The sequence below is a fragment of the Nelumbo lutea genome, chromosome 8 (genome assembly GCF_056320005.1).
Source record: "Nelumbo lutea isolate HS-2025 chromosome 8, American lotus-T2T, whole genome shotgun sequence".
Taxonomy (NCBI): domain Eukaryota; kingdom Viridiplantae; phylum Streptophyta; class Magnoliopsida; order Proteales; family Nelumbonaceae; genus Nelumbo; species Nelumbo lutea.
In genome coordinates, this window is record NC_142691.1 from 21,671,837 (window position 1) to 21,743,925 (window position 72,089).

The 72,089-nt window shown below is 37.5% G+C and overlaps 1 protein-coding gene across 3 annotated transcripts; it reads right to left on the reverse strand.

The window, feature by feature from the left end:
- Positions 1–16,221: 16,221 nt before the first annotated feature.
- On the reverse strand, positions 16,222–56,376 carry TAF5 (TBP-associated factor 5). 3 transcript variants are annotated; one of them, XM_088958569.1, is made up of 19 exons: positions 55,921–56,376; positions 51,767–51,848; positions 49,178–49,256; positions 48,997–49,094; positions 48,838–48,894; positions 46,123–46,210; positions 45,807–45,916; positions 44,178–44,285; positions 43,856–44,007; positions 41,853–41,963; positions 41,681–41,750; positions 41,563–41,602; positions 34,785–34,949; positions 34,594–34,670; positions 26,738–26,854; positions 17,091–17,356; positions 16,865–16,960; positions 16,686–16,761; positions 16,222–16,565 (listed from the first exon to the last, which is right to left on the reverse strand). In XM_088958569.1, the coding sequence occupies exons 1-19, from the start codon at positions 56,067–56,069 to the stop codon at positions 16,512–16,514; spliced, it is 1,995 nt and encodes a 664-aa protein (XP_088814695.1). In that variant the 5' UTR covers positions 56,070–56,376; the 3' UTR covers positions 16,222–16,511. The 3 variants fall into 3 exon arrangements, with proteins under 3 accessions (XP_088814695.1, XP_088814697.1, XP_088814696.1); XM_088958571.1 differs by having other exon boundaries at positions 51,767–51,843; positions 55,921–56,371; XM_088958570.1 differs by lacking the exon at positions 48,838–48,894 and having other exon boundaries at positions 55,921–56,371.
- Between the last annotated feature and the right edge of the window lie 15,713 nt (positions 56,377–72,089).

Here is a 72,089-nt window from a genome sequence, read left to right on the forward strand (position 1 = left end):
TTCTGGTTTAAGAGTTTGGTTGTGGCAGCTGTATTTGGTTTAAGATGTTTGTCGACCTTACTTTTAATGGAGCTGTTCAATAACGCAGCACTTCCGACACATCCCGGTGAGATGAAAGTATAGATAAAACAATGGATTGGATCCTTGTTGGCGTTGAGCAAAGGTTACGTCTTCACACTCAGATTAAATAAGCCACCTTTTAGTGCTTATGCAAAACAATGAAAGATTTCAGTCCCATGATTATGATTTGCACCATAAGCGCACTGATCTATCCTTTTCATTATTCCTCAATATGAGGTTTCTGTTGAGAGAAGCAACCCTTTGTATTCTTCACTGTGGTGCATGCACCAATTATCAAGTTTTGTTCATGTTGCTCTTCTCTTGTGTTATGTCTGTATGTGCGTAACCAAAAGCCACTTTGTCACAGCTATATAACAAGTTTCAAGGGGAAGTTGGGGTTTTAAACAACGTCCCCTAGGCCTAGCCACCCACTAAAGAGTCTGCTTCAGGGGCTCTTTTATAATTTATACAGTGCGTTGCTTTGTCCGGAGATCTACTAATTTTTATCCAACAGGCAAATTGATTGTGATTGATGTTCTACCGTCTACGGTACTTCAAATGGAAACAAAATAGAGAAAGAGAAGGCGTACTTCAGATGATTGAAATAACCTAAGCTCGTACACGTTGGATGGGTAAATAAAAACCTAATTTATAACCTCTTTCCTTTAATTTTTGGCATATCCGAGTTCATATATATTGTACAAATGGCTACAACTGTGGTGTCCCTGTCCTACCTACTATTACCTACTATTAGGAAGGAAGAAGAATACTTTCATGGTTAATTACTTAATGTACCCCCTCCCCCTGAACTATCTGACAAATACTAATGTTTGTCCTATAAATCCCATCATTAAATCTACGGTCAGGATTCATTTTAAGATTTTAAAGGATGGACTGAACAGTTAAAATCCCCACCTTTTTTTGTGTGGGTGGGTGGGGGGGGGGTGCTAATGGGCCAGTAGATTCCTACCTCAGAACATCCTTATTAATTACTGTAATTACTGTTACTTAAATTATTATTATAAATAACAGTAATTACTGTTCATAATTGCAGTAATTATTTATTATAATTTAATAATTACTGATTATAAATATATAATTAGTGATTATAATTAACAATTACTGTTATTATAAATATTATTAATAACTAGATATTTACTTTAAAATTATAAATACTGTTATTAAAAAATACTGTTATAAATAACTGATTATTTCAGTAATTTAATAAATATATAATTAGTGATTATAATTAATAATTACTGTTATTATAAATATTGTTAATAAATAGATATTTACTTTAAAGTAAAATTATAAATATTGTTAATAAATTTAGTAATTATTGTTATATTAAAAATAATTAAAAATGTTATTAAAAGTATTTTTATTGATTATTTAATAAAATATTATAATTACTATTACTGATAAGTACTGTTAATTTAATTTAATTTTGGTAATTATTATTTTAATGAATATTGTTAATAAATCCTATTCATAAATTTAATATTTAATTTTATATTAAAAATAACTAAATAATATTATTAAAACTATCATTAATGATTATTTAATTAAATAGTATAATTACTTATTATTATTGATAAATGTTGTTAATAACATTCTGACAACCGACGGTTCGAATGGATGGCCTGTTCTCACAATAAAAATTACAAGCAAAAAAAATTATGGAACCATTTTGGCCACTGAGTTTTGAGTTTCTGAGGTCCATTAAATAGTATCATATGTGTTATGTCATTCGAGCGTGTGACTCATACGATCCGAAAATGGAACCATTTTAGCCACTGGTTTTTGGGTTGACGGTTCAACTGTTCGGTTCAAATAGATGGCCCGTTCTGACAACAAAATTAAAAAAAATAAAAAAAATGGCCAAAAACCATTTAATGGGTCAATGGGTTAACGGTTTGACCACTCGGGTCAATGGGTCGTTGACTGATTCAATGGTTTTTGGCCAGGGATCGGGATTGGGGTAAAACAAAACTGGTTGCCTGGATGGTACCCAATTAAAAAAAAAAAAAAAACGGATGACCCGTTCTGACAATAAAAAAAGAATTACAGGCAAAAAATTGTGTCTGAGGTCCATTAAGCAGTATCATACGTGTTATGTCATTTGAGCGTGTGACTCATACAATCTGAAGACTAAACTGTTCTAGCCACTAGTCTTTGGGTCGACGGTTTGATTGTTCGGTTCGAACAGATGGCCTGTTCTGACAAAAAAAAATAAAAAAAAAAGACCAAAAACCATTGTACAAGTCAACGGTTCGACAATCAATGGGTTGTTGACCGATTCAATGATTTTTGGCTAGGGACTGAGATTAGGATAAAACGGAACCGGTTGCTTGGATGGTTTCTAATGAAAAAAATATAAAAAAATGGCCAAAAATCATTAAATCGATTAATGGATCAACGGATCAATGGTTCGACCACTCGAATCAATAGATCGTTGACCAATTCAACAATTTTTTACCAAAGACCAGGTCAACGGATCAATGGTCAACGATTCCATTCCAGTCCCTACGAAGCAGGGTCCCTCCGCTAGTTCTATCGTAAAGCATACTTGAAGGTCTACAATCATGTAGTCCATGCAATACGATCGAAGTGAGAAATATTGGCCAGAATCAAGGTTTCCCCGGTTCAACCATTAAACAGTCAAACGAAAGCCGGCCCGGCCGGTAGGCCACCCGTTAATAGAAGGAGAAAGGAGGGAGAAACAGTCCCATCAAGCAGTGGCCGGCCATGCCGGAAGCAAGCAACTTTGTAACGCTTCTCCTCCAACATGTAATGAGTATCATATTATCTAATGGAAGTTTGGTTACATAGAAAAAAAAGGTTGACATATTTTTAGTTCCCTAATACAGCAGAATGGAACACCTCAAACAAATCACAGTTTTAGGCATAAGTAAATAAGAGTAAGAAGGGGTGGTGGATCCTCCAGCCGAGTTGCTTCGGTCAATAACACCATATCCCTTCTACACCACATGTGAGTCAAGTCAATTGAATTCCAATTGTTTGAGTGTTACATGGTTAGACATGGATGAATTCCACTACTCATGAAACCAAATCACTATGAGTGTAGGATCAGGTTCCACCCATACATGATATCAAACAATCCCATATCTAGTCCCCACAAGTAAATTGTTTCCTTTAAATTTTTGGTATATTAATTACCCGATTAGTCTACTTTGAACTCCACATCTAATGAAACTCAATTATTCTGATTACAGTTTCATGTTAATATTAGGCAATGTCCTATTCCTCCTAGGCTCCCACACCACATGTAAGTCATTTGAGTTGGAGTTGGTCTTTCTAACTTAGACATGATTGACGTCTACATCCTAGGCTTCCATATCACACTTTTTTTTTTTTATTTCATGTATTTCATGTACATTTTATGAATGATATACATAGTTAATTATAAATATCTAATTTTTTCATTTTATATGACAAAATATTTTGAAAAAAAATGCATCAATGAATTAATGTTAACCAATAAATATTATTTTTTTTATAAAACAATAGTAAAATAATTAAAAAATTAAAAAAAATATATTCTAAATATTTAAAAATATTATTTTATTGATAAAAACATTAAAATTTTATAAAAATTAAAAAATAAGTAAAATAATTAATATTTTATTAATAAAAATATTAAAAATAATATTTCTCTCTCCCTCTCATATTCTATCTCTCTCTCTCTCTCCCTCTCTCTACCAACACAAGGATCTACTGTTCATCTCCCTGAACCTCTCGATATAGCTAACCAGCGGGCATTTTTATCGCTTCGGTCACTTTTCTTGGACTTATTTCCTCCCATTTTCTCTTACATCTTTTCCGTTGCTTTATCTCTCTTGCGGCCTTCTGCCCCCCTCCGTCTCCCTTCTTCCCCATAGCCACCGTTGCAACTCTCAGTAGCTTGCAATGGTGGCAACACACCTGGATTTTGTATCCATCTTCATCGTTCATTCCCTTCTTTTTTATCGTCTTATCCTTTCTTTTATATTTTTTTCTTTCTCTATCTCTCCAACTGTCTCATTCTCATCTCCGAGTTGCAGAAATGAGTAGATAGAAATAGAGAGAGTTGCTGTTGGATTTTTATCTTATAAGAGATTAAATCCAATGGGTTTGATTGGTCAATTACATGAGAATTTGCACCTGCACACTTGGTTGAAAAATCAGTTTTTCTCTTACAAAAAAAAAAAACCCAGTTTTGAACTTGTCCCACATTGGATAATTACAAGGTTTGTTTTCAGTATTTCAATAGGAGCTGATTTACACTCCTTAGAATTAGTAGAGGAGAGTATGGGGATCCAATACCACGCAACACGCATGCACGCGTGTGCGCGCGTGTGTGTGGCGCAATGAGGCGCACTTTGCTCGCACTTCACGCACACCCGTGTGGCTCGCAATGGGCAGCTCTGGTTTTGGTGCATTGATGACCGTTGATCACCGTTGATGAGATCAACGGTCACGATTCGATCGGCTGTGATCAAAAGGCACAATTCAAAGTTAACAATCACCAACTGTTAACAACTTTTTAAACAGTCACAATGGTTGAAATTGTGACTGTTCATGGTGCCTTCTCTAAACCAGCACCTACCTTTTCCTCATACCTCTTCACAAATTATTTAAGGAGCATGAATCAAACTCCAAAACATACAATTTCAAAATTCACTATCTCTCTCTCTCTCTCTGTCCGGTCTGCTACAGTCTCACAGAAGGTTTCTTTGGAGACTCTTCAACTTTGCTAGTTGCAGATTCTCGCCCAAGGCTCTGTTGTATCCTGGGAACAAATTTGCCTATAACCCAATAGCAAACTCTGTAAAACTGAGTGGGGGCAAATAACGTTCTAAAGACAGTGTCTTCAGACGCGCCTCAAAGCTTCTCCTCCTAAGTTACAGTGACCCCCATCTTCCCCAACAATTTTAGAACGTTATTTTGCAATGGAGGCGGAAGCTAGCATGACTTCGATCAAGATGATGAACCAGGATCTTGTTCGACTAGACCAGTTCGATGGAGCAAATTTCAGCCAATGGCAAGACCAGATGATCTTCTTTCTGACCACACTGAAGCTATACTATCTGTTGGACCCGAATCTACAATCACTTCCTGAACTCACTGACAAAGACTTTGAGAAACTAAAGAAGGAAAGAGCAAAACGGGAAGAAGACTCACTTCTATGCCGAGGACACATATTGAATGCCTTATCAGACCGGCTCTACAAGTTCTACATGGAGCTTACATCTTCAAAAGAAATCTAGAAGGCCCTAGAATTCAAATACAAGGTGCAAGAAGTAGATATGAATAAGTATCTTATTGCAGAATACTTTGACTTCACCATGAACGACCATAAACCTATACTGGAGCAAGTTCATGAACTACAAGTGATAGTTAATAAAATTCGATCCCTTAACATCATCCTTCCTGAATCTTTCCAAGTGGGAGCAATCATTGCCAAACTTCCATCTTCTTAGAAGGATTACAGGAAGAATCTTCTACACAAGGCTGAAAAACTTACCTTGGAGCAAATTCAGCAACACCTTCGTATTGAAGAAGAGTCTCGAATTAGAGACAATAGGGATAAGACCCTGACGGTATGTTGAACTCTAAGGTAAATTTTGTGAAAAATGGATCGAAGAAGACTAACCCTACATTACAAGTAAAGAAGAAGGATGTGAACTTCAAAAAGAGAAACAATAAGAAAGGGTCATGCTATGTTTGTGGAAAGAAGGGGCATTATGCCCGAGTCTGCCGAAATCGGAAAGGCGGAACCAAGTCTACAAACATGGTAGAAGACAATCTCGTGGCCATGATTACTGAAGTCAACATGGCATAATCGTCTTCTGGATGGTGGTTTGATTCAGGTGCCACAGTCCATGTTTGTAAGGACAAGTCCTTATTCAAGACATATGAAGAAGTGACTGATGGCTAGGAGGTACAGATGGAAACCAAACATGTGCCAAAGTTGCTGGAAGAGGCAAAGTAGAGTTGAACTTCACCTCCGGAAAGACACTGACTCTCCTGAATGTTCTCCATGTTCCTGACATTAGAAAGAACTTGGTCTTAGTAAATCTTGTTTGTAAGAGGGGATTCAAAGTTGTCTTTGAATCCGACAAACTAATCATATTCAAGAATGGGATGTTTGTTGGAAAGGGATATGGTTGTAATGGTATGTTCAAATTAAGTATTAATGAAGGAAAAATTTCTGCTTATATTGTTGATTCTTTCTCTTTATGGCATGATAGATTAGCACACTTGAATTTTAAATCCATAAAGAACATGAGCAAACTAGGTATAATTGCTTACAGTAATGAATCAATTGAAAAATGTGAAATATGTGTAAAATCTAAAATGGCTAAGAAACATTTCCCTAGTGTTGAGAGAAATTCTCAACTTTTAGAACTAATCCATTTTGACATCTGTGAACTCAATAGTGTATTAACTAGAGAAGACAAGAGATACTTCATAACATTTATAGATGACTTTTCTTGGTACACCTATGTCTACCTTATGAAAACTATGGATGAAGCCTTTGACATGTTTAAACTATATAAGACCAAAGTTGAAAATCAACTAGAAAAGAAAATTAAAATCCTTAGAAGTGATAGGAGTGTTGAATACTTTAAAAATGAGTTTAATTCTTTCTGTGAAAAAATTTGGAATAATACATCAGTGTTCTGCTCCCTATACCCCTCAGCAGAATGGTTTGGCTGAAAGGAAAAATAGAACACTTACAGAAATGATAAACTGCATGTTGTTAAAAGCTAATGCACCCTTGAACCTGTGGGGGGAAGCACTCCTAACAGCCTGAAATTTACATAACAGAATTGTTTCTAGAGTTAATAACAAATGCCCATATGAATTATGGACATGAAGAAAACCTAATTTAGCATATCTAAAAGTGTGGGGGTGCTTAGCATATTATAGAGTTCCAGATCCTAAAAGAACCAAATTAGGATTCCGAGATAAGAAAAGTATGTTTGTTGGATATGTAGAACATAGCAAGGCCTATAGGCTTCTAGACTTAGAGTCTAACATAATAATTGAAACTAGAGATGTTGAATTCTTTGAAAATAAACTGTGTTCTGAACCTGCAGAAAATGAACCCACAGAAAATGACAGAGAAACTCAGATCTCAATACCTGTTGATAATAATGAGACTAAAAGAAGAAATGACACAACTATAACACCTACAATAGGACTTAGAAGAGGTCAAAGACAAAGAACAGAGAAACACTTAGGTTCAGATTTTATCTCTACTTAGTCAATTGTATTTTTGGTTGAAGCTGATAGAGGGAAGATTTTAAATAAAATACCCATTGTCCTAAACATTGAAAATGATCCAAAAACCTATAGTGAGGCCATGACCTCTAGAGATGCTGCCTTTTGGAAGGAAGCTATAAATGATGAAATGGATTCAATAATGTCAAATAACACATGAGTACTAGTAGATCTACCTCCAGGATCAAAACCAATAAAATGTAAATGGGTGTTTAGAAGAAAATACAACACTGATGGAACTGTGCAAACTTTTAAGGTTAGATTGGTAGCCAAAGGATTTAGTCAAAAGGAGGGAATTGATTACTTTAACACCTATGCACCAGTGGCTAGAACAACTTCTATTAGAACACTTATAGCATTAGCATCCATTTATCACTTATCTGTTCACCAAATGGATGTTAAAACTGCTTTCTTAAATGGTGATTTAAATGAAAAGGTTTACTTAGAACAACCAGAAGGATTTGTTCTTCCTGGAAATGAGAAGAAAGTCTGTAATATGGTTAAATCGCTATATGGATTAAAACAAGCACCTAAACAGTGGCATGAGAAATTTGATTCTTGCATTCTAGCTTTTGGTTTTAAACATAATAGTGTTGATAGATGCATCTACTCAAAATTCACTGAAAATTATGGAGTAATTTTGTGTCTTTATGTGGACGATATGCTTATTGTGGGTACAAATATGATTGGCATAAATGAAACTAAAAACTACTTATCCTCCATTTTCAAGATGAAAGATTTAGGAGAAGTAGATATCATTTTGGGAATAAAAGTTAAAAAGCATAGTAGGGGCTATGCACTAAGCCAATCACATTATATTGAGAAAGTACTTGAGAAATTTAAGCATTTAGGGTTTAAAGAATATAGCACGCCATATGATTCTAATATAAAGCTAGTAGAAAATACTGGTAGAGCAATTGCACAATTTGAGTATGCTAGTGCAGTAGGGAGCTTGATGTATGTTATGCTTTGTACTAGACCTGATATTGCATTTGCAGTAAGTAAACTCAATCGGTTTACAAGTAATCCCTATGCAGAGCACTGGAAGGCAATTGAGAGAGTTCTTGGATATCTCAAGAGAACCTTGGAACTTGACTTGTTTTATTGTGATTATCCAGTTGTACTAGAATGGTACACTGATGCAAGTTGGATTACCGGTAATGGAGATAACAAGTCTACATCTGGATGGATTTTTGTCCTCGGTGGGGGTGCGATCTCTTGGGCATCCAAGAGACAAACTTGTATATCTCACTCAACCATGGAATCTGAATTCATAGCCTTGGCGGTTGTTGGAAAAGAGGCTGAATGGATTAGGAATTTATTATTGGATATAAAATTTTGGCCTAGTCCTATGCCTCCAATTTCCATTTAATGTGATAGTGAAGCAACTCTGTCAAGGGCCTATAGTGGTACCTACAATGGTAAGTCCAGACATATAAGTCTGAGACATGAATTTGTTAGGCAACTGATTCAAGATGGAGTCATCACTATAACCTATGTAAGGTCAAGTAAAAACTTGGCTGATCCTCTTACTAAGGGTTTAGCTAGAGAATTGGTAAGAATGACAACCAAAGAGATGGGATTAAAACCCTTTACTTAGTCACCTGTAATGGTAACCCAACCTTAACTGAAAAGCCATCAGTATTGGGTTTAATGAATAACAACAAGTTACAACAATGTGACTGTTAACACTGACATTGAGAAATTTTCCATCACAACATAAACAGTGCTCTCCGTTATGATGAGAGGTTGAGTTAAACTCTTAATGAAGTTCTTAAATGTGTCAAATAATGGAGCACATAGTGGAACTTCACCTATGTGAACATAGAAGTGCTGCCGCTTCTCATGAGGGTTTGGGTTTGCTCTCAGGATTGTTCATGAAACCAAGAAAGAAGCACATGGCCATAACAGTGTTAAGCAAAATTTGAAACTCTTGCAGAGACTGAACATTTTTATGTGTATAGGTGTCTCCGATCTGTCTTGAGAGTAGTTGGTTTAAGGTCTTACCATCAATAACTTTGACAAGGCTCTGAGATAACTATACTAACAAGAGGTTTAAGTTGATAAACACCTTTTGTATGCATAATTGTGTCATAGTAGTTTGGATTGAGAGAGAACTATGTAATTGATCAATCAATGTGGGGGATTGTTGGATTTTAATCTCATAAGAGATTAAATCCAATGGGTTTGATTGGTCAATTACATGAGAAATTGCACCTGCACACTTGGTTGAAAAATCAGTTTTTCTCTTACAAAAGAAAAAAACCCAGTTTTGAACTTGTCCCACATTGGATAATTACAATGTTTGTTTTCAGTATTTCAATAGGAGCTGATTTACACTCCTTAGAATTAGTAGAGTATGGGGATCCGATACCGCGCAACGCGCATGCACGCGTGTGTGCGCGTGTGTGTGGCGCAATGAGGCGCTTTAGAGGCGCACTTTGCTCGCACTTCATGCGCACTCGCGTGGTTTGCGATGGGCAGCTCTGGTTTTGGTGCATTGATGATCATTGATCACCATTGATGGGATCAACGGTCACAATTCAATCGAGTGTGATCAAGAGGCACAATTCAAAGTTAACAGTCACCAACTGTTAACAACTTTTTAAACAGTCACAATGGTTGAAATTGTGACTGTTCAAGGTGCCTTCTCTAAACCAGCACCTACCTTTTCCTCATACCTCTTCACAAATTATTTAAGGAGCATGAATCAAACTCCAAAACATACAATTTCGAAATTCACTATCTCTCTCTCTCTCTCTCTCTCTCTCAGTCCGGTCTGCTATAGTCTCACAGAAGGTTTCTTTGGAGACTCTTCAACTTTGCTGGTTGCAGATTCTCGCCCAAGGCTCTGTTGCATCCTGGGAACGAATTTGCGTGTAACCTAACAGCAAACTCAGTAAAACTGAGTGGGGGCAAATAACGTTCTAAAGACAGTGTCTTCAAACGCGCCTCAGAGCTTCTCCTCCTAAGTTATAGTGATCTCATCTTCCCCAATAGTTGCAGAAATGAGCGGAGAGAAACAAAATCTAACGAGAAACACTCATCAGGTTGTTTGCAGAAATATGAATCTAGCGAGCGGAGAAAAACTTACCAGCGGTGGTGGAGAGTTGTAGCGGGCAGGGCGGGTGGGCGGCGAAGACCTCAACAACAGACAGGTTGCAGATGGTTGAAGAAATATTTGTAAAGCATGAGATCAAATATCAACTGTGGAAGGGACACATCCACGATATTTTACCGTTTACGCTATTTTGGGGTGTGGGTGGGACTGGCCCACGTTATATTGGGGTGTAGCATGGAGTGGTCCCGTCCACACCCAACTGAACGAGATCAAATCCCGTGGAAGAGACCAAAACGAGATTTACACAGTTTCGAACACCTCATTGATTGCAGGTTCGGTTGTAGTCTTAATCTATTCATGGTATCAGGCAATCTTCCATTCCAAGAAGTCCACATATATGTAAGTCAATTGAGTTGGATTTTTGGTGTGTTTTTAAATATAGCTCAATTACTTTAGAGTGTAGGTTAAGTGAATTTCAGCCAATACATGGTGTTAGGCAATCTCCTATCCCACCTACGAACGTGAGTCATTTGCACTACAATTAGCTATGTTACCCTATTATGGCGGATGTATGAATTCCTTCTCTTATATACTTCAATCACTTTGAGAACAGCAGGTTCAGTTTCAGATTCAACCTACACATGGTGTTAGGAAATATCCTATCCCACCCTTCCACCCATGAATGTGAGTCATTTTCACAACAATTAGTCATGCTACATGCTACCCTATTCTCAATGTATGAATTCCTTCTCTTGTATACCTCAATCATTTTGAGTGCAGGTTTAGGAACAGTCCAACCAGGAGCTTAGATATTCACAATTGTGAAGCTATGAAGTGTTGTCGTTATTTTTTATGATGAACAAACAGATCCCCCCCCCCCCCCCTAACGTCTTGTAATTGAAACCATGAAACCACCTTTATTTGTTTAGCTTAGTGGTACATAGAAGTTTTATGCAATTTGAGCTCTTTTTTTTTTTTTGCTATATATGGGTAGCATGTTTTAAGTGGGAAGTGTAATGTAAGGTGGTTATGTTTTTTGTATAAGTTGTATATGGAGAGAGTTAACAGGTAGAGATGTAAAGAACCCCTTTATTACTCCCTATTGTTAGGGACGAAATATGATAAATGTAGTATATGTTTGGCATCAATGCTGCAGTTGCAGCACCGTTTTGCTGATGTGTGGGTTGGAAGCACTGTTTTCTCAGAAAACAATGCATTTTTCTTGTTTGGAATTGTTGCTGCCAAGTAGGACGTTTCCTAGAGTAATAACAACTTTTTCTGTTTGGTACCAAATGCTCTAGAAAATGTTTTCTGCACTTTTACCCATTATCCAATGCCACATCATTGCCCTATTGGCAGCAATGTGCTACAGCTCGAGGAAACACCAAATTTGACATTGCTCTAAGCCATGCATTCCCAATTTCCAAGGTGTGGCTTGGAGCACCGTTTGCTATGGAAAAACGGTTCGAAACAGATGGTTGTTTCCTAGAGCACCGTTTTTTCTCACGTGACACTGATGTGGCATCATTGTCGTTGCTCCAAGAAATGGCAGCAATGCCAAATAGCTGCTAAAGAACCTCAATGGGTTTTCACTTATAAGTTCAGTGGATACATGGTATTTGTATCCTGATGCACTCAAATACTCATTTGGCATCATTTGGGTGCAATTATCATAAAAACAGTGCTAGGACATGAGAAAATGGTGGTTATTTTTTGTTTGGAAGCGATGCTGCCACATAGGCTGTTTTCTGGGAAAACATGACTGGTTTTGTTTGGTACCAGTGTTGTAGAATCGTTTTCAGCATTGGTCATATTATCCAATGTCCAAGATGATGCCGCATCATTGCGCCACTAGAAAAAACGAGTTGTTTTCTGAGAAAACACCAAATTTGATGTTTCTTCATATCACACTTTCCCAATTTCTAAGACATGATCTGAAGCAACATTTTTTATGAAAAAATGGTACCAAATAAGAGGTTTTCTAAAACACTGCTTTTTCTGATGTGGTGCCTACATGGTACTGTTTTCTCAAAAAAACAGCACCAATGCCAAACACCGCCAAAATCTCTAACAAAGGCTATGCATACACTCTACTTAAGCTTGGAGTTTTTACTCAACCATAGACTAACTATCTAGCAAGGGAGGATAAATCAAGGCCATCATTGTATGATGTTGGTTTTTAGTGCAACTACCCCATTTCTTTTGGCCCAATATAAACTCAACATTTAAAGGGATTATGAGATGCATATGTTCCACTAGAACACATAACCTGCATTGATTGGTCAGACAACTTGAATCTGGTTAATCTCCTAAGTAGAATGGTTAGGACAGCTAATTCAGAATGTGGTTTTTTTAGAAGAGCTAATAAGCTTTAATGTTACCGCACTGTTTTGGGAGTTAAGCAGATTAAAATGAGAGTTGAAACATAAATTACGATGCCTACAACTTAATTTAAACAAAACAAGTCTAGCATTCCATGTACCACAACTTAACATCCTATTTATTACAAAAAAAAAAAAACTTGCATCCTATTTTATGCAATTTTTATAGCATTCTAAACATCCTAATCACCCATAATGTTCACATTTTTTATAGTCGTTTGGTTTGCAGGAATAGGGGTCTGGAATCGGAATCGGAATGAAATATTCCAATTCCAACTGTTTGATTGGGTAGAATCAGAATCCCATTCCTAATCTTGTGAAAATGGCATTCCCCCATTTGAGGGAATGACCATCCCCTACCCCTCCCTTGGAAATGAAATCCCATTCCTGCTAATTTTCAATTCTCATTCCTATTCCCGTCTGAACCAAACAGACTATCGGAATAGACCATCTTATTTAATGCAACTTTTTTCCTTTTGCACCATTGACTCGACATATTTCAATGTCTCCTTAGTAAACCTCTTTGATTGACAGGTGTTTCCCCTTTGACAACTACTTCTCTACCATCACATTCACCTTGAATCGGTATCCAAGCAAAGAAATTACAACCACTGTATTCCTAGTTTCCTACAACATAATTTAGTTTAAGTTAAAGACTAAACCACTAGAAATTTCGCAATAATTGATTAATTGATGTCGAAACAAAATCTTATTGGCACTTTTCCACAAACCCAAAAATGCCTCCCCTTCGTGTCTACAAACAACATTTTCACATGGACACATCTTCAATTCATTTAGCGACATAGAATAGTTGCATCCTCTCTTTGTCCTATAAGATAAAGAAAGAGAAAATTTTTTAATCTTTCCGTTTTCAATGAAACATTTACATGAAAGGTGATTCTTACCTAATATGGACAGCGTAGGGACGGGGGAGTAGGTATTTTGTAGAATACCAAGTCCGAATCTCCTGCCCACGGTACCCACATAACATCACAGCCACACATGAAGAATATCTCCCTGTGCATAAAAATGACAAAAAACCGTTGAATGGATTGGCATTTAGAACACCCAGGTCAATAGGTCGTTAACTGATTCAACGATTTTTAACAAAGGACCGGGTTTGAAGTAAACAAAATCAATTGCCTGAATAGTTCCTGATCCGGACGGTCTGACCATCCGGGTCAAGAACGATTCAAAAACAATGGGACAAAACAAGAAAAATGACAAAAGTAAGGGTAAACGTTTTTTTTTTTTTAATTTAAACTGATCACGTGATATCACATGTACACGAGTCCTGGCGGTCAACTAACCGAAGGGTGATCAAGTAGGCTTGTCATGGTCAAGTAGGTTTTTGAATTCCACAGGTACTTCTAGTATTTTTTTCAGATAGTTCAGGGGGTACTTTCACTAATTAAGCATACTTTTTATTTGGTTTGGTTGGTAGCCCGTTAATGGCCATTCCAGTACAATCTTCAATAGCTAGTGCCCGTCCTTTCTCCATCGAGTGTAATTCCAAACAATACAACAGTCACCTGGATCTTAGATTGTGTATTTCTATTCCAGTCTAGTATGCTGTATGCAATTAAGGGGTTTTTACTGTTCAATCCACCAGTATACTTATACCTTGCTTCAATTAATTGCACGGCAGTCTGGTACAACTATGACACAAGGCATGGTCACATGGCCAATCTGAGAGTCGCCCAGTGTGATTGAAGGTACAATTTGGGACCAATAGACAATGTTAAGAGGTTTGTTGTCGTCAGATGTACAAAAATGAACGGAAGAAAGGAACGTACTGTGCGGTCCAAAACAGTTTGGACCACAAAAGATGAGAATTTTTCCAGACTTACTGTGTACAATTGTAAAATGGAAATGACAGATGTCTTTTTATCTTCTGTTTCCTTTTTCTTCAAGACGGTGGGGGAGGGGGGGTGTTTAAAGGAACATGTCTTTTTTTTCTTATATGCGTTGGGGTACAATTAGACAGGGATAGATGAAAGGGATAATAGCATAAGGGGAATTTTTGGGCTTTAATAAATAAAAGTGATTTTTTTAAAAAAATCAAAAATAAATTAATTTTTAAAAAATAATATCAATAAAGAGCAAAAACATTGTTCATCTTCTTGCCTTTTGTCCACCAGCGCCGCCAGCCGCCACCACCATCCACTGCTGCCTGCCGCCACCTCCACCCTCAGTAATATTGCCGGAGGTGGCGGCAGCGGCAGCGGCAGTGGTGGTCATTCCTTTACCCAGTGCCACCGCCGCCACCATCTGTCTCCACCCACCTCCAGTAACATTGCTGGAGGCGAAGGCAGTGGTGGGTGAAAGTGGCAGCGTTGGGCAGAGAAATAACCACCACCTTTGCCTCCGCCACCTCCGACGGAGGCGGAGATGGGCAGAGGGGGCGGCTGGCGACAGTGGACAGCGGCACTGGTGGACAAATGGCAAGATGTTAAATAGTGTTTTTGGCTCTTTATTGATGTTATTTTCAAAAAACTAACCTATTTTTGAATTTTTTTTTTAAATATTACTTTTATTGATATTAAACCCCAATAGTTGCCCTTATATGCTATTATCCCTAGATGTAAAATATAGAAGAGAAATATTTTCCTCTAGACTAGTCTGAAGATCATTTCGACTTGGCATTTCATGCCTGAGATTCCACTTGTGTTCATTGTATTTGTATCAGTCAAAATTTGAGCTTACTGTTCTGTTCACGGGTAGCTATTCGTACTAGTCCACTATTTCACAGTGGAAATGTGGACCAATAGGGGCTGGAAAAGTAAATTATCATCTTCTGTTCTTACATTGTACGTCATTCTCTGATATTGAGGGTTTAAAATGATTTATGGTCCATGTTAATTTGCCACTACGAATTGTCAATTATTCATGTAAAACGGACAAGAAATGCTGGCTGCAGTGTCACTGATTTGGTTTTGCACACACCACCCCCTAGAAGTATCGATTGCTGAACCCATTGAAATGTTGTTTACATAGGTTTAGGGGGTGTTTTCATGGAGTTCGGATCAAGACTTTGAACCATGTTTAGTAGCAAAACCAAGAAAAAGCAAGTACACTTTGGCTACCAACATGCCAGGACCTTTCGCTTTTGAATTAACAATCAAATCAACCTGCTCAGTATGCAATCTCCATAGATTATAGATCCACATGGAAACGCATAGTGAAACAAATAACACCAAACAACCTCGTATTTGGATCTCCCTGCATAATCAGATGTTACGAGAATTTCTCTCTAAAATGTCGACTCCTGTCTTCTTAAGAAGAAATTACAGGGCCATCCAATTGGATCCATTTCCAATGGATCACCTGTTGCCTGACACATAGCAGCTAATCTTGTTCATGACAGTTCCAGATATCCTGACCCACTAAGCACTAATTTAAGTTGCAAAAATTACAAGTCACAACAGATGCTTAAGGAATAATTAGATTGTTCAAGTGTTCTTGGAAAGGTATTGATGCAATAATTGAAGTGAGATTGAATGTGCAATAAACAAACCAACAGGATAGAATAACAAGTAACAACAATAACTTAAAAAACTAAAAACAAGGCAATGCTAGAACGGGAACTCAAGTGTAAGAAGAATGCGTGTAGAGATAAAAAACAATGCTTTTTACCCCATCAAGGGATGATTAAGACAACTTTACACCGACCTACTTGAATTTCCTGAATTCTAGTATGGGCTGTCCAAATTCAATTTTTATACACCTTTTGAAAGCACCCCAGCTGCAAATAGAAGATTCCTTCGAGAGAACTGTCCCCAAAATGAGTAATCAACATTAGATTACCAGAGTTCCTTATTCAATATCAATAGATAAGAGGGATGGGGGAGACCATAACATAAAATTTCCTAGAAATGCATTTGGACACTTACTTGGAGAGTATAAACTGGAGTTGATTTGGTTGGTAGAGTTTTTAATGACCTCAGTCTATTCATAGCTCCGGATTTGCTAATAACAAGGAAATAAAAATACTAAATCTCTCTTCAGAACGATTAAAAATGCCTAGCAGAAATTTTTCGTCACAAGCAATTCTTAGAACAATTAGACTTACTTCTCTTCTGTTCTTGCCACCTTTGTGCTTGCAGTCACATCCCACAGTTTTACAGTGCAATCAGCAGATCCAGACGCTAGAAGAGAGCCTTCACAACTGACAATACCAAGCAAGAAGGATGTTGAGTAATAATAATTAATTGAAGATTGCTTCTTGTAAGGAAACAACATCAATAAATAACAATAGTATCGAAAACCATAGTTTTTGAGCATCAAGATATTTCCACCTGAAAGCAAGTGTCCATACACAAGAGGTATGCCCCATCAAAGGTGTAACACAACGACCACTTGAGAGATCCCACATCATGATCATCCCATCTTCATCTCCTGATGTCATATACCGACCATCGGGTGACATTGCCAATGATAGAACCATACTCCTGTGACCAATGAAAATGCGCACACACTCCCCACTCTGGACATCCCATAATCTAACTGTCTTATCACTAGATCCAGTTGCAATGTAGTTACAGTTTGCATGCCACTGCACACACTGAATCATGAAAGGTGCCTCAATTAAAGAATCAGTTGAAAGTTTGAAAAACACAAATAAAACATTTCAATGCAAATACAACATGGCCATGGTGGAACAACTATTTTCTAGTGCCTATGCATGATAAACATTTCAACACAAGTCTTTTTTTGTTTGATCAATAACACATTTCATTGATTAATCACAGAAACAATTATAAAGGGGAAGATAAACTTTCTTATCTTCCATCTGAAGCTTGAACCCCCAAGAACAGAAAAAGAAAAAAGTTACACCTGTGCCCAAAACATTGACTCCCTCTCCACCCCTTGTTTAGCTAACCCATCAGCAAAAGAGTTAAGCTGATCTCTGCACCCAACTGATCTTGACTTCCATCTCTTGAACCAGCCACCTAAATTTCCTCCTCTCATTGCTGTTATTCCATAACCCACTGTTGTCTTTATTCAGCCACCCTATCACCACCTCCAAGTCCCCTTCAATTATGAGTTTTTTTATATTCGTCTCCTTAGCTCTCGACTCCTTCCATAACTGCATAGATCTCGACTCTGAGAGAGTTACCCACTCCAATTGGGCCTGAGAACAGGGCTGAAACAAACCCATTCTCATCCCTAAACACACCCGCAATCCCCGAGAGTCCAGGATTCCCTCTATTACTCCCATCAAAGTTCAGTTTTAAGAAACCAGCAGGTGGGGGGTCGAGTACACACTCATTACTTTTTTGGTCTAGGTGTAATTAGCAATCTCACCCCACTTCCTCAACATGTTGTCCACTGTGTAATCTGTGAGCAGCACTGAGGATTTCAGCCACTATACAACCCTTATATGGATCAGTTCTCTCAGTTCTTCAGCACCTCTCTCTACTTAGAGAAGATCCTGGAGTTTCTTTCTTCCCATAAAGACCAGCATACCGTAGCCCTTAGGCATCTCCACATGGTCCTTCCCCTTTTCATACGCCACCTAAAGAAAGAAGGGGAAAAAAGATTTTGCAAGTTTGATGGAGGGTTCCAACTACACCCAAAGAGGGAGAAAGCCCACTCCGAAATAGACTTTGTAAACTGGCATGACACCAATAGGTGAAAACCAGTTTCCCCATCCGTTTTACAAAGAACACACCTGTGAGGGGATAAACATGTCTTGGGTCTCTTCTTTTGGAGCAGATCACCAATACTTATTCTTTCCAAAAAAGCTTCCCAGCAAAAACTACCAATCTTAGGAGGAATTGGTCTACACCAAACTTCATTAACAGGGAAGGGGAGGGCCACAGGATTGGTGGACTGGCTTAAGACTTTGAAGAAAGAGGCACAGGAAAATGAGCCAGTGGGGGTGGGGGTCCAGATTCTAGAGTCCAACTTAGCAGGGTCTAAGAAAACATTATCAAGAAGTCCAAGGAGACTCGAAATACTGTCAAGGTTTGAGTCTCTCACAGCCCTCCACAAACCCAAATTCCACCCAAACCCAGAAATGGAAGAGGAAGGGGTAATGAAAAAACAAACTGGCTCATTTTTCAGGTCAAATAGGGCATACAAGGAAGGAAAATGGCCTTTTAGAGGGGCATTCCCCACCCAAGTTTGTTCCTAGAATTTTATGGAGTTACCTGAATTCAAATCATACCTAATTAGAGGGGAGAAGACGGGTAGCAAATCATGAATAGCTTTCCAAGGTGACGCGCTTATAGTCCTAGCTCGGATTCCAACATCCCATCCATTTTGCTTGAGCCCATGTATGCTAACCACTACTTTAGCCCATAGCTTCTCCTTCTCTAGTGGAAACCTCCACAACCATTTCCCCAGAAGGGCCAAATTCCTTTTTCTAATGTTCCCAAGCCCCAAACCACCTAGGTTTTTGCTCCTAGTCACCACCCCCCAACTCACCCTATGGTCCCTCTTCTCCTCTCTCAGATCCCAAAGAAAATCTCTCATCATCTTCTCCAATCTGTTAGATACCTTTGCTGGGATTTTGAACGCTGATAGGAAATAAATGGGTAAGTTGGCTAGAGTAGCCCTAATCAGTGTAATCCTCCCTCCAAAGGACAAGTAATTGTTTTTACAAGATACAAGTCTCTTTTCAAATCTTTCCACAACCAGATTCCAGAAACTCTCATTCTTTGGATCATCACCCAATGGCAACCCTAAATAATTCAATGGCCATCCTAAGACTTCACAACCCAACAATTCTGCACTTTCCCTAATCTCTCCCTCCTCCAAATTCACACCCACTACACAACTTTTCCCAAAATTCACCATTAGGTTGGGCATTTGTTCAAAGAGTTGTATCACCAATTTCATGTTCCTAATGTACCTAAAATTCCCTCCTCCACAGAAAAAAGTCGTGTCACCTTCAAACTATAAGTGGGTAAGGGGGCTTTCCTCCCTTCCAAATCTCTATCCTCTTTAGAGGGCCCTAGAATCTGCTCTATGAATCAATCTCCCCAGAACATCAGCAACCAGAGTGAATAAGAAGGGAGAAGGGGGTCCCCCTATCTTATGCCCCGAATGGTTGGAAAGAAATCTACCACTGTCCCATTCCGAACACACCCCATAATCCATTTGCACCATCTAGCGCCAAACCCAAATTCGGTCATAACTTCCAGCAAGAAAGACCAGTCCACTAAGTCATAAGCCTTTCCAAATCCAGCTTACATACCACTCCCTTCTTTCTATCCTTCTTGAAGTTCTCAAAAACAACCTTTGCTAAAATCTTATACAAGCTATTTACCAAACTGATTGGCCTGAAATCCTTTGGATGGGATGCATCTTTCTTTTTTGGAACCAAAGCTAAGAAGGTGGAATTCATTCTCAGGTTAACAACTCCTCTCCTATGAAATTCCTCAAACGCTAGCAAAAAGTCGCCTTCCAAAATATCCCAACAGTCTTGGTAAAAAGCATTGTAAAACCATCCAGGCCTAGAGCTTTTGTTATGTCCATAGAAAACACAACATCCTTAATCTCTTCCAACCTCTGCCTGTTATCTACCCCTACATTTGGCCAGCCCAATCCTTCTAACCACACCCCCCTACTTAAAGGCCTTCTTAAGATGGACTTGAAGTGTTCTACAAAGGCCCCTGCTATCCTGTTGTGTTAGAGAAACTCCATCCACTTCCAGTCTGGAAATAAAGTTTCTCCTTCTCCCATTTGCCACAGAATGAAAAAACCTGGTATTTCTATCTCCCTCTTGCAGCCATTTGCATTGAGATTTTTGCCATCTTATTTCCTCCTTATGTAGGCAACCCTCTAGTTGTCTTCGCAAACCTCTTCTTTGTTACTTATCTGCCTCTCCAAAATCTCCCCTTTCTTCTTTCGAGTCAAGGAGCTCAAGTTGGTCCATCAAGATTCTCTTTCTTTCTTCTAACCTTCCAAACTCCAATTGATTCCACTCCTTGAGCTTAGCTTTCAAAAATTGTAGTTTCTTATGGAACCTCATACTTTCCCATTCCACTACTAGATTACACTCATTCTACCACTCCCTTACTCTCTTAGTAAACCCAAGATGGATTAACCACATTTTCAAACCTAAAAGGGGTAGGTCCTCCACTCCTATCCTCCTTGCAAATCACTATGGGCCAATGGTCAGAGGTCAAACTAGGAAGATCTCTAGAGGCTAAGTTCCCCCAATGGTCTTCCCAATCCAAAGAGAATAGAAGCCTATCCAGCTTAGAGCAGATGGGACTCGATTAGAGATTGGACCAAGTGAATGTCTTATGGGATAAAGGTATTTCTTTGAGTTCAAAGGCATCCACAAACCAGTTAAACTTCCACATACTATTTCTCACCCTCTTATTAGTATTATTGGTTTCCTCTGTGAATCTAATCACATTGAAATCTCCACCCACACACCAAGGCCCATCCCATAGCCCTCTAACATCAGCCAATTCCTCCCACAATTCCCTTCTCTCTCTGTAATCATTTGGTCCATAAACATTTGTTAGCACCCACACATAACCATCCTCTTGCTGCTCAAACTTCAAGGAAACCGAGTATTTTCCGATCAGTTCCTCCAATCCTTCAACCACATCCCTCTTCCACATTGTCACTATCCCCCCTCAAGCTCCCCATGAGGGAGCAACCACCCAGCTAATCCCCCCCCGGCTTTCCATACTCTTTGCCCATCTATTGTGGAACTCCATCCTCTTGGATTCCTGTATTAGTACAATGTTTGGATCAAACCTCTTTAATTGCTGCTCTCTTCCTTGCACTTCCTATACCCCTCACATTCCAACTAAGTATCTTCATAATCACTTGTTCCTTAGTTCCCTTCTTCACCTAACCACTACTTCCCCCTTCCTTCTATCTCCTTTTACCCCGAACTTCTTGTCACCTTCCACATCCCTTTTCAGTCTCTCAACTTCACTCAATTTTCTTTTCTTTATTTTGATTTCCTCCTTGTTTTGTAGGCTACCTTTCAAGACATTCAAGTTTTCCTTTCTACATCCCAACTTCTCCACAAATTCCGCTATCAAATCCTCTATATTAGATCCCTCCACCACTATCCTCTCTAACTCTTCCCCTCCTTTCCTTCTCTCCTCTCAATTGACCCCTCCCCTCTTATCTCATTTATATCCTTCCTCCACATCATATTTTGTTCAACTTCACTAAATATTCTTTCAATGATTCCCCACACCTTCTCATTCCTATACCTTCCTTCCAACACCTCCCCACAGTCATTCATCACCCTCTCCATAAGCTTAGAGCACCCACCACCTTGGTTGGCTTCACATGCTAGGGCTGCTGGATTTGGAATGGGATCGGAATCTGGAACATAGGACACAAAACACGCATCAGTAGAAAAAACTGAATTCACTTGGTTACCTGGGTCTGACTGGAAGGTTGGAAGTGGATTCGGGCTAAAGTTAACAGTCTCCCTTTCTTGTTCCGAGAGTTGGTAACTATTTGTCTCCCTGAGTTGGTTGGGAAGCATTTCTGTCCTTTGGACAACATGACAATCTGTCCTCTCTCCCCGTGGTTTACCCCTTGTTGGTGTATTCCTGCACTACTTCAGGTTCTCCTGATTTATCCTTTCATTTGCGCCTTGCACAGTCTGAAGTCTTGGGGATAGGTTATTCCCGTAACAGTCTTCATCCCCACTTACTTCATGAGTCCCAGGACTTCTTTCATCACCTGTCGAACATTTCTGGCAATCTGGATTGATCCTCCGTTTCTCCTCTATGCCCCCCTGAAATAGACCTGCAATGTTCAACAAACCCAATAGCATCATAACCACCACAATCATTCACACTTCTAATGCTAGTACCATCATCTAAACTATCATCCAAGTCTTCATCATTCACTCTATAGTGCACCCATCGTCCACCTCATCTGTTTCTTCAAATCTCTCTCTTGCATATCTAGGGTTCGGTCTCCCTGAGGAACGTCGCAAGGAGCTAGGGTCTACTTGATCTTGGTGGAACACCCACTGTAGATCACCCTGTTTTCCTGTTTTCTGCCGCTGCAACTTGCCCCCATCGGTCCATACCACTTTAGACGAAGATAGACCATAGGGTCCGTCTACAGTCGACCTTAGTTCCTTCTCCATGCCTCGACCCACATGAGCTTTTAAGTTATCACGTGGATCTCTAAACCTGTACCCCGGTTTGATGACCGAACCACCCATAACCCCAGCTGGTTTAGACCAAGCATTTTGGTGTACATGGCTTGGTCCACTTAAATTCTTTGCCACATCAGCAAAGGATAAGTTGCCTGCTTTAGTTTTACTTAGTCCAAAAAAAATTGAATTAACTTCCTTTAAAGGCTGACTTGTCGTTTGATTTACCCCAGCTGACTGATTAATTACTTATTTAGTTTTCCCCTGCAACTCATCTTCGCTACCCATTCTCCTTCCTCCACATGTCCACCACCCTGCCAGCTCATCTTCGTCTTCAACCTTGGGAGTTCTTCCCCACCATGACTGTTTGACTTCTGAAGGGTGGTTCTTCCCCACCAGATCATCTGTAAGTAACTTAAGTACTACAAGCAGTTCTAGTTGCTCATGTTCTGAAGGATGGTTCTTCCATTTCTTTGCCCTCCTCCCCCCTCTCATTGGAGATGAAATAATTCCTACACCACCTTCGCCAAGCATGTGCACACTTAGAAGAGCTCCTGAACAGCATCAAGAGAATGAGAATGTTCTCCAAACTCCTATCAAATAAGGGATAAAGTTCCTTTTATGTCCAGAGTTCACACACAAAAAAAAAGATATTTGTGCAATTACGATGGCGATGAAGAGCATGTTAGCATGGGCCACATTAGGTTGGTAATGTGTATCCACCATCAGCTATGACCTTTAGAGTCCAAGTCCACCCTCTATCTCTCTAAGACTTCCTAGAAATTCAAGAGTAGATGGGACAACTTCCTGGTTTTCAGACATAGGGTGCATGTGAAGTGTGCTTGAAATTCCATTCCCGAAAGAGTTGTTCACATCTAAACACCAGAAAAAGTGATAGAACATCATGGCAGAAGACTTTTTTTTTATAAATAACAGTAATATTTTCATCAAAAAGCTAACCTCCTCACTCCCCACAATAGAGGGAGCAGGCCAACAAATGACATTTTTTTGTAGAGAAAAGAAAAACTATTACAAATTACAACCCGGCACTGGGCATCACAATTCCATCTGATCCCTTAAAACCTTTGCCCTTGTTAAAGAATCTGCCAAGGCATTTGCACTTCTAGGTATCTATTTGAATTACCTATTCAAGTTAGTATTTAACATGCAGACGCATGATGTGAGCCATTCCACTACCTGGAGGCGTGAAGCGTAGTTCAGAACTTATGAGGTGTAAGCCACTCAAACACAAGGAAGCGTAAGCCTCCTTAAGAGGAGTGGAATGAGGGGGAGGAGGAAGAAGAGGAGTGAGGATCTAATTTGTCTTTATTTTTAATAAAATCTTTTATATTAAGAAGAATGGAGATGCATAACACTAACTGAAAGGGGAGGCCATGCCATAATATTTTTTGCCTCTGAGTGCTGCAAGCTATCACTCTTGTAAAAAACAAACCTATAACCTCCAATAGGAGTCACCCAATTACTACTGGATGATGAAAAGAAAAAGAAGTCATCAATCAGAGGACAATTGGAGAAATCAGCACCATCAACTACAACACTCTTTGGAGGTCAAAGCACTGAGATATAGTTTGTTATTGGATATTGTTGGAACCCCATTATTCCCTCTTCATGTGTAGTGATCAAATCCATCAAGGGAAACATCATAGATCATTCCATTATAAGTAAAACCCATTCTTTCCCTAATGACGGTTTTTATAGAAATTAGGATTCAAAGTAAAAATAATCTTTATCTACTCATAAAAATTTAATGTCTTCTACATAGTTCAGTACATACTGGCTATTAGAGGACATTAGGCTTTTATATATATGAGACCACCAAGCAGTCCCAAGAGAAGAAGTTTATGAAGTGATTGGATAATATGGATTTTTTTTATTTGTCCTGAGATCTAAATTGAACATTCTTATGTTTTTTTTTTCATCTGGCAGCAACTCTCCAAGGCAACCTGGAATATCCATCAGTCATACATCCCATTACCATAGATCCATCAACCATCATTTTCTTGAAGTTCAACAGAAGAGTATTGAAAACTTGATCACAACTTTCAATTGAAGCTATGTGCCAATCAGAACTCCAACACACACTTAGGCTAAGAACATCGGTTAACTAACCCCACCCTTAAGTTTTTATACTTTTACAATCCTAAGTCCTTTAGCTCACCCAAAACAGTTGGCTCTTGTTTACACCTTGTCTAGATATACCATCCACCAAGAAATTGGCTAATCTATGTTCCACAGAGCTACTGATTCTTTCCCTTCCTAATTCCTACATTCCTTCATGGTGTTCTGATGTCTCCATGGAACCTTACTGTTGTTTTTTAATCACCCTAGAATCCCCCTCCACAATCAGGTTGTCAAAGTTCAAAGACCTAGCCAACCTAGCCCTTAAGCACTGCATTCAGTTCTGCTTTTGTAGAATCCCCATGTCCCATGGTACACAAACATAAAGCAAGTATTACTCCATTACAATCTCCGAATAGGTCACCAATTCTAGAAGGCCATGGATTACCCATGCTGCTGCAATGGGTAGATTGATTTGAATTGGATTTGGTAACCTCCAATGCAAGGACGGGATAGATCTCGCAGGTGAAGAACCTTCTCTGTAGTCCCCTCTTCTAAGAAATCCTCCACTGTAAAGGTGTCAAACAATCCCAATGTTTTGACCCGAAGAATCACCTTGATTGTGGTACACTCAATAGCTGCATCTGGATCGGCTTTTACCCACTGAAAGAGACTTTCATTCCTATCTTCCCAAATGGTAAAAAAAATCTTTCTCCACATAACCTGTCGTCTTTTCACTTGTGACTTGAAAATGGTGCTATTTAATAGGTTTTCCTTATCACTTGCATCCAAGGTATTTTCTTTTTATTTTATCAACTGCATCCAAGGTATTTTCTTCATTCGGTTTTTTTTTTTTTAATTTCCCTCTATTAAAACTATTCTTAGATTTGATCTACAAGATCTTTAATACTGCTCTTTGTTAACCCCAGCCAACATATAACATAAATGTTTAGATCTCTAAACATTTATTGAATGACCTGTTCTGAATTATGTCATCCATAATGGGTTTTCCTTATAACCCTTAATCTTTTTCCATATATAAGTATAGTCCATTGTATTTGTATTTTTGTAATGAAAAATAAAGGTCTGAAACCTGTCTACATGGACTTTACATGGTTTATGAGAGACAGGTTTAATCTTTTTCCACATATAAGCAAAGCAACTCGATCAAGTTCAAAGTCTCTCAAATCCCTCCTAAAACCCAAATTCCAGCTGAGACCGAAATAGAGGGAATAGGAAACAAAACTCTTAATAGGTTGGTTTTTTAGGCAAGAAAGGGAAAACAAGGAGGGAAACAGATCATTGAGGGTAGAGTTACCAATCCAAATGTCCTCCCAAAACAAAACTTTATCTCCATTGGCTATGTGACTATCCTTCCTTTTTGAAAAGGACCTGTAGTACACTAGTACCTTAAATTTTTATTTCGCTAATAAATTCTTCATTATCAACAGACAAAATAAATATTCTACCTTGGAGTTCTGAGTTCCTTTAAAACTTCTGAGTTGCTGATATCAATACCTTACAAAAAGTTTTATCCCCTTAGTTTACCTCTATTGCTCCTAGAATCTAGGTGCACAATAGGGCCAAAAAAATATTTCTTCTGCACTACCTAAATTCTTCCTTCAATTTTAAATATACTGCTCTCAAAATCTCTCAAGATGATGAACAATTACAAAGCCAACAGCACTAATGCACTTGTGCATGTATTCATGTGATATTTAAATGCATGTGTATATGAGAGAGAGAAAGATGTAGTTAATTACTCACATCGACATCAGATAGATGCCCTGCCATGATCCTTAAAGGCTGGATTCTGTCCATTGACCAAATTCTGGCAGTACGATCATGTGAAGAGCTGGCAAAGTAATGCCCCACAGGACTAAACTGCTCAGACAAAATGCAATACCAAAACATGTTTGGTATAAGAATAAGACAAGATGACTCCTTATAGAGAAAGTTATGATATTAAATACAAAGAAGAGTTCAATACAATGTGTGCGTACAGATAGATGAATGTTCATTAAAAAGTATAGGAAAAAGAAATATCAATGTTTTCTGCAGAGAACGTATTTCCATCACTAATGGATATATCAAATAAAAAATCAAGCCAAAGAGTTAAAGTTGAGCATCTCTTATCTGTTCTGAATCCCAATAAAAGCTTAAACCAGCTTAAGTTTCATCCCTACTTGGAATTTCTTGCATTATCTTACAACTTACAACATAACTAATATGTTATTGTTATTGCTTCTTGTCAAATAAAAGTAAGCAGCCTTACCCCTGCACATACAGAGAGGCTGTTTCCAACTTGTTTCTTATCGAATATGCATAATGATAGTTTTGCATCCTTTCACTTGGAAAATATTTTTGATGATTCCATTTCATTATCCTTTAGGGAGAAATTGCAAAGGATTTTACCTATAAATTAATATTAGTGCATAGGTGACTCCAAGCTAGTGGTGGGATTGTTGGATGATGAGAGGAGCGGTTTCTGAAATTACAGCAATGAAAGGAAAAGGTTCAATTGGTTAACACAAGATATTGAAATAAAAAAAAAAAAAAAATTGTGTCAAAAGAAATGCCAATTCCATAGCTGATGGGCTAGCAAAGCAAGGGGTGAATGGGGATGTAATGTTTTGGGCTCAATTGTAATTGCTAATTTTCTTGTTTTTGTTTTGTTTGTACCTTTCTGGGAGAGCTAATAGAGTTTATGTTCTTTCTTGGCTTTGTTTCTTAATAAAGCTATTGTTATTGATCAATAAATAAATTAATTAATATTAGAGAATGGAGGATAAAGTGGCCATATATCTTTCTGTTGCTGCCTACCAATGGCATGCAAATCAGAGAGGATAAATTCGTTAACATAGCTATGAGATTGGTAATGCCTAGTGGGAAAAATATTGGCAAGAAATAAATACTTGCATAAAATGAGGAAAGGTGAGATGATGTTGATATGGACAAGTGTCAAGAAATAGGGAATATAAAGAATTTGTTGGAACCTAGGTGATGCAGGCATTGAAGTGATAATAGATATTCTAGTTTTTTCCTCCTATGGATGCTTGGACAATTTTATCTTTTTTATAGATTTTAGTAATTTTACCTTCTTAAATGTGATGGTCAGGACATAGTATTTTGTTAATCAGGCTTTTGCTTCCAGAGCTTGTGGTGATGCTTACACTAAAATGAAACCCAATTTCATTGCAAGAAGATATTTTATAAAGCTGATCCCCCATAACAAGGCATCTAGTTCAGGTAATTCAGGCAATCCCTCTCTTGATCCAACTAGATCTTCTGATACTCTTCCGGATGGTTCTTCTGATATTCCTTCTGATCTCTGCTCATCCATTGTGTTATGCAAGGATAAGAAGCAATATACTCAGTTTTCTTCAAGTTCCAAATGCTGTCTTATTGCAGGTTTAGTAATGCTGTTTGGCATCATTTTATCAGGGTACTAAATCCAAAGTGGTGCTTCCCGTTTTAAGTTAAAGCACTTTTACAAGAATGGAGTGTCCCAGGTATGTCCAAAAAAGGGAGAGGAGAATTCACTGGTCGGAAATTCCTCTGGTGACTGGTGACTATGTTGGGCTATTTGGTATGAAAGAAACAATAGAATTTATTACAGAAATCAAGTCTCAAAGCAAGGGTGATATATATAGTAGTAGAGGAACTTAGAAGTTGGTTGTTATACATACTGTATTTAAAAACGATACCTTTTCTTCTTTTTTGAAAGTGGACTTTTTTGGGGGTCCCTAATGAATTATACATGTACAGGTTGTAAATGGGCCCTAGGAGCTAGTTGACCTTCCTATGGGGTAAGAACTTATAGGTTATAAATGGGCACTCATTACAAGGAACAAGGTAAACAGAATAATTAATTGTAAGGTATAAGGCTAAACCGATTGCCAAAGGATATAAATACACTGAAGTCCATGGGGAGTTTTAGAGTTGTTGGCTGTCCACAGCCTCATAAATGACTTTAATTGCACTTTTATCATTTTACTAATAATGTTTCTCAATGTCTGGTTACTGATCAAATGTAAGGGCAGTTTTTGTTGCATCCAGGTGGACACAGATGGAAGAGGATTGATGTTCTGATTGAAGAGGAGATAGGGAGTAAAAACACAGCATAGAGCGGTAGTCAGCATTCATGGGCTTTCAGAGAATGGTAGGCACGCTAGAACATCTAACAGGACTTCCAGTGTTTCTCCTTGGAAGGCTATCCACAAGATTCTTACACTTTTTTCTGACTCATACCAGGTTTGATATCAATTCAGGAAATAAAATTAAATTTTGGGAGGAGTATTGGCTAGAAGAAGCTCCTTCAATGGAGTCTTTTCCATCTTCGTTTGCTTTTTCATCTTTCAAGGGTAGACCTATCTCTCATTTCTTGGTTCATTCCCCATCCCTTTCTGATAGTGGTTGGAATTTTGTGTCCCAACTACTACAATTGTTGGATGGTCATCCTTCTGGGGTGTTCACTTGTGTTTCCTTTTTTAAAGTGCGGTGTCATCCAATCCCCCCTAAAGTGAGTGCTTTCTGTTGGGAGGTTTTCCATGGTGCAATCAATACTCATGAATTATTACAAAGGAGTAGACCTGGTTGGTGTGTTCTGTGTGAATCAAATGGTGAATCTGCTCATCACCTTCTCATTTCCTGTCCTTTTGCTTACTGAATTTGGGAGTGGTTTTTTTTCTTTGTTTGGTTGCAAGTGGAACACTCCAAGTAGTTTGGATAATATTGTTTGATCCCTCTACTTTCAGCAAAGCAGAAACTAATGAGGAGCTGGGAACCACCAGTGGGTTGATTTCTTTAAATTGAATTTTGATGGGAGCTATTATGGCAATCCGGGTGCTGCTGGAATGGGAGGGGTGATAAGAAATGGTGGAGACTTGATTTTCTTACATTCTGGACCTTTAGGGATAGGGGACTCCACGGTCGCAGAACTGGAGGCATCTGTTTTTTGGGTTCAAAAAGCGTGGGAGATAGGAACTAGAAAGTTGTTGGTTGAAGGAGATTCGAAGGTGACCATAAGTTGGCTGAAACAAAATGTTAAGGCTCTGTGGCATTTCAGGAATGATATAAAAAATTTCAAAAGACATGCTGGTGGTTTTGCAGTGGGTTCCTAAATCAGCAAACGGCTTAGCTGATCATTTAGCTAAGCAAGAGGTCAATAGAGGGAATTGCTTTTGGGCTCAATTCTAACTATAAGAAAATGATTCTGATGTTGACTTAAGATCTACTGGGGTAGCCAAGGCTACTCAAGAAAATGTAAATATTACCTCCGTTTTTAAAAGTTATGTTTTCTGCTGCTGATCAAAAAACAAATGTTCCTGAATATAAAATAGTTGATCAAGAGGTTAGAACACCCAAATCATTAAGGCTGTTTGCCTGTTTCTATTGTGTGGCAAAGCCAATCAAGATAATTCTTTCAAAGATTAGAAGAGGAAAGCAGGAGATCTAAGCTAACGGTAGTTGTAGGTGGGGCTGGGTGTGAGTTGGATGAATCTTTGGAGGAAAAAGGAGCAGAGGAAGCTTTCCCAGAAGAAAGTGATGGTGGCTGGTCCATTTAGAAGATTCCAGAGATGGAAAGGGGTAGGGTAAAATGAAGAGTTGGATCCATCATCAAGGGCTACAGGCTATTCAGACATCCAAAATGACAAGAGGGTCCAAATAAGAACACTAGAGAAAGAGGAAGGGGTAAAGAGGCAAGCTAAGGCTCAGTTTGGGAAGAGTGCAGATACAACTATGTTCAACACAAAACGTAATATACAGTATTTCTAAACCTTGTATTTGCACTGTACATATTTGTATTTGTACTCTTCTCAAACTGAGCCTAAAAAATTCTCATTGTAGGCTGGAATTGCTGCTCAAATTGGGGCAGAGTTGGCATTAGGGTGTGCCAGACTTTATGGGGTAAGAGAAAAAAGAAAGTGGATCCATCAAAATAGGCCATTCAGACATCCAAAATGACAATAGGTTCAAAAAGTCTATTAAGAGCACTAGAGAAAGGGGAAAGGGTGGTAGGGTAAGGAAGCCAGCTAACCAATTTTCTGATTGTGAGATGGCAACCACTCTCAAATTGAGGAATTGAGGAAGAGTTCTGTGGTTGTATGGTGTGTTATAGTGGCATGAGGGCGTGTCAGATTTTGAGGAATTGGTTGTTGCTTGTATGAGAGTAGCCTCAGAGTCAATCATGAAGTAGCTGTACATTTTGTATATATATATAATGCCAAATTTCATCTCAAAACTCTACCCAGAACCTTAGATTCTATAACTTCCGAGCATATTTTCTTCCCTTCTATGCAAGACCTACTCTAAATCCTACAAGATCACTCCCTGCAACTGTCAATTCCAAACCTGCGTACATAATCTCATTGAAGAATTTCCAATCCTAGATTTGTGTTTCTTAACTTGAAGGTTTTCACAATTTTGGAGCAAACAATTTTTGTAGTTTAACTCTGAAACCTCCTAACTTAATCAATCTCTACCATTAGCCATATAACCATCCCTAAACCCTATTCTACATAATTAATAAATTCCTAGATTCAAGAGTCATAGTTGTTCTACATCATTTGATAATTAGGCATATAAGTCCTATTTTGGAATACTATATTAAGTATATTGAAGCAGATATTCTATAGCCTGAATGGAAGGAATGACAGAAATTTTCAAGAAAGAATAACCGTCCAGAGAAATGATGAATATTTATTTGAGGATAGCTCGTTGGACACTCTCAAGAGGAGTTTTCTAAATTTTCTGTGGATGATGTAATGAGAACATGTCCTGAAATCTTTAAGTATTTCACTAGAAGGCAAACTCAAGGTGCAACCATGGTCCCTTCCATCCCAAGCAGAAATTAAGCTTAACTTTGATGGCTATTTGGGAAATTCGGAAATTAGTGAAGTCATTAGAGATGCAAATGGTGCCACCTTTTGTGTCTACTCAATTCCAGCCGGATATGGAACTACCATTGGAATGAAAATGATTGCCTCATTACAACTATTGTAATCAAAGTACTCAATGAAATGCCAAAGGGTTAAAAATGGATATGGAGCTGAATAGAGTAGAAAAGTTGAACAGGATTCATGTAAATATAGTTGGAGAGAGGCCTTACTGAGTTGAGATGGGTAGATTTGAGCTGGAACTCCAAAAGCTAGATTCCACCCCTTGGTGCAATAGTAAAATCTCAGGCTGACAAGTGAGAATACAGATTCAAGTCTACCTGTCTAAGAGCAGACACTTCATGCAGGTTAGGTTTGTACCCAGTCAACCCCACTTAAAACCCCAGATAGCCAGGACAACCAGTGGGTAATGGCCTTTTCTTATTGGAATTCCAATAGCTGAAAGTGGAAGGAGATTTATAAGTAGTAATTAGCTGGATGAATGTTGAATATAAGGATCATGGAAAATGAGATTGTATGAGAGATGCAGGAACTTTTGCATCTAGTATTTAATTCACTAGGATCAGGAGATCAGCAAATTCATTGGCTGTTAGCTTAACAGGTCAGGAATTGAAAGATGGAATCTTAGCAAAGATGGAAGATGGGGCACTACTTGTTCGGCTACATCTTTTATATTCCTGTAGAATATATCATATCTTGTTTCTATATCTTTTTCATTCATAAAAAGTTCACATTATTGATAAAAACTGTGTTTAATAATGGATCTATAAATTTTGATATTAGTAGAACCCTCTCAGCCTCTCCCAAACTCTAAAATAATATTCGTTGGAATTCAAAAAAAAAACTGCTAGAGTTGGTTGTTAAATTCAGATAGTCTTTTGGGGTTACAGGAATCTTTTGAAGAAAGTTAAATGGCTGACAAGAAACATGGCAGTTAAGTTTCAGTGGGTCAGCAGATCGGCAAATGCCATGGCTGATTCTTAGGCCACTAAACAAGGGGTATCAGAGGGTCATCTGTTTTGGGATACCTTATAATTGTAATTCAGGCTAGAGTATGTTTATTTGCTTAGTGCTCAGTTCCAAGGGGAGGTAACATCTCCTGCCTACTCTTAGGCTGATTGTACACTTTTTCTATGATTAATAAAATTCTACTCATTTATCAAAAAAAAAAATCATACATGGGAACTCCAATTCATAGATAGCTTTTCATGGTTCTCTTCCAAAAGGAAACTCAGAACTCCTAAGAAACAGCATATCTTTCTTTCCATGAATTCCTATAATAAACTTGTAATTTGACATAATAGACTCAATTCAACAAAACCTTACACTTAGTAAAATCCACTTGATAAGTTAAAGGGGCATCCCTGGTTGGGCATTCATTCAAAGTTCAACTTCTAATTAGAATAATTCTTTAAACATCAGTCAAATAATGTATACCAGGCCTCTCTTCTTTTGTTTCCTAAATTTCTGCTGATGCCCTAGAAACCTCCAAGTCCAACAATATTCAATGTCCGCACATCTATGTCTATGACCCACCAAGCCAACAATTGTCTGGTAGCCATTCTGAGTGGTTTTAGGTTCAAGAACTTCTAGGGAAAAACCAAAAGCACAAGACAGATGCCTATGATAGCAACAAGTCAGCTGGCATGCCTAATCCTTCACAGGTTAGGAGAATGAGACTACTATTACTGCAGTACCAGGGCATGCTGTGGGAACAGTGTCTAAATCAGCACAATGTGAGAGTTGAAATCCTGATAAGTAAAATGAAAAGGCATAAATCAATATTATATGATGGTTGATTGAGGGCTATGACCAAAGATTTAAAAGGTCTCATGAAGGTCTTCAACATAAATTCATAGATCAAAATTCAGAAAATACAAAAGTTTATTCTATAGATAATAGTAAAAAGATACTGAAATCGGAGGGTAAAATATGTCCTTTGTGGGACCCACTGAGTGCTAGAGGATGATCCTACATGTGACAGTTGTCATGGTGTTGTGCTTTTACAATCATAACCAATCAAAATATTCAAGAGCATAAATAATCCTTAGTGGTGAGCTAAAGGCATATGAAAATTCTATGATTATATGAAAACTATATGGCAACATGGATATAGTGCCTTATTAGCCAAAATGACACAAATACCTGGGCATGCCTAACACATTTGTCACAGGCATGATATCTATATCTACTCAATACTATGCCAGATACTGCACAGGCACTTCTAGATACAATCTATAAATTCAACACTTCGAAAATATGAAAATCTATAAATCATATTATAAAAATCTATATATGTTAAAAATTTAATTAAATTTGGCAAGACAAAGTCTTGAGAAACAACACTTAAGAAGCATAGAATCATATCCATGTTTCCTGTATATATGTCTGTGTTAGTATCCATATCTGGGCATCATACGAAGTTCAGGATATATAGGGCTAGAAGCAAACAAGTTCATTTTCCATCTTCTACTATAAACATCTTGCTAATTTAGTATCAAAAGCACAAAAACAGACTATATCAGTGTTTAGATGATGTCAGGAGGTTGTAAAAAGAGAATGTATTCCATTCTACTTGAACTTTATAGCCTGGTCCAGACCTACCTAATCCCAGCTTTCTACATAAGTAGGGAAAAAAACTACAGCACAATCCCCATTGAGAAAAGAGCTCTAGAGGATACTAGCAAAATATTCCAGGTTGAGTTGGAAAAATCTAAGCTCTACCTGAACATCCCAGACAGGATAATTATGACCTTTGTAGCAAACAAGATTTGCATTTAGCTTGGTGCTCCATAACCGAACTGCAGCAGGCAATATATTCTTCTTTAAATACCAAATAAGTTCAGCATTTAGGAGGCAAAGAGTAATCAAGATATAAATAAACAAGCATATGTGACATATTAAAGAGCACATACTGGTTGAGTCTGCTGATGAAGAAAGAATAAAATCCCCAAGTGGACTAAATTTAACTGAATAAACAGGTCCAGCATGACCCTGAAACAGTGTATAAGACCTTTTTCCATCCTCTGGTCCCATCAAATGTTCAATACTAGCCAAGTCATTCTCTCCCTGCATGATAGCTGATGGGAACATGGTTCAGTATACAAATACCTCACTACCATCTCCATCACATCAATGTGTATGTGTATATGCATGTCTGTGAGCATACTGGGGGGGGACCAAAATATTTATTTAATACCCAGTCATTAATCAAAAAGAAAAGACAATGTTACAGCCTTCACATAAAAAAATGTTAACTATGATAGCAGCAGGGGTGCATTTCTAACTAATCATCCTGTTTGTGTTTTGTTGAGAGGTAGAAAGACCAGATCCAGAAGATATGTTTTATGCAAAATAAGAGCATTCAATGCCATGTTTTATGACTGTAATAATATGTTTCAAGCATCCCAACTTGTTTAGTTGCAGAGTCTCTAAACAGTAATGGCAGAATATGATTCTAATTTGCTATTCAGTTTATTAGGGCTGGTTAATAAGCTCCTGTTGTAAGGCTTATTTAATTGTTACTTTATAGTTGCTGTTAGTAGGCTGACCTCTTAAGAAACTGTCAGTTAGTAACTTGTCTTTTTTTCTTATTAGTTTGGTTATAGGGTGTGTCGCCAGGGGCATACTTGTAATTTCTATTCTCTTTTATTAAGTTAATATAAATAGAAAACTGGCGGCTGCCAGTAGTGACTTTTTCCTCTCAATTGCATCTCCTTTTTTTCTTCTCTTCCTCTCTCTCTCTTTCTCTCCCACTCTCCATGAATCATTACATGGTATCAGAGCAGGTTTTCTGGGCTGTAAAAGACCTACGATCCCTACTGTTTTGAGCACGGTTCTTTTCTTAAAAATCTTGGACGTGGAAGACAGAGAAACCCTAGTAGGTTATTGGCGGAAACCCTAGCAGATTTCTGGCAGAAACCCTAGTAGGTTACTGGCAGAAACCCTAGCAGATTTCTGGCGGACTCTTCCTGTGTTTTTTTTTTTGTCGTAATACCAAGGAAACCCTAGTAGGAGAAGGGCGATGCTGATACAGACTCCCCGCCTTCTCTGTTCGATGCTGTGAAGTCGATTTCAGGTTAGCACCTTCATACAATTGCTGAACAGGTGTGTTTTTTGTGTCTGTCTTCTTTGGCCGATGATGTGTAGGGCTTATTCCTTGGTTATATATATATTGGTTTGGTTGTTGGATTGTTAGGCTGTACGAACTGCAGTCGGACTGCTAGTAATGTCTGCCTTGGTTGCGTTGAACTGATTACCGGGCTGGTTTAATGACTGAATCTTCTCAGAGTTGATTCCAGCAGTGTCTTGTTCTCTTCCTCACATCCTAGAAGTAAATTCCTTGAGAGTTGGTATTCTGTTTGTGGCTGCTGTGCAATTGTATGGTGTTTGGACTGTTTTTCAGCAGTTTCCGATGGAAAACTATGAACTACCTGTTTGTGGCTGCTGTGCAACTTCATCGGGGGTTACACCAACCCGCAGCACAGCGGGTATGGGAGGTGAAAACATGATTTTTCCCATGCCAATTACTCCTTTAAATGGTCTGAACTACCTGGAGTGGACTAAGAGCGTAAAACTCTATGTAACGGCAAGGGGTAAAGCTGGTTACATTAATGGAAGGGTGAAAGAACCCAAGGGTGAGACAGCAGAACATGATAGGTGGGACCAAGAGAACAGTATGGTGATGTTTTGGCTCCTCGCAGGCATGGAACCTGATGTGAAGAACTTTATGTGGGCAGACACCGCTAGTGAGATCTGGGAACAGGCCAAAACTACCTATTCTGAGCAAAGGCATTATGCTAAACAGGATGAATCTTCAACCTGTAAACAGGGAAACCAAAGCTTGTCTTCATATTATTCAACCCTTACCTCCATATGGAAAGAATTGGATCATTATCAGGCTATAGAGTGGAAACATGATGATGATGCTAAGGCCTACAGGAAGCTGGTCTCTCAGCAACGTGTGTTTGCCTTCTTATTGGGCATGAACCCTGCATATGAGCCGTTGAGGTTTTAGATCCCAGGAAGCAAAGAGTTGCCGACGGTTCACAAGGTATACTCCCTTGTTCAATCGGAAGAAAGCAGGCGGAATGTAATGTTTACAGCTGAGGGGGAGCAACAAGTTTCTTTGGCTGCAGTGAATAATAACTCCACGGGGAAGAAAAGTGACACTAAGAAGACTGATGATAAAGATAAGTTATTCTGTACCCACTATCGGCGTTCACGGCATACACGTGACACTTGTTGGGACATCCACAGGAAACCTAAGTGGGCAGTGAAGAATCAAGAACAGGGTAAAGGTCAAGGTCATCAGAAGAAAATAAACACAACTCAGAATGCAACACATGTGGCAACCCAAGATACTCAGGTTGCCGGTAGTACTTGGGACCACCCTAATAGGTCTGACCCCAAGGAAGATATACTGAATTCCTTTAAAGAGCACCTGGAATCTTATGGTAGGGCTCTGCGACAAATGGACAGCTCAGTCACTGGTACTCCCTCTACTTCATTTGCTACTAATTGACTCAGGGGCCTCCAACCACATGACCAGTAAGCCCAACTTGTTTCAGTCTTATAGCCTTTTGTCAGGAAGGGATAGAGTGAGACTTGCAGATTGTTCTTTTTCTTCCATTGCAAGCCAAGGATCAATATCTCTTCCCCATGGCCTTAACCTGAATTGTGTATTGCATGTCCCTCAACTTCCTATAAATTTGCTTTCAATTAGTAGCATTACAAGCTCTTTAAACTGTAGTGTAACCTTTTTTGCTGACTCATGTGTTTTTTAGGACCTAACTTCTAGGAGGACGATCGGTAGAGGGAGCCTAGTGGATGGTCTCTACATTCTTGACAACAAAGCTAGTCTCTCGATGACATCCTCAGAGTCACATAGTTAGTCAAATAAGAGTCAATTTTTTTGTGGCATAGTCGTTTAGGTCATGCTTCTTTCGAAATAATAAAGTCTTTGTTTCCGGTTTTATTTAAGTCATGTTCAGTGCCAGAGTTCCAGTGTCAAACGTGTCAGTTGAGCAAACAATGTAGAACAGCTTTTCATTCAAGTAATAAAAGATCAAATGTTCCTTTTCATGTTGTGTATTCTGATGTATGGGGGCCTACCAATGTAATCTCTGAGGGCAGATATAAGTACTTTATCACATTGATCGATGATTACTCTCGCTATACATGGGTAATTCCTATGCGTAGTAGAGACAAAGTTCCAAAGATTGTGAAAGACTTCCAGAGGATGGTATTTACGCAGTTCCATATTGAAATACAGATCTTCCAATCCGATAATGCAAAAGAATACTTCCATGGGAAGCTCAATGAGTTCTTTGCCTCCCACGGATCTATTCATAGGAGCTCATGCGCCAGAACACCACAACAGAATGGTGTTGCAGAAAGAAAAAATAGGCACCTTCTTGAGGTAGCTCGCGGGATGATGTTACACATGAATGTTCCAAAAAAGTTTTGGGTGGATGCTATACTTGCAGCAACTTATGTCATCAATCGCATGCCCTCCAAAGTGCTGAACTACATGGCCCCTCATCAATTATTGTACCCTCAGTCACCTTTATTTTCCATTCCCATGAGTCTTTGGTTGTCGTGCCTTTGTCCATGATTTGTCTCCATCTCGTGGTAAGTTAGACCCTCGGTCCATTCCTTGTGTCTTTCTAGGGTATCCCTCCTCTCAAAAAGGGTATCGGTGCTTTGATCCCGTTAGTAGTAAGTTCTTTGTGTCTATGGATGTGTCCTTCTTTGAGTTTGAGCCATTCTTCCCTACTTCTCCTCAAGGGGAGAATAGTAGTGTGGAAGAGGAGAAGCAGGTCCAGGTATCTCTTCCTTCTATTCCGTACCTTGCTCCCTTCCGTGTCTTCCAACGTACACGTCGTAGAGATCAGTGGTGTGATAGAGATATGGAGCAGCCAAACACTAAGCAACCGACACCGTTAGACTCCGAGGAGGTAAGCCCACTCCCTAACCCTACTCCTACTATGGATGACCTTGACATTCCTATTGCCCAACGAAAGGGAGTCAGGTCATGCACTACCAGACACCCCATTACCCATTTTGTCTCCTATGATCACATTTCCCCCTCATACTGAGCCTTCCTATCTGCAGTTAATTGCATCCTTATTCCCAAAAATGTTGCAGAAGCCTTAAAATGCCCTGAATGGACAGATGCCATGAAAGAGGAGATTAATGCTCTTCACAAAAATCAAACTTGGAAATTGGCAGATCTTCCAAAGGGGAAAGACCCTGTGGGGTGTAAATGGGTTTTCACGATCGAGCACAAGGCAGACGGAACAGTTGAAAGGTACAAAGCAAGATTAGTAACCAAATGATACACACAAGTATACGGGGTTGACTATGATGAGACTTTTGCTCCAGTAGCTAAGATGAACTCAATTAGGGTTCTCCTATCCTTAGTTGCTAATCTTGACTGGGAATTGCATCAACTAGACATAAAGAATGTTTTTCTGAATGGTGACTTAGAGGAGAAAGTATACATGGTTCAACCCCCTGGATTCTGTGCCAAGGGAAGTGAAAATAAGGTGTGCAAGCTGCGAAAGTCACTTTATGGCTTAAAACAGTCTCCCAGAGCCTAGTTCAGTAAGTTTCACATGGCAATGCAACAGATGGGCAAGGTCGGCAGATACTCCCATGGATGTTGACCACAAGTTAGGTGACTGTGTTGGTGAACCTCTGAAAGATGTGAAACAGTTCCAAAGGTTAGTGGGAAAGTTGATTTATTTGTCCATCCGTTGGGGTCCTAAGCCAGTTCATGCACTCTCCTAAGAAACCACACATGGAGGCAACAGAGAGAGTTCTTAGATACTTCAAGAAATATCCCAGGACAGGCCTACTATTCAGTAAACACAATCACCTAAAGGTGGAAGTCTTTACAGATGCTGATTGGGCAGGGGTTGTGGATGATAGAAAGTCCACAAGTGGGTATTGCACATTTGTGGGAGGAAATCTAATGACCTAGAAAAGCAAGAAACAAAGTGTGGTAGCAAGGTCAAGCATTGAAGCTGAATATAGAGCCATGGCACATGGGGTGGTTGAAGTCCTTTGGCTAAAGAATCTTCTAGGGGAGCTTGGAGTTGTTGTTCATAGTCCTATGTCCCTTTACTATGACAACAAGGCTGCAATAAACATCGCCAGCAACCCTGTCCTACATGAGAGGACCAAGCACATTGAGGTGGACAAACACTTCATTAGGGAAAATTTGGAAAAAATGGAGATTTGCATCCCTTATGTCAACTCCAAGGAACAACTTGCTGATGTCCTCACAATGGGGCTTCCAAACTCACGGCACAATGAGTCATGTGACAAGTTGGGCATGACAGACATATTCAGCCCAACTTGAGGGGGAGTGTTGTAAGGCTTATTTAATTGTTACTTTATAGTTGTTGTTAGTAGGCTGACTTCTTAAGATACTGTCAATTAGTTACTTGTCTTTTTTTTCTTATTAGTTTGGTTCTAGGGTGTGCCGCCAGGGGCATACTTGTAATTTCTGTTCTCTTTTATTAAGTTAATATAAATAGAAAACTGGCGGCTGCCAGTAGTGACTTTTTCCTCTCAATCGTATCTCCTTTTTTTCTTCTCTTCCTTTCTCTCTCTTTCTCTCCCACTCTCCATGAATCATTACAGCTCCAAACCATCCCTAGGGATAACCAACATACCTCAGGAACACCCCAATAAAGCTTTGCAAAATTTCCAAAATTAATCCTAGGAATTCTACCTCCTTTCTCATACACCATTAGACAACATCAGTACCCCCCCCCCCGAAAAAAAAATCCTCTTAAAATCCAGCAAAAAACAGAATCTGCAACAAGGAGGGAGATCAAATACACTGGACTACTAATCCAAATGAAGCCTAAGTAAGCTAAAAGCACCTCAAATGTACTGCTCCTGATAACTCCCTTCAATGCCAGGACCTGTATCTCCAAAAGAACACTGATCAAAGTTTACTGCAAACTTAAACAAGGGGCATACAAAGGGGCCATAAACAACCTAGGAGGAAAAAATTCACCATGAACCATTATATTAGTAGAGAATCCACTGGAATGTCTCCACATCTCCAATTCAAGGATCAAATAAACAACTTTAGTGGAATACACTTTTGACAAGTTACTAGAAGAAAAAATATGAAACCTACAACAAAGATATTTGGAAAAGTTAAAACCATAACATAAGCAGCTGTTAACTACCTAAACCAGCTTACAAGAGGAGTCTTTAAGGGCAAGAGATAGGATTCCCAAACTGTTCCAAATACTTCAAGGAATGATCAAATAGTGACCAAAACTTTACTCCAAGGCCTTGGTTGTTTAAAGAAAAATTCTCAAGACCATTGAAGACGGAAGGAGACTCTTAAGAAAGTCAACAATAATTAATTTTCTCCTGCACTCTAAGGGACCGATTAAGAATGCCAACTTCATGGCCAAAAATGGTGCAAACCCCTGAATTTCCCACCACTTCATACAACTTTGCTTCTTTGAAAAATAACTAAAAGATAAAACAAAAGGCACCAAAAATATCAGCTCTTCCTTGCATTTATACTCTAAAAAAAATACTGGACCCTTCTCAATGAGCAACCATATAAACTTTCAGGAATAAACATTTAATTATCTATTCACAAAGAAAACAATAATCACTTAATCCTACTGGTAAGTTGACACTTTAAATACTTACAAGTATCAGATTGTTGTCCAATCTTTGACATGTCCCAAACCTAAACCAAAAGAAGAAACTTAATAAACTTTAGGAACCTAAGCATTTTTCCATAAATTATGAAGAAGAAAAGCAGTACCTTTACTGATGAGTCTGAGAATCCACCAGCAACCAAGGATCCATCATGTGATATTGATGAACAATTTAAACTAAAAAAATTTGAAGAGTCAGTACTGGAACAGAAATAGAAGTCAAGAGTGCTAGAAATAGTTGATAAATATTTAATTCAGCTAAGAATGGATGACCAGTACCCATTATGTGTATTAATGAATGTATAGAAGCTGACTGATGGCAGGGCCAAGCTACCCAACTGTACACGGTTCCTTAGGTCCTCAAGAATAGAATGCTCAACTTCTGTTGGTCTGGGAAAGGGCAATAAATAATGAGGATTTCAACAGCATATATAGAAACCTCAGCTAATGATCATTAATGTCTATGTATGTACTCGTTTGCCCGAAATAGCATAAAATCCATTAAAAGATAATTAAACATCAAACAGTTCAAATTTATTTATCCATATCCTATTGACTCTTAAGACATGCAGAAATATTGACGACACGAAAAAAAACCAAGGCAATGGAGTCTCATGTGATACCACCAGTTTCTATATTAAACAAATGTCACAAATAATATCTAGGTTAGCTACTTAGTTCTTTCCCATTTTCATATAATAACAGTAACAATTAACACAAATTGATGAAAAAAATTCCTTAGGTATTCCAGTTTCTATATATGAAATCTGGCCAATAAGCATGTCCTATCAATGATGGCGACTGAATTTTACCATACAAAGCATTAAAACAGAAATTCTGGGCAATTTGGTTAAAACCATCTGCAAAGCTTTGGCATGTCCTATTTATTTGCTGGCACATCCTAAAACACCAAAAAAAAAAAAAAAAAAAATTGCCCCAACCTGGATTCGACAACTAAAACAAAAGAATTGTAATGGACACAGAAAAATTGCTCAGAAAATATCCTCATGAACAAGAGGATCCAATGCCCTGCCTAGAATCAGGCACAGTACATAGACAATCAGCAACCCCAAATAACAAATACCCATAGCTAATGCAGGTGGAAGGGCTCATCCCCCAGGAGAGAGAGAGAGAGAGAGAGAGAGAGAAACAGATATGACTCCTCCATTTCTTGCAAGGCTGTCAGGAAACACATTAGCATAGTTCTCAAGGCAACACCAAGGCAACTAGGTGGTTTTCAAACATCGCCTCGCCCAAACGCCATGTAAATTTTGTACAAGTCACAGACACCCAGTCAGTTAGGCACACACCTAGGCGACTAGGCAGGCACCTAGATCCAAGACACATTAATACATTTGTTTTTATTTTCAGGTCAGAATCAAATAGAAGAGGGAGAGCTGCCCAATCAGATTCATTTCATACACAGTCCAACTCCAACCTGTAGCTACATAACCAAAAAGGACATCTTAACAACTTTTCAGTTTTCAGTCCAACCTGGACCACTTAATCTTCTTCTTAACCTCTTCATTTTCAGCCCTTTTTTCTTCCTTTTCGTTGGTTTTTCCTCTTCATTTTCTTCTGTCTTTTCCATACGTTGTTTGTGTGATTTTTTTGGAATAATACAGGGGCTCCGCCCTCTTCTTTTCTTCTTCATTTTCCTGCATTCTTTTCACCCTTTTTGCTTCTCCAAAGGTGGTATGCAAAAAGGACTCTGCTCCTTTTTGTATCAGCCCACATTGGTCTTTTTTCTTTTTTTTTTGAGAAAAGGTTTACTGAGATTGGTCGATTCTCAACAGTTACAAAGAATTTCCCATCTGAATTCAACATCTCAAAGCATGGCAGGATAGCTTTGTTTCCTAAATGAAGTATGTGATGGCTTTGCTGATACAGGAAAACTAGGGAATAAACTAGTTGATACACCCATTGATTTGAATAACAAAATAAATCCTCAAGAAGAGTTAAAAATTATGTCCTCCCAATATCTTGTAAAATTCTCATATTTCAGCCCCACAAAATCCCTAAACATTGTTGCCCAGTTGACCAATGTCCTTCGAATTTTTCCTTCAGCATCCGAATGGATGAACTTTTTCCATCAGGGATACAACAATTTCTTTTTTTTTTTCTAAACAACAAGGAGCAAAAAGAAAGGGATTCCATAGAATGGTTCCTCAAGTACAGAACCCTCTAACAGGCTTTTTCTTATTGATATCTACATTATACCATATATTATCCACGTCATTTCTATGGAAAAATCAAATGGAAATAGAGAACATGGAGATTACATTTCAGGCAATGAAAGCTCTGGTTTAACCCGGGGAGCCATGGATACAATATTAGTCTCAGAACGAATGCTTTTTCCTGTTGTACCAACAACTTTGTCCTTTTTCAACTTCTTGACTGAAGCACCTTGCTTGCCTCCATCCACTGATTTCTTCTGAGAAAGAGGAAAGGGAAAAGATGTTATAATAAATATAAGCTCCCAATGTGGAACATTTAGATGAGAAGTCATATGGTGCTGAAAACAACATAAAGGAAAGAAAATGTAATACAAAGAAAATACAGGATGGAGAAGTCATGAAACACGTGAAGAAGCAATCACAGTACCTTGTTCTCTTCCACTTCTCCCTCTTTGGTTTCTCCTTCAGGCTTTTCAGAATCTGACATCAAAGCCCCTGCCTTCTCTAGACGCTCTTCTAAGGAATCTTCAAGCAACTAAGGAAAAACATATGGTAACTGATAAAATTTTGGCAATGAACAATCCTCAGACCAATATAAAGCACACACTTCCATCAGAAACAGGAATATTTCCTAAATAGATAAATAAGATATGGTTTACTCTTAGCATGGAAAACAAGGGCAAAAGGAGACAAATAAAAAATGACATAGCAGTCTTATAACACATCATATTTATCCAAGAAGTTAATTACAGAAAATCTTTAACCATAATCATAATAAGGATTCAAAAAACACAATTTCAAGGAACCTAGAGAAGCTTAGAAAGCTTAGACACCAAAAATCAGAAATCCAGTCTGACATGTGACATCCAATCCAATTAACCCAGAATCGGATGATCTGTTTACATAATTGGATCAGATTTTGGATTTTACGAACTGCATCCGATTAATAATTGTATCAGATGCAGATTTAACTCCATCTGATCTGATTAAAAATCCGAAACCGATTATATTACAATATATAAATTTATATATATATATATATATATATATAATAAATCCAACATGTCATATTTAGATGTGTTCATGGGCCGGGCTTTGGGCCAGAAATTATAACAAAAGCTAAGCCCAAGCTATATATATATATATATATATATAGAGAGAGAGAGAGAGAGAGAGATATAGATATAGATATAGATATATACACACACACCGTAGTATTTGAATCCAATCCAAGATCTTCAAATCCAATTGGATTTGGATTTCAGTTGTCATTAATCAGACCAGATTTGGCTGTTGCTGAATCTGATCCATTTACAGCCCTACTGAACACTGTACAAGAATGAATTATGATGTGATTATATTTCCTTTACCTGAATGTCACTTTTGGAACCGCAGATCCGCATCTGCCTAAATACCAACAAGATTGGTTCATATTGAATAAAAGTTCCAATGTCATTCTTTTCTAATTCTAGTCACCGTAGGATTTGAATCCAACCCAAGATCTTCAAATCCAATTGGATTTGGATTTCAGTTGTCATTAATCAGACCAGATTTGGCTGTTGCTGAATCTGATCCATTTACAGCCCTACTGAACACTGCACAAGAATGAATTATGATGTAATTATAGTTCCTTTTCCTGAATGTCACTTTTGGAACCGCAGATCCGCATCTGCCTAAATACCAACAAGATTGGTTCATATTGAATAAAAATTCCAATGTCATTTTTTTCTAATTCTAGTTTAAAAGTCCAAAGAATAAGTGCTTGATTAAGCAAAACCCAACATTCTTAGAGTTATGATCATTGACCAGTTGCTTAGTGGGGATTCTTCTTCTGTCTTCATAGAACATTTGAACAAAAAAGAGAATGTTATCCAATACCAACTACTGTTTTTTTTTTTTTGATAACGAAACACCAACTACTGTAACATATTATTAGTTATTAACATAGCCTCCCCTAAAGGACATTTCCCCAATATTCAACAAAAGAATTAGACAAAACTAAGATTGCCCTTAAAAGTGCATAAAAAGCAGCAATTAGTTGGCTTTCCTGACTCACCCCCCAACGTATTTCCTTCTGGTTTATCAGCTTAGATGTATCTTGGCTGCTTCCAAGCAGGGTTACCACATCGGCATCATCAGAAATTGTGCTTGGTTGACCAGGTGAAACTGTCAAAGGATGATTAGAATTTAGAAGTGAATATGCCGAGTTAAGCATTTAGAAAAAAAAAGAAAAGAAAAGAAAACAGCCAAAAATTAAAACTGAAGAAATTCAATCTACATAATCTTGTTACATTTTATTACAACTCATTTATAAATGCTATCAAATTGCAGATGACTTAAATCAAAAAAAAAAAATGCATGAGACATTGTACCTTCAAAATTAATATGCTCATTGATTATTCCAAGAATAGTAATCGACTGTGATTTCTGTAGATATTGCACAAGAAGTTCGTACGAGTACTGATGAGAAAAATAAGTCAGTATCTGGAACTTCTAGAGAAAACACAGACAATTTTATCTTTTTTTTTTGAGAGAGAGAAAGAGAAAGGTAATGTATTATAAACAGCAAAAAAAGATATACAAATCCCTGCTCAAAAAGAAATTGAAGCAAGGGAAGGAAACTAAAGAGATTATTACACTTCTGATCTAGATACAAAAAGATTTCTATGGTCAAAAAAAGAACTGAAAGATATATACTTTAGCTGTCTATGCACTGCAGTCCATGAGTAAATTCTTCCCCATAAGTTTTTTAAAATTGTATCCTCCGTATTGTATTTGTTTTCAAAGATTCTCCTATTTCTCTCCAACCAAATAGACCAAATCACTGCTGCCGGAATCACTTCCCACAAAACTCTCCCTCTCTTGGACAGACCCTTAAGCTTCCACCACCACAACAAGGAGACCAGGTCCTTTGGGAAACAGAAGCTAACTTTGAACAGCCCCAAAGCTTTCCCCCAGATCATACTAGCAATCTTACAGTGAATGAAAAGATTCTCTGCATTTACTGAAGCTAAGCTACATCTGCTTGGCTCCACCACTAATCCCCTTTTTGCCAATGAGTCTGCTGTCAGGCATTTTCCAAGAGTGGTTGTCCATAACAAAAAAAGCTACTTTAGGTGGAACAACAGACTTCCGAACTCTCTGCTCTGGGAGATTCCCTTCCTCCTCTCTGTTTAAACTTTTATAGGAGTTAACAGAGAAAACCCCCGAGTGATCTCCCACCCAGATTCTTCTATCTGGCCTAGAGAAATCTGGTCAGAAAGAACTAAGGGCTTGCATAAACTCCATCCAGTGGGCTATTTCCCAATCATTCAGGTTTCTTCTGAAAGTGGGACACCGGTCTCCTGTAACTCTATCATGGGAACCTCATCCAGCAAAGGTTAAAGATTAAAGAAAATGACAAGTGTATGAGTCTGCACCTACTGGAACAAATAAGAATCTGCTCTTACAGATACAGATCCACAATAGAAACCAATATAAAGTAATATTCCTGAGCGTCTTAATTGCACTGATGTGTATTGATGTATGTTATAAAATATCATCATAATACATACATATGCCTCAACACCCAAAAGTAAACAAGAAGGGATTGGCCTAAAAAAAGTTGAACAAAAAAAGAATTCTAAATAAAAATTTATTGAAAAAATAATACAAATTCCAGTAAATGTTACCTTGTCTAGTTATTTAGTAATATCATATATAGGTCTATAGAAGATATAATATAAGGTGAGGTATAAAGATGATTCAAAACAGAGTGAGCATTTGACCTAACTAGAGAGTCCCCTGTCCAACAGATGATTTGGACCAGTATCAGAATTCCTTTGCATGCTAAAAAAAAATGTAGGACCATCTAGCAAGGTTTTCTACATAACCTGATTAGGAAACCAAGCCATATTCATATGTGTAGATATATGTCTCATATACACAACCCCTTTCTATGTATACACAAGCGTATGTGTGTGTATAAAGATAGGAGAGGGGGGGGGAGAGAGAGAGAGAGAGAGAGGTTAAAGCATCTACAATTATTTGAGCATTTTGGGTCATACCTTAAAACTAACCTACTAACGAGATCACATCTGCACCCCACAGAGGGTGCCCCACAAACACCCCACATGCACATCTCAGTGTGCATTGGGATTTGGGAACATCCTCCAAAGTTGTCAGTGGGAGATGTTCCCAATACACGGTTGGGATATGCTGTGGGGCATTTGTGGGGTGCAGATGTGAATTCCCTACTGACAGGCACTTCAGTACCAACAATTTAATTTATCTCAAAATATAAAGAGGGGGAGAGAGAGAGAGAGAGAGGGGGAGAAGGGAGAACAAAGTCTTCCAATTAACACTCTTTTGCCTTATCAAATGACAAAAGAATGAGATACAAAATAGAAAACTGAAAAAATATTGCCCCAAAAAAGAAAAAGTAGAAAACTAAAATATCAATGTTTTCTTGGATTTAAAGATCAGATTTAATTATGATACCACATAAAAGCAAAATAAAATCCATATGATGGAGGGCAATTATTTTATATGTTGTCACCAACATCCTAATGTAATTATTCATCTTCTTCTAATAAATAAATAAATAAATAAACATATATATATGCATTTTTATTTATTTAGGAAAGATAATTCACAAACAAGTCTTAACTAAGACAAAAACAATATATTAATCAATACTGACTACCTCTTGCTCTCGGAGGAGATAGCCTCCAAATAACTTGTTCCTCCCAACTCCACCCTGGCAAGGCAATCTGCCAATGAGTTTAGTCGATCATTGGATCCATCTAAATAAGATGTTCACCTAACACTAGTGGTCTAGCCTTATTCCCATGTACTCTATTTTATGTTTGCCCGTCCATGTCGTTTTCTAGTTTTGCATTCATGTGTTTCTGTCTCTCCTCTTCATTTTGGTTTCCTCCCTTCCTTCTAGTGAAGTTAATGTCATTGGTTAAAGTGAAATTTCCATGAATTCTCATAAACTTTGTAACTCCAATTGAAGAGGACCAAATTCAATGTAATCTTCATACCACCAACCACTACTTGTGAGGGGATTACATAGTTTGAGAAGAACTAAAGGAAAAGAGTACCTGACACATCTTTATACTAATTTTGCTCTGCCTCAAAGAATGAGCAAATTCCATCTCCTGGATGGAAGTAATGATTACAACAAAATTAGAAGCTTAACTTCATTAATTTAATTAAAAATATAATGATTCTAAACAAACGTTGAGAACAGTTGATTTAACCTCCAGATGTAAGGGCGAAAGAACACCTTCCAACTTTTGAAGGTCCCTTAAGTGCATCAATTCATGGTCTTCACGAAAGCTATTGAAAAATGCTCGAGCTAGGAAAACAGATAAAGTCAGATCCAAACAAAAACTACTTATCTGAATCAATGCCAAGTTGCCAACAATTTTCAGAAATTACCTTCTTGGGTATGCCCCTTCGCCACAAGATCCATAAAACAATGAATAAATACAGGATAAAGCACACGAAGCAACTCATGCTGCACAATGCAATAAGAATGGTATAAATTCATATAGACATGACAAATGTCTAACAAGAAAGTGCACCTGCACAGCTTTTATCAAGTCTTAAATTGTACAATGTAGCTGTCATTTAACAAGACTTGGTAAAACATCATAAAAAAGACATAGAAGAGCTACATAAGGATGAGGGAATGGAGAACACAAATACATCATATGTCTTCATTTTCATCTACTCCCTTGTTCATTGATATATAAAGAAACTTGCTTTGGAATAACAATCTCAATTATCAGGAGTTAGGGACCATTAGGTAACAGATAAAATTGTTGAACTGAATGGCTTATCGGTTTTTTAGTGAATAAGTTATTAAGTTGTGAGCTCCTTAATGGCTGAAACTAAAGTTGGGTTGATTACCATATTCTGAAATATTTTATTATTGAAGTATTTTATCCACTAAAAGACAAAACAATGAGTAATCAGTTCAGGCACTTTAGCCACTAGAAAATGGCACTTAGAGGCATTATTAATTGAGTGGTGTTCTTAGCTTGTTTCCTTTCTTTCTCTTTTTCCTTGGTGGGGACGAAGTGTGTGGTAAAGTGGGGAGGTTAGGTTCCATGAATAAAAAGGCAAACAAGTTGACAGCAGATAGTTTAGATAGGCAATCTTTGTTCATCTGCAATAATCTTGAGATGTCATGCTCTTTCCCAGTAATGCAGCCTACACCATGATAAAATAAAAGGGAAGTTATAATCTTGTTATGTTTGTGTCTATTAAGATATAGCACTTAGCCCAATCCTTTAGAGAAGGCCATATACCTACACTATATGAGGAATACTGCAACTCTGCAAGTGCAAATTGATCCATTGCACATATACATCTGATTAGCTAGAAGTTCCTTATAAATTATAAAAATCTTTACAAGCAAAGATAACATTATGTTTGTTAAAGATATTCAACTAAGGGCATTTCAATCTTTCCACAGTGAATATATGGGTTGGTTAGTAGTAATTGTGTAGGGGTGATTTTTCTGATCAAACAAAAGCATTTTATTAAAAACGTGTAGGGATAATTTTGTAATTCTAGTTTGCAACTATTACAGTCAATCAGATTAGGATGGCCCTTTTCTTCTCCATGCTATAGTCCTCTTTCCCTTCTTTTTCTTTCACCTCTTCTTTTTTTTATTTCTTTTTGAAGGGCTACACAACGGGGGGTAGCCCACCCTCCAACCCAGGTGCAGACAGGATTCAATCCCAATTCTGTGCTCCGACCAGCAGGAGACCTTACCAACCAGCTGGTTGGCACCTTGCCTTCTCTTCTTTCACCTCTTCTCTTCTTTTCCATTCTCCGTCTCCTATCTAATTTTGCTAGTCTAGCAAGGCTACTTAAGATGGTATCAAAGCCGTAAATAACCAGATCCAACACTTCCTTTTTTTTTTGTGTGTGTGTGTGTGTCTCAAAAGGGGAATCTATTCATTCTTCTTTACTTTTCTTGGGATTGATCTAGGGTCCTCTGGAAGTGTCACTCATCTATTCTCTCTTGCTGGATACAGCAACCAAAATGGTTGGCTGAGGTTACTTTCTTCCCCACAAAGGTAATACCTATGAGCAAGGTTTAAAGTATCAATATGATACTCCCGATACGGAATGTATTGTATCCATATCCATGGCCATGGATACAGAATACGTCATGACTAGATTCTTATATCACAAGTCGTGTGTATCGGCATGATACGCCTCCATATCAGGCCATATCACATTGTATCAGTGGATACAGTCTGATACAGAATCGTATCAGTGTTAGTTTAACAAAACTGTACAATGGCCATTTTTGGATTGTTTTTGAGCTTTAATAAAAATTGTAGATTATAATTATAAAAACTGAAATAAATAATTTAAGATTGAATTTTCCCAAAAATTTAATAAGAACTGAAAGTTATAAAAAAACTATTTTATCAACCTTCAATGATTTATATAAAGAAGAGAATCAATATGTGTTGAGTGGATAAAATTTTGAGTTCTTCCATGCTTATCAATTCAATTTTTGAAATATTCAAGGGTTCAAAGCAGTATCCATGTTGATTGAACCCTAGAAAATGAAGAAAAAATAATAAAAATAGAGTAGTATTTTAACTTGAACTGAATAATTTAGTTTAATAATGTCTATTTTATTATTATAATCTCAAAAGGTTAAAAATATAATAGCAACCAAAAGCACCGTGTAAAAAATATTTTGGCGATTAAGCAAGGCGACCGACCCTCCATAAGCACCTTCTAACCTAGGTATCGCCTTGACAACCATGAATGAAAATTTCTCATTCATACAAGAAAAGGAGAAAAAAGAAAATATATATATATATATATGCAAAAATGCCTTTAAAGAATCCATTAAGTATTGGTATCCAACACATGCCTGACATAGACACATTGTTTATTTAGGAGAGTCCATGCAACATTGCAAAAAATCCATGAAAAATTATGTCTTGGACATGATTTTGATGAAAACAGATGCTATCAAACAGACTTAGTTACCTTATATAGATCCAGTGAGCTATATGTCCATGATCTTAGCTTGCTATATCCATCTTGATACTGTGCTGGACCACTCTCTGATCTGACAAGCAATAGATTCCATCAGAATGGTAAATGCATGTATTGTGATTAAAATCGCCTGGCTTAGACTAACGGGAAAACAATAATACGCCATTGAATTCTAGTTCAAACACTGCCTACAATGTAATAGAATGCAACAGGAGGAGGGAGAGAGAGGAAGAGGGGAAAGAAAGGAAAATAAAGGAAAGAGGCACGCAAGATTCTGCTTGAAACATTGAAACTAAGAAATGAGGAAACAGAATTACAGAAAGGACAAAATTGAGTTAGATGGCTTCATAAATGAGTACAATCCTATGGGTGTTAATGTTAGAACAAGAAAACACTTTAAAGTAGTCCTCTCAGAAGACTTCAAGAAAATCTAAAATGGCCCAAACACATCGTCAGACTAAAAGATGGTGAACCTTAAACACATGAAAGTTCAGTTTTCGGTGCAGTTTCAAGAGATGCTCATAGCAAAGTGAATTTTTTCACTCTGTGTAACTTGCTTTGGAATATATGCATGTAAAAACACAATACAATCATCCTCAAGTTGGTACTGAGTCTTAGTTTCACAGCATTTATATTGCTTCCTATGGAAATTACACAACCGAAGCCATTTTCTTCAACTTTATTAAAATTTCATGGTGAGAATGCTATCTCAAGGTCAGAAGAGCAGAATATTCCAGTACAGGTCGCCTGGTGTAAGAATGCTCCAACCAAGGTGGCCTTCTGTTTGGCTGGCCTGCCTGAAGAGACTCTTTATCAGGGACAATTTGGTTAGAAAAGGGATGCAGTTGACATCCACTAACTGTGTCATCCGTGAGGCTCAAGATGAATCACCTGATGCAGTAGGAGTATAGGGGGTTTATCCTTGAAAGGAAAATTGGCTTGGAACATGGCGCCTGCAGCTGTTAAGCTGTTTTTGGGTGTTTATGGCAGGAAAGAAATGCAAGAGCCTTCAAGAACACGAGAAGCTCTCCCAACACTGTTTTCAGAGAATAGTGGCCAAAATGATGTCATGGCTATCCGTAAACAAATTGTTCAAGGATAGGAATTACGACTCTTTTTTTTTGTACATGAGAATATCTTTTTGTAAAGCAGGGTGGGGGTGGTATAGGACTGCTTGGGCAGTGTTTTATAAATCCCTGTATACAGCATCTTGTTGTACATATTTTTGTTTTCTTTTCGTTCTTTTAATGACATTACACTTTACCTGTTTCACACACACACACACACACACACACACACACACACACACACACACACACCACACACATATATATATATATTAAGGAAGCTGGCTTCTTGGAAATCAAGATTTTCATCTAAGGGGACAGAATTACTTTAATTAAAAGTGTTCTTGCAAGTTTGCCAGCTTATTACATGTTCATCTTCCCTATCCCAGGTGTGGTGGCTGATAGATTGGAAAAATCCATGAGAGATTTTTTGTGGTCAGGTTGGAGGAACTCTAATAAGAACCATTTCGTTATATGGGAGCAGGTTCGCAAGCTGATCAATTGCGGTGGGCTAGGAATTAGAAGGGTGAGGATATTTAATATTTCTCCTCTAGGGCACTGGCTTTGGAGTTTTTTTCTAATAAATGAATGGTAATTTATTCAGACATAATAAGATAATGATACAAAAACAGACTGCCCGAGGAGAGGCACGAGCTGGTACCTCTCCTTACCAACAACAAAGTATTACATTGAGCTCAGAAAAAAAGATTACAGAGCTGCCCAGAATAGAAGTTCCCTTGATACCCCTTGCTTAGCTAACCCATCTGCTATGGCATTAGCTGTTCTACCCACCCACCGAGAATTGACAATCATGCTCCTTGAATACCACTTAATTTTCTCATAATGTCCCTGTAGCACCAAATAACTGAATCTGGATTCTTCAATAAGCAAATTATGAACTCCTAACTGATCTGCAATCTGAATACCTTGTACCACCGCTAGAAGCTCAGCTCTAATACACTGGCGTTGGAGATTCTCTACTGAAGATGATAGTCTTTGGAGGAAATTCATTGTGGATAAGTGTGATCTTCAAAGTAATGGCTGGGATGCAGCTGTCCCTGATTCTCCTTATGGTTGCAGCCTCTGGAAAGGAATTTGCAAGGTTTTTCCCCATTTTATTAAAGGGATAAAGTATAAGGTTAGGTTCTGGAGAGACCCGTGGTGTGATGGTTCATCTTTGAAATCCTTATCTCCTGAACTGTATAGCATTGCCAGTAATAAGAATGCTACAGTTTCTGACTCTTTTGACAATGAAAACAAAGCTTACCCATTTGAGCTCCCTCTTTTTTTTTTTTTTTTTTGATCGGTAACACAGAAAAAATTCATTAAATTAATAGAATGTGTACAACAAGAAGTTGTGGGTAGACAAAGTCCACAATCCACATAAACCCCACTAATTACCATACAGACCCAAGCTTCACCCAACAAAGAAATTCATTAGTTACAAACAAGCCCTAAAGGACCCAAAGGAAATCCCACTATCTATAATATAGCCCAGAACATAGATTGCCTTTGAACTCCTTGCTTAGCTAGACCATCAGCTATGCTATTAGCTGATCTCCTAATCCATCTTATGTAAATTTCCATATCTTTAGAAGCCTGCTTAAAGCGCCTGAACTCATTTCTTAATCTCCAGATTGTTCCTTCCTCTTTTTTCAGCCAGCTTAAACAACTTTTGAGTCCCCTTCAATAATTAACTTGTTTATCCCCAACTCCTTAGCTTTCTCAATACCAAATAATGCTGCCTTCAGTTCTGAATTCACCACATCACCATGCTGGATAGGGCCTGAGAACATGGCAATGATATTTCCATTCTCCTCTCTTATTACCCCACCAATGCCCGATGGGCCAGGGTTTCCCAAACAGCTACCATCAAAGTTTAGTTTCTTCCACCCAACATCCGGAGGAGACCAAAATTCAGATACAATAGGTCTTCTAGAAGCAATGTTTGCAATTGTTCCCATGATCTGAAGAGCAATGTTTGCAATTGTTTCCCATGATCTGAAGAAGTCTTCTGTCTTAAAATCTGCCCTGAAGAAGTAACGGCTCATGCCTCTTTTGAGTTTCCTGTACTGCCTTTTCTGAATTAATAAATTATATTCATTCATCAAAAAAAAAATCTGCAAATATTTTCGAAGTTTTCACCCAATGTGCCACCCTTATGGCTATCACCTTAATCACAGCATCTCTACCTCTTTCCTTATCATCAAATATCCTCAAATTTCTTTCCTCCTAGATTGTCCAAGCCACTGCTGCTCTAGTGCATTTTCCCATCACTTTGCCTCTCCTTTTAGAGCACCTGAATATGTTGGAGCTAAAGAGGATTCCAGCTGCAACCAAATAGAGAGGAAAACCACTCCCAAATAAAGTTAGCAAGAACACTGCCCCTGCTGAGCCACCATGTCCAATAGGTCCTCAAAGAAGTTTCATTACATCTCCATTAAGTTCCTGAAGACTAGGGGTGCAATCAATCCAAGCTAAGCCGAACTTCTGTATGTCTAAGCCAAACTACTGAAGACTCCATCAATCCCTACATTCCCAGGGTTACCCAAACTACAGCCATCAAAGTTCATCTTAATAAAGATGTGTGTAGGAAGGAAGTCAAATATCAATGAATGGAATAGTAAGCCAAAATAGGAATAGATATTAAGCAATTTGCCACCCCCACAACCATTGCTTCTTTTGATGGACTTTTATCTTAAAAACTCTTACATTTCTTTCTTCCCAAGTTGTATGAAACAAGCTACCCAAATCTACTAGGGGAGTCCACATACATCAAAATAATGAATAGAAAAATCTTATATTGCAGATACAAACAAACATGAGATTAGTATTTAGTAAACAAAAGGTGGTTTAGAAACTTGCTCAACAAAGAATTCACATGTGGGGAGAGATACCTATTAACCTTCTCTTATAAATATACTTAAAAGTGATGATTTTAACATATACTACCTCTACAGGCTAGCAATATAAAGAAATTATCAAGGCTTGCAGTTGATAATTAAAACTTTCCGAAAACCATCAGAATAAGCAGCACTAGAGAGAGAGTTTGGTTTTTAAGGGGAGATGAAAGCGTACTCAGTAACAGAAAGGATCTGTTTGTCGGGATCGGTTTGAGAAGCGGAGGAGCTTTTGCTTTGCTCTTCCTGTAGGGCGAGTTCCGTTTGCTTGAAGCCCTTCTTCTTCAGGTATGCAATCACCATTTTCTCGATTTCCTCGTCCTCCATTTCACCGCCAAAAGAATACAAACAGCTACACAAAACCCAGAAGGACAGATCGGCAACTCCAAACTTCTACTCCTCCAGCTCTCCCTCTCTCTCACTCTCTCCCCACCCACAGTGTTTCAGAAAGCTATGACAATGGTTATCCCGTGTCGGGACTCAGAATCGGGGTCGCGGACTGTTTCGCTGGATCGAAATTAACCGAAATCTGAGGAATCCCGGATTTTTAACGCGTATTCTGAGTATTTTCTTCGGATTAGGGCTTCCCGGTCTCATCCCTGACCCGCAGGAATCCCTCATTCCTTGGCAGAAGGCGCGAATTGGGATTTGCGCCTTATATGAGGAGCAGATCCGATCTCGAAGGGCGCACTCTCACACGCACACGGAGCCAAAGAGGCGAACCCACTCAAACGGTCAAACCAGAGTCCCTTGGGCCTCAGCTCAGTCCAGCCGGACCGTTATATCGTTTTATCCGGTCCTGGAAGAAACGCCCGGACGATTTTCAATTTCAACCCGTCTTTACCCAGTCAGTTAGACGAGTGACCCGGTGAGTCAGTCAAAACACCGGTTCACACGCTTCTTTGCAAAAAAAAAAAAAAAACAATGATTCAATGACCCGGCCCCGGGTGGTCACAACTCACAACTCACGAATTTGTCTACTCCATTCATTAGGTGAATAGGTGCAAAAAAAAAAAAAATCATCAGGTTAATAGGTTTTATATTGTTTTATTTTTAAGGGTAAAATACAAAAACTTTTCCTAAAGTTTCTAACAATAATAAAAACATCCCCTATAATTTCATTGTAATAAATACCTCCCCTAAATTTTTGAGAAATTCAACAAAAACCTCTCTTCTATCATTCATTCAGACAAAAAAGGTTAGATTGATGTATCAATTTTTTTTAAATACCAATTTTACTCTTTTATAAATTATTTTACATACAAAATTACTTAAATAATCCCATTTTAAACTCAACAAACACCCTTTTTGATTTTTATCCTCTTCCTTGGAACTCCCAATCCTAAACTCCATCGACACCAAGATAGAGGAACCTTGCTCAAAAACTTCATCACTTCTAAGGGAGGGGTCCTATTCGAAATGCATCAGAAAGAGAGAAACTCCAAAAGAACATTGAATCTTTCAATTTTCCAACCCTTCAAACCTTGATCCATTGATTAAGGAAGAGAGGAACATCTTTCTACTCTTTGTCAATGATTCTTTCACCGTTAATTCTTACGGTTTAATCAACCACCTTTGCTTATCTCACTACTGAAACCTATGCCTATAGAGAAGTGAGACACCATTTTGCATCATATTGGGGATTGTATCATTCTCTAGGTCATTTTATTTTACTTTTGGATTTTTTTTCTGTTTGAAAATTCTAAATAGCAACTAGATTGTCATAAACATCTACATCTGCAAATCAAATTTGAGATCTAGGTGTAAAGATGCCATGCACCGCATGCTAACAATGATCAAATTTCAAGCCATTCAGATGTCATTTCATGAACAACCATGTCTCAAAGACAATGGAGAGACGCACGGATATAGAAATTGGTTTCCGGATTTAGCAAACTTCAAAAATTTGATTCCTGAATCAATTTTGAAAATGCCTCAAGTTTCACAACAATTTCTAAGTCTAGAGTCTCAAGATTCTGACGATTTGATGATTTTTGAAATGGAAAAAGTGGAAATTGTGAACTTGCTCACATGGCTGATGACAATGTTAAAGAACAAAAAAAAAAAAAAGGATAAAGAAAAAGTACCATCAAGCAAGTTAGCAGGAAGCCCTTTGTGCAGTAACAAAAACGAATACCTTCAAAGAGGATGAATAGTGGGAGGTTGACGGAAGAGATTTTTGTAAAATAAAAATGAGGGTTGTGTAGCAAGAAGAGTTCGTCATGTTGTTGAATTCCTGATTGAGGAACAAATAATTTTCATTTGTTCTTGTTGGTAATCAGAAATCAAACGAATAATCGGAGTCCTACTTACAAGGACCCCCTAAAGAGAAAGATGAAATGAAGATACAAATGCTACAAATTTTAGCTACAAAGCTATAGAGAAGAGCCTTATTATCGTAGAAGATTGAGGGGATTTGTAGCAGCCAAGCATCTGAGCAAGATGACATTTGATTGAGGGCAAATATGGTATTTTATGATATGCTTAAATGATGTATTGGGGTAATTTTGTAAATGTATACATTCTCTATTTGGGTCAGTGACAAAAGGGAGGTTTTGTTGAGTTTCTCAAAAGTTCAAAGGAGGTATTTGCTATAATGACACTATAACGGAGGTTTTTATATTTTACTCTGTTTTTAATTTGTAGTTGGGACACATGTGATGCATGGGTTTTGTTAAATGAAATTAAAAATGTAAGAAGCCTTATGACATTTACAATTGAGCCAATCTAAAGAGTGTTCTCTAATATGGATGAAAAATTAGTGGGCGTGGATTAGTCCACACCACACATGTTGATTCCATACATCTTGTACATAATTTGTGAGGTAAAAAATGAACCATAAATAAAAAAAAAAAACATAATTTAAGCCAAAAACAATTTGAAATAATAATATAAAATAATAAATAAATAAAACATAACACCAATATATACTTACTAATAAATATATTTTACATTTATGCCAATTATTAGAAGATAAAATGCATATAATATTAATTTATGTACTAGTACCAAACCATTTTGACGAACAAAAAAGGGAGATAAAAATAATTAAAATGGTTAAATAGTTAGAAAAAATCACTATAATATTATCTTCAACAACAAACAATTTAAAGATGAATTTAACTATAAATGAAAACATGTTAAAATGTTAACAAAAATGAGGGTGTTTAAGTTGATGTAACATAAGTGTGTTATACTGAATCTTTCCCACAAATTGTCCACACCATGATGTGGCTCATTCGCGATAAAATAGTGTTGACGATAAATTGAGGAGTAAAACGGCCCTATCCATGCTATTTTGTGGACGGGACTAAAACGGCCCTGTCCATAATATATTCACAGTATCGAACACCCCCTAGTCTAACTTCAACCTAGAAATTATTTTGGAGTCATATCTACTGTCTAACCAATCTGATCACAATGGAAGAGCAAGTAAGAGTGGTTAATTTTTTATGTACATATCATTTTTTTAGTTAATTTTAACTATTTAACGTTACTTTCATTCTCTTGTACCAATGAGAGTGGACAAACTAATGAATATTAGTCCAAGTCGAACACCTAATAAGAATGGCTAATTTCCTATGTGCATATCCAATTAATTTGATTGGATATAGGTAGATCCAAATTTGATTAATTTATATTCAAATTTAAATCAGATCTTATCCATAAATTTTATGTTGGATTTGGATTGGATTCAGAATAGAAAATGGATATTCAAAATGAATAAATAAAATAAACTAAAAATTATCAAAATAGTATATAGTATTAACAAAATGAACTATTCCCTAGAAAAAAAATGAACTAAACATGACTTTAATATTATATTTTATGATCAAAATTAATTGAAAATGCTTATATAAAACTTGAACCTATTAAATTTAGAAAAAAAATCGTTGCCATCCCTAGTCCAAAGAAAATCAAAATTTAAAAATTTCTTTCTTTGGCTTTGAGTTTGTTATAAGTTTTTTTAGCTAATAGGAGGGCATTGCTACTAGCCTAAAAGAATGCTTAACCTAGTAGAAGAGACTTTCTAGGTATGCATGATCTTATAGTCCACTAGTAGGTGTCCACGTGCATTTGCCCATAAAAATTTCAGATAACGATAATAATTTTAATATCCATATTAGAACCCATTAAAAAATAAAAAGAATTAATGCATAGTGTATTGGTGGATTTAAATTCATTATTACATTTTATTTCCATTTGGTAATAACAATAGTTTATATTTCTTATATTTATTTTTGTTTAGTATGGTATATATAATATTAGAGGTATATATAATATTAGAGATGTGCATAATTTTTTGACAAAACTTTATATTTTATATAATTTTTTATTTCAATCTATAAGAAGGCAAACTTGCATATATGGTAGAATTGTGAAATATGGTGGTTGACCATGGTTAATCATTGGGGTGTATGGATAAGGACCTAACTATTGATTGTGGCATGCTTTCATGGACCATGGTGTACCACCTACTCACTTTTACAGAAACTTGTAGGAACAAGATGTGCAATCCCCATATAGCATGTTTGATACATTAGGGTATTATATAAACGACACATGGTTGGATCGTGAGGAGGTGACAAGAACAACTTGCATAGGCCGGTAGTTGGCCCCACTCTACAACCTAATGTGTGTCCTTGTTGAACCAGTGTAGGGATTTGAAACTTAACTAACTTAAGAATGTTCTATAATATCCTTTTCCATGCACACATGCATAGTCTCCTTATCAATAAATAGGGCTTCAAGGAAAACATTCCCTTCAAAGAGACTTTTAACATCTTATTTCCCCAATTTTTTAATATCTTCCTTGGTTGAGACCTTATCTCTTTGAAACCCTAATTTCTCCAAGTTTCTATCTTCTCAATTTTAGAGCTCAAACCACTTAAATAACCACCTCACACTAGCTATATTTGAATTTTTTATTATATTATTATGACATCATTGATCGACCCATTTTGCCCAAATAATTGGACCACTAGATATGCAAATTGGGTGGATTGGGATAGGTTTAAGCTTAAACCCTATGAATTGGACCTAATGCTCAAGCTCAGGCCAAGCTCAAGGTTAAACTTAATCTACCTAGCCAAATCCTAAGCCACATTGAAATTTGGTGCACTTGGGTTTGGCTCATCCTAGTTAATTATCCCACACTAAAATTTGATACAAATGTATGTATGTAATAAAATACATATGAATATATGCATATGTTTGCAAATATGTGCATATGTATGTATCTATGCGATTGGGTGGGGCTTGAGCCCAATTGAAAGAAAACATAAAAGCCCAAACTTATAGACCTAGGCCCACCCCAAGGACTGAAAATCCAAACCTAGCCCATTAAAATTGTGGTTTGGGTCAATCCAGACTATATTTGTGCCTACCCAATTTGTATCGCCATGGACCTTCAACCACCACTTCATCGAAAAACAATTTTATTTTTTGAGTTAGTTTAATTTCTTATTCTATTTGTATCATTAATAAAAATCATTTTTATTTATCAATTTTATTTTGTTTAATACGATGGATACATGGAATTAAAAATGTACCCAAATGTTTACACAAAATATATGATTTTTTAAAAATTGATGTGTTTCTATCTTTTTTGAAATTTTTATTATTTAATTAAGAAGCCATAGGATGACCTATTTGACCTAAATAGGAAAATGGCTTCATTTATGGGCTGATTTGATATTTTGTATTGGTTTACATCATTAATAAAATATACTTCTTATTTATCACACTTATTTTTTTTATTGTGAGAACACACAATACTAGACAATTGCCCAAACTTTTTTCACATTTTTTGTATTTTTTATATTTAATATATTTAAATTTTTATTATTTAACTATAAGACCATTGATTAATGTGTTTGACCAAGACGGTTGAACTACTTTATTCACCACCCAAATGAAATGAAGGTTTTGGCCCTGCTTAGTATCATTTTGTGATAATGTTTTCTTGCATTCCTGACATTTATGTCGAACAAAAGCACACTTAGTGCCACATTTATGTTAGAAACGTGTTTTTTCTAGAATGGGAATGTGTTTTTTTGAGGTGACAAATACAACACTCCATAAGAACAAAATATTTGGAAACATGTGGTTCCCACATCATTATTTCAAATTGCTAACATGTGTGGTAGTTACCCACGTGAAAGAAAAGGTAACTTGGTAATTACAAGTAAAGCAAATAGAAGGAAAGTCCTAGTCAAATTCAACAAACTTTTCTTCCTTCTTCTTCCCACCATAAATGAGAACTTGCTACCACGATACCACCACATAGAGCTTCTTACCAAAGATTTATCAATCAATAACTTTTTTTCTTGCAATCACTTCTTTACAGGGCTTTCTATTGTCACACATGTAAGCCTCTTTGGCAACTCTTCAATTTCATAGTATTAATTGTGTGGTCGAATATGAAATTCCAATGTTTCTTATGTGCTTGTCTTTGTTATATATATTTAATTTCTTTTGTATGTCTCTTCATCATATATGCCCACACAAACACAGTGACCATCTGCCACACAAATACTATTTCTGCAATCTATTGTCACCCTATCTTTCATTTCTTCCCTCCAAATCGATCAATCAATCTCGAAATAGAGGTTCAATGCTTGCATTACCGTTTATATGGTTTGTAAGGTCCAACACTTGCATTCTTCTTTGTAAATCAGACTAATGTTGGCTTGGTTTGATGAGTGTATTTTCATATTTCGCATCAGGGTCTTCCTAAAAGCAATTTCTTGGATTTTTGAACTATGGGTATGACTGCTAAAACACAATGTAGTGCTGTTAAGCCCTATCAAATGATGTGTGTTATGATGGAGATTGTACTAAGTGGCTTTCTAGATAAATCACTAGGATTTTGAATATAGTTTAAATCTCCAATGGTGGTTGTAATCCATTGATTCATATATCCCCTGTTTCCTTTCTTGCTCAATGCCCCAACTATCTCTTATCATCTTTGAATTAAAAATTTGATTGTAATGATCTTTTAATAATCTTTGATGGTGGAAGTTGTAGGATTCGATGACCAACCATCTTCATATGAATTTGAGATTTAATTTCAGAGCCCATTGATGTTCATGTGATGGTTTGAGATGACCATCCCAAGCATGAAAGTTTGAATTGTTAAGTATTTGGTAAAAGCATCTTCCATATTGGTATTGCAAATGTGGAAGTACAAGATGAAACCATCTTCCATATGCTGGTATGAAAAACGTGGCATTCATGCATGAGCAACAAAATCTAGTTCAAAACCTTCCATGATAAGAAGATAGTAATCATCACATTTAGCCACACACCTTCATCGTATCATTAATTTCAAGCTAAATAAAATCAGAAAAACAAAATTCTAACATTCTACAAAATGTGACATTTGAAAATTTACATTTTTGAATTTTTTTCATGATAAAATTTTAAAATAGAACTTTGCTTTGAACAATTCCAAAATGAAACCAAGGAAAGCTAGTACAGAATTAAGTAAAATTTTGCTTTAAACAATTCAAACTAAAACTTTGATTCAAAATAAAATGTTGCTTTAAACAAGACATAAGAGAGAGTTTCCATAACAGAGATTTCTAAAGTACAAAATAAGTTTGCTACTAACAAACTAATTCTGATTTCAAAAATACTAAGAAAGCTAGTTTCAAGGCAAAAAATCTAATGTAATTATCTACTTTAGAACATTAACTTCACATAGAAAACCATATAATTTTAAAACAAACAAATATAGATGCATTTATGCTTTGTAGGTGCTAAACTCAATTTCCCCCATTCTCTAACATCCATCCGAATTCTAGTCATCCAAGTATCTCTTCTTTCTTTTAAATATGGGATGGATTCCATACATGAAATGATATAAAACAGATTCAATGACTCAAGAAAAAAAAAGATAAAAGAAAACTGGTATCTTTCTTTCTAAATCATGTAGTCATTCAAGCTCAATATAAGACATTAATGGAGTCATACTAGAGAAATAATATTCTTGACATTTGTGATGTGGGATTAAAAGAACAAGGAAAAAGAAGATAATATAAAAATTTAAAAATTCATCACTTACTCTTATCTAGCTTCTAGGTGTTGCTTTCTCCAATTATGATTTAAAGCTCAAGTTATTGGTGGTTTTTTATCTAATGATTTAATAGAAAGATGGCATAAAGTCATAAAGGGAAGGAAGAAAGTGGTTACAAGTCAAAGTAATGAAACAAAGGAAAAGCATTATGAGATGACCAAATGGACAGTAAGAGATGAAAAGGTATTTATCACTTTGATGCATGAGCAATTCAATAAGGAAAATTGACCCACCACAGCTTTCAACAAAATTGAATGGAGTGTGATACATAAACAATTTGTAGAGATGAATGGGAATGACTACTCAGAAACACAATTTAGGAACAAGTTTAACAAGCTAAGGATAATATATAGGGAATTTGAGAAATTGCTTAAACATACTAGATTTAGATATAATCCCATCACACATACCGTGATTATTATTGATGAAGTTTGGGATGCATAGATAAGGGTAGGTGAATTAACTTTTAATTTTTATTCATCACTAATATAAAATAGTGGAGAATTTCATAAACAAACTATATATGATTAAATGTTGTTGCTATTATGGAATTTAGGATGTAGAAATGGATCATAAAGTTGATGGAGATGGTGATGAAATTTCATTTTCTTAATGGCATAGAGAGCGTCCTAACGACTCTGCTAGATGATTTGATATAAGATCTACCTATAATGAAGGAAACTACTAAGAAAGACGCACAAGGTTTAGACTTGGATCCTAAGTACATAGTCACACCCAAAAATAGGAAGTATAAGAAATGTACTACAAATAAGGTCATAGTTGAATCATGTCAGGCATTCACATACTACATTAAACAAAAGTCATTCATTGCAATGGATGGATCCAATGAGACTATTGGTAATTTCTCCATCAGCAAGTGTCAAAAAGTCCTCAAGAGTATGGAGGGCTTAAGTAAGAGTATGTATATAAGGACAATCAAACGAATGTAGGACCAAAGTTGGAGAGAGACATTTATGACAATGGAAGTTGATAAAAGAATATTGATGTTGAAGAATCAGGAATAGGAGTTTAAATCTATAGAACTTGTCTTTATGGTTTATGTGTTGTTATGTTAGAACAACATAACAACACATAAACTACCCTTATGGTTTAGCGAATTCACCAAGTGTACCCTTACTTTTTGAAAATTGACTAACACTACCCCTACTATTTTTGACAATTGACTAATACTTCTCTTACCGTTAATACTCCTTAATTTTCCATTAACAAAAAAACAAAAGGACTATTTTACCCTTTAGATAAGTTCATGGGCCTTAGGTCTCTCTTAATTCATAGATATTCCGCTGCTCAAATGTTAGCAGACCTTACTCCACCTTTTAAAGAATAAATGAATCATCGATGCTCTCTGTTTTCGATACACTGCTTGCCATCATCCCGCTACATCTGTGTTCGACTGAATTACAGCTAGCAAATCTTATGAAAACCATACCTAGTATGTCACAAACACTAGCATATCTAACGAATTACAACTCTAAAACCTCAAGAAACCAGCCTGGACCATTCGATTTCTACTACAAATACATAGAGATAAAAGAGAAGAGCGACAAAGAGGGAAGTAGTTGAGCTCAATGTTGTGATTAACCCTTCCATCCAAGCTCCCTGGTAGCTAATCAACATTGTGATTAGCACAAATGGTATCTGCAATCTGCAACTCGTAAATCTGCTTCAAATAGAGGGAAGGCGACGGAGGGAAGTGGATTTGTTTGCAACTCCCAGATCTGGGCAATACATAGTCCAACACCAATGCGCTCTATAACTCCCATATCTGCTTCAAGCAAAGGGAAGGGGATTCATCTGCAGAGGGAAGGCAATTTCCAAAGGTGAAGATTAGAAAGATGAAGGATGACTACACTCGAGCTCTGAGAGACGGACAAAAGTATTGCTAATGCCCTCCTCCGTGTGATGATTGCGGATGTCCCACCATTGCAATCAACCCTCCTCTATCACTAGCTACGACCTTAAAAGCTCTGACCTTTCCGTGGTATTTACATGTTTTTAATCTCCTTTTATTAATATGTTTCCAGATTAATTTTGACCTGAACACTTTCAGACCACCATCTTTAATTCTGAACAATAACATGAGCTCTTGAAGTATCCATTCAACTCTTATAAATAAAACATATATTTTATTCAATTTATTCAAATGACGCTTAATATGATAAACTAGATCCCAGATTGACCAAAAAAAGAGTATTAGTTTCTCCTACAAAGACTTCACTGCATGTAGACAATCTGACTCAACAATTAAACTTCAACCAACTTCTAGCGAAGAAACCAAATGTTCATTTTCTACTATTCATAACACCACCATCACACTTGATGATAATACATTGGTCATCTGAAATCCTATTATGCTCCATCGAGACATTTAAAAAACTTTTGAGCAATTGATTTTACCATTTTCAGGTATGTTGGCAAACTCCATTACATCTCTAACTCGTGACAATGACCATTAAAATTAAAGATTAAGTCATTTTGAGCATCTCGAAGACCACAAAAACCACTGCAATCCACTCCAAAAACCTCTTTTTCTCCACACTTTCATGAAAGGAATTCAAAAAGCAAATAAAATCAAAGACATAATGAAACTCAGCGTTACCAATAACAACAGAGCACAAACTAGCAAAAGGAACAACATAGCTAAATGGACGAAGAAAGAAAAAAGATGGGCCTTCTTCAATCTGTTCCAAGTGTAGATGCAGACAAGAAATAGAGGATGGTTGAGTTGAAACCAAGGTTCGTAGGATGATGATTGGGAAGAGGAGGAGAAGGCAGTGAAGTTAGTAGGGGGACTCCACGCTGAAAATGCATCTTCAAAATTCGGGAAGGGTATTTTCAAAATTTTTGACAAATATATTAGTCACACGATATCACATGCAACAGAAAGTTAATGGAAGCTAACACTAAGAGTAGAGTTAGTCAATTACCAGAAACAATAAGAGTAGCATTAGCCAACTTTTAAACAATAAGGGTATACTTAGTTAATTAACTAAACCATAAGGGTAGTTTAAGAAATTTATCATAATTTTTATTGTTAACTCTTTGAACTTAAAGAATGGTGTCTAAGTCATTAAACTTGTAATTAGGTACTTGAACTTGTGATGGATTAAAATCTTTGATCTAGGTGCTTTATTGAACTTGTTTTGACATGTTCTCCATGTTTTAAATGCTTCATTGAACTTGTTTTCATATATATTGTCTTAATCGGTATCCATATAACAAGATGAACCACTATACTATTGGTACTAATGAAAATGGTGATAATGAGGTGCTTGAATTATTTTATATGTTCATGACAAATGTTATTTAGTATAGTCAAAAGTGTAAAGGAGAAAAAAAAAAGATTTAGATGGAGGGACTAGGTATATCTTCGCAGTGCTTAATGGACACCACGAGAGGTGTCAAGGTGTGTTTAGGATGAAGGCCCATGTATTCATTAATCTGTGTAAAACTTTAAGAGAGAATAGACTATTGAAAGATTCAAAGTTTATATCGGTTGAAGAAGAATTGGGAATTTTTTTCGGTTATGTGCCAACGATTATCTAATAGGATGGCTATTGAATTTTGCTAACACTTTGGTGAGACAATTCACCATCATTTTAAGAATGTTCTAAAACCAGTAGTCAAGATAGCACATGATCTTGTAACACCCCTAGAACATTTGATACTCCTCTAGAAATTGCATTGGTGCTATAGATGGCATGCATATCAATGCAAGTGTTCCATTGAACCAACAATTCTTGTATTGTGGTGGGAAGCAAATCACAACAGAGAATGTACTATGCGCATGTAATTTGATATGCACTTCACATTTGTTTATGTGAGATGGGAAGGTTCCACTAATGATTCACATGTTCTTTTTGAAGCATTTACTAGGCCTAATGTCTATTTCCCCTATCACCTCAAGGTAATTTCTTGTTGACTTCACATTTCTAACAAAGATAAATACTAAAATGTGTGCTTTGGTATAACAAGAAAGTACTTCCTTGCCGATTCAGGGTTCCCAAGTCAAACTGGTTTTTACCATTTGTCTGACTTTATAAAGCAAAGACATCCAAGGGGTGTGAGAAAAGAACTAAATTATAGGCATTCAAGCTTGTATACTACATAAAGCATTGTTTTGACGTGTTGAAAACAAGATTTCTCATCTTGAAACTTATGCCATCATTTTTGTTGAGAACACAATGTTGGACAATGATAGCTACTTCTGTGATTCATAATTTTATTTGAGATGAAATAAAGAGAGATATCATTGATGATGACCTTTTTAATGAATATGGGAATGCAAATCTTGAGGTAGAAGAAGATTTAGTGGATGAAGCTTAATCGGTCAATAGTGTAGCAAATGTTGATTATGTATCATAAATGACAAATTTTTTATGAGAAAATGCAAATCGGATAGTTGATTCAATAAGATGGCCTAGGATATAGCATGCTTTTGATACTTTGGTTGGTAATGATTATTGACTACAACTTTGTTATACTTTGGTTGATTTTAAGTGTATAATATGTTGTTATCTTTATTGTAAGTTAAGATTGTTTTTATGAAGTATGTAAGTCAAGAATTTTAAACTTCCAGTTTGTGCATGTAGATGGGGCAAGATGCAATTATTTATGGTAACAACATAAAGAAATTATTGCTGATGGTTTTATTGATGCCCTATCGAAATGGTATATCTTTTAGTGCTTCTATGTTTTTGTCCGTTAATATACAAGATATTCCATAATAGAACATTTTATTTATATAAATAGGTGCAAAAAATGGCTTTGTATGGATTTAAGAGTTCATTCCTCTTGACAATGGTAGACATGTTGAGGTGCAACAACAACCAATTGCATGAAATATGCATTGATTCTTAGCCATTATGGCTTATGGGTGTTGCTTCTTCATGGTATGTTGGGTTCTTATTTTGCTATTTATTTGTGTTGTTTTGATCCTAAAATAGTCTTATTCAATGATGGATAATGAAAGACATAGATGTTGTGTGGTATTTTTTTTATTAATTTTAGGTTTAAGGACTTCTAACAATGCTTTGTGAGTGTATAGATTTGGATATTTAATCTTAATAATCAATAGTTTTATCTAAATGTTCTTTATACTTTTATAGAACAAAAATATGTTCATAAGGAACAGATTGCCAAATGCTTCAGTTATTCCCTAGGAACCAAAAATAAAATTCTTGTTAAGTAGGAACACATAGGTCTTGTATTATGAAAATCATTTAATGGTGAGAAAAAAAGATAAATCAAATAAAACTTATTGAGAGGGAATTGAATGAAATTAATACAAGTAGTAATTCAAATTATGTTTCTTGGCTTTACGGATAAAGATGGACCAAATTCAAAAGTAAGGGTGTTTTAGTCAAGAAAAATCAGCAAAGACCATTTATTTAGTTTAACTTAAATATAGACTTTAATGGGAGGGAATACAAGTTAACACCTTGAATATAATATAGAGGAAAGAGAACGTATTTAATAAAAGCAAAAGTTCAAATTACATATTTTGACCTCATAATAAAGATGGGTAAAATTCAAATATAGAGATTTTTTTAGTTAAGAAAAATTCGAGAATCTAGAACTTATTCCCACTTTTAATAGTAGTATATATATCTAAAAAATTGTCGGGTTGTTACTACCAGCCAAGTCTCACGTAAATCTCCTTATGAATAGGACCATTACTAAAATCATGGAGAACTTTTTTCTTTTTTTTTATTGAACTTACAATTGTAATTAATTAGCTGTAAATATTTCCCTGTTAATTGACTAAAGATAATCTTTTGTGCTCAACTTCAAATCGTGGAGGTCTAGGTTTCCTTGAAATAATCCAATTTTCTTGCTATCTTTAATACCGAAAAAATAGAGAAGAGGAACCAACCTTCCTCTTCTATGGTCTCCCCTAGTGAATTCTATCCAAGCCTCTCTAGTTAGACAACCCTTTACAGGGTCTGCTACATCAACTTACAAGCTAAAGTAACAATTCGGGGTAATGAGATGTCGTAACATGGATGATTGGCTGGTGTTATCCATTAGGAAGCCTCTAGGGGAGGATTTCTTATCTTCTTCCCTATTTTCATGAAATGATAGAGCACTACTGAGTTGTTGGGTTAGTTCGAGGAAACCCTGGCCTCCAAGATAATTTTGGGATTCAATAACATGTGCGTACTCTATATTCTTAAAAGGTAGTTGTCAATGTCAATATCCCCTCTTCAATATTTTCTAGTATTTTTTTTTTATTTTTTAAGATAATCTAATCCCCCTTAAACTATTTCAATTTTTTGAACCTAACTATTCCAAATTTTCAATTACCCACAACTTCTTCCTAAAATTTCTCTTAATCTGTTTCAATTTTTTTCATTTCAAATTTTAAATTACATACTGATGAGGGCAGATTTGGCCCTCCAGTGGAATTGTGACACATGGCACCTCATACCAACTAAGTGTGGCCTCTTGATAGCTCCCCATAGGCAGCTCGTCATAAGCAGCTTGCCATAGGCAGCTCGCCACAAGCAGCTCGCTACGGGCAGCTCGCCATAAGCAGCTCGCCATAGGCAGCTCCCCACAAGCAGTTCGCCACAAGCGGCTAGCCACAGGCGGCTAGCCACAGGTAGCTAGCCACAGGCAGCTTGCCATAGGCAGCTCACCACAGGCAGCTCACCCTCATAGCCTGGCAACTTAGACAACTCAGCATTGCATAGGCAGCTTGCCACTAAGCAGCTCGCCACTTGTATGGTAGCTCGGTATAGGAGTAGTTTGACGTATCGCAGGAAGATCTCCTGCTTGACGACCTGGCCTAGACACTGACCCACCGACTAACACGGGCGTTGACCTAACGACCTGGTCCAGACACCGACCCGCCGACTGACACAGGCGCCGACCTGACAACTTGGCCCAGACACTGACCCGCCGACTGACGCATGTGTCGCCATGACAACCTGGCCCAGACACCGACCCACCGACTGACGTAGGCGCTGCCCTGACAACCTGGCCCAGACACCGACCCGCTGACTGACGCAGGCGCCGCCCTGACAACTTGGCCCAGGCGCCGACTTGGTCGCCTGACACAAGCGCCAGCCTAACGACCTCGAGGAGTTCACAACCGTACCCCGGTTCTGACGGGATGTGACGAGTCTTACCGTTTGGAGCCTTTTCACCCACCTAACATGCGAGGACTCCGGTATATAAAGACCTCACCCCCCAAAGGGAAGGATGACGGAAAAAATGGAGGTAATCCCTGCTCTTTATCTCTCTCGTTTCTCCAATATCATCTTCAAGCTCTCTACAATCAGAGTACTAACTTAAGCGTCAGAGAGTCCCCTTCGGGAAAATACCCCCGGGTCCTCTGATTCAGTTATCGTAGGTCCCTCAGCTCTCGCCGTCTACAAAGAGGAGGGAAAAAAGGATGTTCTCGCAGGTCCCTCAGCTCCCGCCGCCTACAAAGGAGAGGAAATCACCTCATGTAGAGGGTAGTTGGGTTGTGTTGCACCAAGGAGCTCCACCGTCCTCTAAGTTGTAGGCCGCCTAGGAGCATGTCAAATGACGAGTCCACCAGGGAGCTCGCCACCAGGCAGTTCGCCACCAGGCAGTTCGTCACCAGGCAGTTCGCCACTAGGGAGCTCGCCACCCGGCAGTTCAGCACCAAGAAGTTTGCCACCAGGTAGTTCATCACTAAGTAGCTCTCCACCAGGGAGCTCGCCACCAGGCAGTTCTCCACCAGGGAGTTTGCCATCAAGTAGCTCATCACCAAGGCACGTCACCACCGGGTCAAATAACGAGGTACTTAGCCAAAAAAATTTTTATACATCACAAAAAATGGTACATGACTAGAAACGGTTACATCAATTGGCGTCGTTTGTGGGAAAACGCTACAAAAAGCTAAGTTCTCATCTTACAAAAGCTAAGTCCTCTTCTCCCAGAAAGCTAAATCCTCACTTTTTAGAAATCAAAGCTATCGCTTTATAGTTTACATCTTTTATGAACTCAAAGACTATGCAGGGAGCTAACAAACTAAGTAGCTCTACCAACCTTACTTTCAATTCCGATAATGCCTCATCAGTCCTCTCTGCGAGGTCCCCCTACAAAGATGAGCTCTTCGTGGCTTCCGCGGGAGTTGGCGGCCAACCGACTACATAGGCGTCCTTACCGATCGAGCCTTCCAAGGCTCCCGTGTGAGCTGGCGATCGAAAGTTGGTAGTGCTGCCCCCGAAGGTCGAGCTCCTAGTAGCTTCTTGTAGGAGTGGGTGACCGGC

Excerpts from the sequence above, each read along its gene's own strand:
- TAF5 (XM_088958569.1), bottom strand. The coding sequence starts at position 56,069 with ATGGAGGACGAGGAAATCGAGAAAATGGTGATTGCATACCTGAAGAAG. Across the intron at positions 45,917-46,122 it reads TGAGCATATTAATTTTGAAG|TTTCACCTGGTCAACCAAGC; the intron begins GTACAATGTCTC and ends ATCCTTTGACAG. Across the intron at positions 41,751-41,852 it reads TTCATTAATACACATAATGG|TTTAAATTGTTCATCAATAT; the intron begins GTACTGGTCATC and ends AAATTTTTTTAG.